Genomic DNA, 72,089 nt, shown 5'->3' with positions numbered 1-72,089 from the left:
TGCAGCATTGAACCCACACTATTACCATTAAATGGCACTGCATCCCAGTCAACCAACCAACTGAGTGAACCAACCCCTATCTGAACAAAACCTCATAACCTGCATGTTACTGCATCTAACTGAACATTACAGCTGGGAATCAAAGGTATTGGTGAAAATTGATCTTCAGTATTCACCAACAGTACCAATGCAAACTCAGAAAACCATAATCTTACCCAATTGTGTGATACATTTCTGTTTAACAGACTAAATAATGTGAATAATAATATCGCAATTTAATTGGTGTGAGTGAAATTGTCAGATTCAATTTTAAATGATTTTACTACATTTTAAATACTAAGTTAATGTTCTTTTAACGATGATAATTCTGACTTAATTGCTGCAATGCCCTTACTTTCTTCTCCATAATCTTCACATACAATATGAATAATATTATATTATTTTACATTTTGATAACTATACAGTATGCTTTTGTGTCTGGTTTAATGTTTTGACTGAAAAATTACTGATGACAAAAGAGAAAATTGGTTTCAGCATCAAGTGCCAGATCTGAAAAGTTCACACAAAATTTGAAAACAAAACTTTGTTAAGGCAGTCAAGTATTCTGGTGCAGTTCGTGCTTTCTGTCTCATTACTCCATTTCCCTCATCTTCTGGATTGTACTTCTTTTCCATATTGCAGCTAACGTGGCAGTGATTGTGATCCTATCAAGAGGAAGATGCGGTCTCACCAGATGTATCACTTACTACCTCGTATTCATGGCAGTAACAGACTTGCTGGTCATTATTACAGCTGTAATATTGAACCGTATTGTTGGCATTTATTTCCCATTCAGCGTCATGTACATCACCCCAGTCTGTAATGTTAATTTTGTTCTAATGGCTGGAAGCAGAGATTGTTCTGTCTGGGCAACTGTCGCATTCACTATTGATAGGTTTGTAGCCATTTCTTGCCTGAAATTGAAGACAAGATATTGCACAGAGAAAATAGCAGCTGTAGTTATAGGGGCAGTTTGTGGAATGAGCTGTATCAAAAATACATTCTGGTATTTCATACATGAACCATTATATACAATTGGTAATATACCATGGCATTGCAAAATTAAGTCTATATTTTATACCTCACCTGCATGGGCTGCATTTGATTGGATCTATCGCATTTCAACACCTTGTCTCCCATTTGTTTTGCTTTTATTGCTCAATGTTGTGACTGTCAGACAAATTCTAAAGGCCGTGCGAACTCGCAAAAGACTCCTTGTTGGTAAACAGGCGGAAAATCAGAATGACATGGAGGTCAGGAACCGGAGAAAGTCCATCATCCTGCTCTTCTGTATCTCAGGCAGTTTCCTCCTGTTATGGATGCTCTATGTTTTAACATTTCTCTACGTCCGAATTGCAAAAGTGACTTATTTCTCTGGTTTCAATTATAAAGAGTCCAATTTCAATCTGGAAGAAAGTGGCTATATGCTTCAGATTTTAAGTTCCTGCATAAACCCATTTATTTATGCAGGCACCCAGAGTAAGTTCAGAAATGAGTTAAGAAGTGGCATTAAATTTTCCATCAACTTTGTTGCGAAGATTTTTAACTTTTGATGAAAAATAAACTAATAAAGATGAGTCATATAATCTTGTACCTGGCACAATAAAGAGACTGTGTTGTCTAAAGCGGCCTGATTTACATATGTACAACTTAAGAAGGTTTGTACTTACATACACAATCTCATTCAGGGTTTAACTCTAAAGACACACAGATACACACACAATTTAATCTTCACCTCCCCCGCTGAGTGACAATAGAACCTCAATCACAGGGATACAATCTCACTCTCCCCTCCTTCAGCTGGGTGACAATACAACCTCAATCACAGGGATACAATCTCACTCTCCCCTCCCTCAGCTGGATGACAATACAACCTCAATCACAGGGATACAATCTCACTCTCCCCTCCTTCAGCTGGGTGACAATACAACTTCAATCACAGGGATACAATCTCACTTTCCTCTCCCCCGCTGGGTGACAATATAAACTCAATCACAGGGATACAATCTCACTCCCCCCCCCTTCAGCTGGGTGACAATACAACCTCAATCACAGGGATACAATCTCACTTTCCCCTCCCTCAGCTGGGTGACAATACAACCTCAATCACAGGGATACAATCTCACTTTCCTCTCCCCCGCTGGGTGACAATATAAACTCAATCACAGGGATACAATCTCACTCCCCCCTCCTTCAGCTGGGTGACAATACAACCTCAATCACAGGGATACAATCTCACTTTCCCCTCCCTCAGCTGGGTGACAATATAACCTCAATCACAGGGATACAATCTCACTTTCCTCTCCCCCGCTGGGTGACAATATAAACTCAATCACAGGGATACAATCTCACTCCCCCCTCCTTCAGCTGGGTGACAATACAACCTCAATCACAGGGATACAATCTCACTTTCCCCTCCCTCAGCTGGGTGACAATATAACCTCAATCACAGGGATACAATCTCATTTTCCTCTCCCCCGCTGAGTGACAATATAACCACAATCACAAGGATACAATCTCACTTTCCTCTCCCCTGCTGGGTGACAAGACAACCTCAATCACAGGGATACAATCTCACTTTCCCCTTCCTCAGCTGGGTGACAATGACAATCATCATGTTTCCACCTGGGCCTTTGTGACCTTGTTATAACACAGTCAGGAAAAATCCCAGGTATACTTCCTGTAACACCTGACCTTGCTCCACGCAGTCAGGAAAAATCCCAGGATGTTCTTCCTGAAACACCTCAGTTGCCGGATGTTCCACTGGCCTTTCAACCATGGTCGGCACCATTCCCACCTGTGATCCAACTATCTCATTCCCAAGGATAAACTGCGTTCCTGAAATGGGGAATGTTTCTATCATTTCGCCACTTAACAAATTTTCACCAGACTCTCCAATCTCAATTGAAAGAATGGAACAATGCACTTCTCAACATGAACTGCACACATTGCCATCATATTTTGGCCGTACTCCTCATGAACTATATTTCTCTTGTCAATTGATTTACTCCTGATATTTCTTAAAATCCAGATTTCTATAAGAACTCCTCCTGGCATACATGAGTAAACCTTGCTCAAGCAAGTCAATTATTTAAGGAGATTTGGCTCTTTCTTCTCAACCAGCCTCTGACTGTATATCCTTTTGCAGCTTTCCACTGTCCACTGTGCTTTCTTTAGCACTTCAACAAGACTCACTTGCTTACCCTGTTTGCCCGGAACTGTCTTCCCAGTGCTTAACCACCAGCACTGTGACTTCAGGTGGTAAACTTCATTACAGTGAGAACACTTAAGATTTTTTATTTCTCTTTCCCTCTCATAAGTTTCCATCTTACCCTGTGGTAAACTATCTTGAAGATCATTAATGAGATCACCTTTTCCCTTACTATTTGAGGATTTCTCTTTTCTCCAGTTTCTATCCCACACAGATTGGAATTGATGTTAAAAGCCAAACTTTGATTTCTGAACTAACTCATAATCAGCTACCATTTCTGTTGTTAATCCTGCTGTCTTCACTCTCTGCTCTTTCACGTGAGTTCTCACTACTTCAGGAAATGAATTTTTGAACTCCTCTAAAATAGTTGTTTCTCTAAGAACGTCAGTCATATTTTGGATTGGTTTTCAAAGCCCTTATCCATCTATAGTAACACATTTCTTTGATGCTTTCAAAATCTGTGTACATTTAACCTGGTTCCACCACAGATTCCTGAAACATTGCCTGTAGGCTTCTGGTACAGTCCATAAGCACTTAAATGGCATGTTTTACCTTGTGATTCGCCCCAGATAACTCCTCTGATAGTGATGCAAATACCTCACCAGCGTTACCTTGCAACTTTGTTTCAATCAATAACACCTAAAATGGTCACTCCCTATGTCTATCCCCCTCATAATCTTATACACCTCAATCATACCCCCACACACCCCCAGTCTTCTCTGTTTTGATGAAAACAATCCAAGCCTATCTAGCCTCTCCTTATAGCGTAATATCTCCATCCCAAACAACATCCTGGTGAAGCTTCTCTGTAACCTCTCAAGTGCTGTCACATCCTACCCTGTAGTGAGATGACCAGAACTGCACACTGTACTCCAGCTGTGGTGTAACCAAAATTCTGTAAAGCTCCAACATTACTTCCTTGCTCATATACTCTGTGCCATTACTGATGAAAGCAAGTGTCCCACATTCCTTCTTAACTACCCTATTCATGTGTTCTGCGGCGGCAGGGATCTGTGAATAATTGCCCCTAGATGCCTCTGTTCCTCTCAGCTATCCAGTACCTACCATTCGTTAAATACCCCCTCGCCGTATTTCTTCTTCCAAGTGCATCACCCTAACTTATCTGGATTTTAATTTGGTATGTAGAGGGATCTGGGTGTGCAATGAAACACAGAGGGATCTGAGTGTGCAGACCCATAGATCACTGAAGGTGACAGTGCAGTTAGATAAGGTAGTAAAAACGGCCTATGGAATGCTTGCCTTCATTGGAAGGGGTATTGAGTCAAACGATCAACAAGTTTTGCTGCACTTCGGAGAACTTGTGTTATGTCACACTTGGAATATTGCATACTGTTCTGGTCACCACATTATGGGAAGGATGTGGATGCTTTGGGGAGGGTAGAGGAAAGGATGTTGCCTGATCTGGAGGTTTTAGCTTTTAAGAAAGATTGGTCAGACTGGGTTTATTTTTACTGGAATGTAGGAGATTGAGGGGCGACCTGATAGAAGTTTCTAAGATTGTGAATGGCTACAGGGGAAAGTATGAGGCATTTGCGCAGAAAGGAGGGGACAATTACTCGGGGTCACAGGTTCAAGGTGCAAGGAAGAATGTTTGCAAAAAATGTGCAAAGCAAGTTTGTCTCAAAAAGGGTGGTAAGTGCCTGCAACATGCTGCCAGAGGTGGTGGTGGAAGCAGACATGATAGCACCATTCAAGAAACACTTTCATATGAATAGGAAGGGAATAGAGGGCTACGGATTCTGTGAGTGAACACAGCTTTAGTTTGGAAGGGCAAAATGTATCAGTGCAGGCTTGGCGGGCTGAAAGGTCTGTTCCTGTGCTGTATTGTTCTTTGGTAGAGTCACAGTGTCATAGCGTCCTACAGCACGGAGACAGGCCCGTCGGCCCAAACTGGTCCATGCCAAACAAAATGTACATACACGCTAACCCCATTTCCCTGCACTTGGCCCGTATGCTTCTAATCCTTTCCTAGCCATGTATTTGTCAATGTACACATGTCAACCATTGCCACTGGCAGCTCATTGCACATGCGTATCACTCTCTGTGTAAAAAAGTTGCCCTTCAGGTTCCCTTTTAACCTTTCCTCAATAACATTAAATTGATGTCCTTGATTTCACAGCGCTGGGAAAAAGATGGAGTGCGTTCACCTTATCCATGCCTCTCATAATCTTTTACACCTCTATTAAAGTTTCCCCTTTGTCTACTACTTTGCACAAAAAAATGGCCATAGCTTGTTCAACCTCTCCCTATACATCAGACCATTGAGTCCAGCAACATTCTTCTATATTTCTTCCACATTCTTTGCACTTTAATAACATCCTTTGTGAATGATAACCCATCGCTCCACTGTAGACTTACCCATAAACAGCCCTTCCCAGTCTACTATGGGCAGATCCTGTGTTCCAGACCAGACCAAAACCCCTCAAAATATATGAAGAGGATAGCCTGGACGCTAACTTTTTTTTATTTTAGAGATAAATGTGAGGGATTGCATTCCAGATGCCATTCAATTGGTCAAACTCCTCGCTTTTCAGAAAAACATAGTTTATTTTCACAAAACAGTTAAAATACAGACAAAATAAAATAAGAAAAGAATTAGCTCAGCAGTAACTCTATCAGAGCAAGGTGACTAAAACCGAACACGGTACTCTAAATGCGGCCTCACCAATGTCCTGTACAACTGTAACAAAACTTTCTTAATTCGATAGTCATTTCCCTGAGAGTGTGCCAAAAGCCTTCTTCACTGCCCTGTCTACCTGTGATTCCACTGTCAGAGAACTGTGCACCTGAACTCCAAGGTCCCTCTGTTCCATTTCTTTTCTGAAGGCCCAACCGTTCACCATGAAACTCCTACCTTGATTTGACTTGCCAAAATGAAAGACCTCACACTTATCTATATTAAACTCCATTTGCCATTTCTCGGCCCATTTCCCCAGCTGATCGAGGTTGTGCTGCAATTTCTGAGAACCTTCCTCACTGTCCATGATACTGCTTATTTTAGTGTTAGCCAAACTTATCAGTCTTGCCTTGTACATTCTCATTCAAATCATTGTTATAGATAACAAACAGTAATAGGCCCAGCACCGACTCCCGAGGTACTCCACTCATCCACTTGTTCTTGTTCTAAATACAATCTGACATTTGTCTGCCCATCTGACCAACCCAGCCATATCTTCCTATAATCTACAACCATCTTCTTCACTATTAACCATACTACCCCAGTCTTGGTGTTGTCTGCAAATTTGCTCAATGATCCCTCTATAGCATTTCTGTTCATAACAAACAGTCAGGGTCTCAGTACTGATACTTGTGGAGCACCACTGGACACTGGCCTCCAGTCACTCAACCAGTCATTCTACCGCAACCTTTGTGTACCATTACTAAGCCATCTCACCAATTTTCTCTCTATTCCATGTGCTTGAACCTTCTCAATCTGTCTCCCATGTGGTATCTTGACAAAAGCTTTGCTACAGTCGATATAAGGTACTTCAACTAAACTTTCTTCATCCAAACACTTGATCACATTTCCAAAATATTCTGACAGATTTCTTATGCTGCACTTCCCTCTGAGAAAGCCATGATGACTAAAGGGTAAATGTTGGATCTGTATATTCTCCAGCTCCTTTGTGAATGATAACCTATCGTTCCACTGTAGACTTACCCATAAGCAGCCCTTCCCAGTCTACTATGGGCAGATCCTGTGTTCCAGACCAAACCAAAACCCCCCAAAATATATGAAGAGGATAGCCTGGACGCTAACTTTTTTTATTTTAGAGATAAGTGTAAGGGGTTGCATTCCAGATGCCATTCAATTGGTCAAACTACTCGCTTTTCAGGAAAACATAGTTTATTTTCACAAAACAGTTAAAATACAGACAAAAAAAAAGAAAAGAATTAGCTCAGCAGTAACTCTATCAAAATGCTTAACAAACAAATATATATATTAACCACTAATTAACTGTTCCACTATATTAACATTCCATAAACACACCCTCAGTAAAGTCAACTTCAGTAAAATAGGTTGTCTCACACACACAATTCTTGCAGTAGCAGGAAATCCCAGCTCTTAGCTGTAACTGAGAGAGGAATCAGAGCTTCCACATCCCGCTTCAAGACCCCAGCAATATGCAGAAAGCTAAAACTAAAAATCCTGGTTCTGTGGGAGCTTGAGCCCACCCAATCCTCAAGGCCTCACAAGCTGTTTATTTTGAGCAGCCCACTTTTCAGCTCTGTCTCAAACTTTCTTCATTAAAAAAGGGCAAAATATACCTCTTAAAGCCATCGCATTATTACCCCCGCCTCATAGAAGAAATAAGCCATTAATATACAAAGAAAGCATCATTTTCAAAAGCCCATTAGTCTTACTCTATTAGACCACTACAATAAATATACATTATATTGAATCTAAGCATGCAAATAATCACTAATACACAGCAAAACAGTCAATTCTTTCCTGACACTGAACTCCTCTACCTTTCTTCATCGAATTAACAGTAATGCATCAGCAACTCTCGTCCTTCCACAGGTATAAGTTTCAATTGAATGGCTACAGTAATAAGTCCCATCTAAATAGTCTGGAAGTTTTGTCCTTAAATATTTCCAAAAACTTTAATAAGTTATAATCAGCGTATACAATTATCTCAGAAATATTGATGAAAATATAAATGTTGAAAGCTGTAATGCCAAAAGCAAGCTCCAGGTCATTGTGGAGTATTTCTGCTGGGGATCATTCAATTGTCCAGAAAAAGATCCAATAGGTTTTATCTTCTCATCACCTTCTTGTAGAGCACAGCACTTGACATTTACATCACTTATATTTTTAGCCACCTTGAATGGATTGATGTAATTAGCCTGATGTTTCAGCCAAAAGGGCCATTAACAAGCACATACAGATAGACCCAGTTTACAAGCAGCTACAAAGAAGACCCTGAAGTGACACTCACCCTAACAGAACGGACACACGTTAAAACCAAGGGGGACAGAACAACAGCACTTCACAGAAGTCGCATTGATGATGTCACCCAGAATGGTAATGAAATGGCTGCTTGGTAACCTTGGTAGCTCGGGCAGCTAACCATATGCATCACCCTGAGATACAGAACTTCGCAAAAATCCCCCCCCCTCAAAAAATACTATGGATCCAAAAACATCTTAGAAGCTGAGAATGCTGCTACAACTAACTCACCTCCTGACTCCCTAAAGCCTATCCACCATCTACAAAGCACAAGTCAAGAGAGTGATAGAATGCTTCTCACTTGCCTGAATGCATGCAGCTGTAACAAGACTCAAGACGTTCCATTCCATCCAGGACAAATCAGCCCGTTTCATTGGCACCAAATTCACATATATCCACTGTCTCCACCAGTGTTGCTCAGTTCCGGCAGTGTGTACCATCTACAAAATGCACTGTACAAAGTCACCAAAGGTCCTTGGTCAGCAGTTTCCAAAGCCACAACCTCGACCATCCAGAAGGATAAGAGCAACACATATATGAGAACACCAAGCCCTGCATGTTCACCTCAAAGTCATTCACCATCCTGCTGTTCCTTCAGTGTCAGTGGGTTAAGATCCTGAAGAAAGGCTTATGCCCGAAGCGTCGATTCTCCTGCTCCTTGGATGCTGCCTGACCTGCTGCGCTTTTCCAGCAACACATGTTTCAGCTAAGATCCTGGAAATCCTTCCATATCAATATTGTGGGGCTACCAATTCCACACGGGCTACAATGTTTCAAGAAGGCAGATTGCCACCACACTTTATGATGAGCAACTGGGAACAGGCAATAAATACCGGACCAGTGATGCCCACGTCCCGCGAGTGAATAATACAAAGTGCATGCAGGTAAATGCAGAAACAGCAGTGAATCTGATCAGCACACCACCGTCTTCACTGGGGATGTGAGGGATGGGCCATGAGTGCTGTTTTCGTCAGAGATCCCTGCATCCCATGTACAAAATAAATTTGACAATTGAACTTAGAATAAGGAATATTATAAAACAAATAAAACTAAAATTGAACTGTTAAGTTAACAGTTAATGACTTAGTTAAGAGTGTCAAAGAAAATATAACAATAACGGATTGGCTGCTGACATATAATGTTGATCGTTATACAAATTGAAGAATTGTAATAAGGCAAGTGCTGATTGTGGTCTAAAATTGCAAATGTTGGTAGTACATGCCAAGCTGAGGTAAAAATTGAGAAACTAAAGTTAGTTTTACACGGAATGAATAGGATGGCACAGCCATAGTGAGAGCTGTGGGAGCAGAGTCCGGATATTTAAGACTGAGAGAGATAGATCCTTATCGGAACTAATTACTGCAGATGCTGGACTGAAAACAAAAATGCAGGAAATCACAGCGGGTCAGGCAGAATCCATGGAGAGAGGGCAGGCTGACATTTTGAGTTTATCTTCATCAGAGATAGATGCTTGATCTGTCAGGGAATCAAGAGTTACAGGGAAATGGCTGGAACGTGGACATGAGGAATTTCAGATCGCCATGTTCTTCTTGAATGGTCAAACAGGCTGGAGGGGCCAAATGAATGTTAGATCCGAGGGGAGTACTGAGGAACAAAAGGAGCTTGGTGTACCCGCTCCAAGGTCCATGAGGTGTCAGCATGGGTAAATTGGATGGTGAAGACACGGTGCCACCCACGGTGTAGACAGGGTGGATAGCAAGAAGCTTTTTCCCAGAGTGGGGGACTTAATTACTAGGGGTCACACGTTCAAACTGAAAGGGGAAAGGTTTAGGGGAGATATAAGTGGAAAGTTCTTCACACAGAGGGTGGTGGGTGCCTGGAATGCATTGCCAGCAGAGGTTGTAGGGGAAGGAATGATAGCATCATTTAAGATGTTTCTAGACAGATACATGAATGGGCAGGGAGCAAAGGGATACAGACCCTTAGAAAATAGATGACAGGTTCAGATAGAGGATCTGGATTGACCCAGGCTTGGAAGGCCGAAGGGCTTGTTCCTGTCCAATGAGGTTCTTTGTTCTTTGTTCTCTTTGAGGTGTGCCTCACAATTAGGTGGTCAGTACTAGGGTATTGTAGCTCTATCAGAGAGTCGGTACTGAGGGACTGCCTCATTGTCAGAAGGTCCATTCTGATGGAGGGCTCATTATCAGAGGGTCAAGATTTGGGGAGTGCCTTATTGTCAGAGATTCATTCTGAAGTGCGTGTCACTTTGTCAGAGAATTCATTCTGAGGTTGTACCTCAATGTCATGCCATCAGGATTGAAGGAGAGCTACATGATTAGAAGGTGAGGATGGAGGTATTATAGCTCTGTCAGAGGGCCAGATATTTGGGAATGTGTTATTGCTGAAGGGTCAAATTTGAAACACTGCCTTACAATGAGGGCATCAGAATTGAGGGAGTGCCAACCATTCAAAAGGTCAGTCCTAAAGTAGTGCTGCACTGTCAGAGGGTCAGTTCTGTGGGAGGGCCTTGTATCAGATGGTCAGTACTGAGGCAGTGCCTCATTGTCACAGGGTCCATTCTGAGACAGTGCCTAATCGTAAGGGGTCAGAGTGCCTCATTGTAAGGGTCCTTTTCCACTGTAAACACTGAGGCAAAATACGTGTTTAGTATCTCCTTCATCTCCTACAGTTCCACACGTAGGCTGCTTTGCTGATCCTTAAGTGGTTCTATTCTCTCCTTAGCTACCTCTTTGAACTTAATGCATTTATGGAATCTCTTTGGATTCTCTTTGCTAACCACTGTGCCACCGTGCCACCCACGGTGTAGACATGACCTTCCCTGCACAAAACCATGCTGCCTATCATTGATAAGCTCATTTTCTTCCAAACGGATATATATCCTATCCCTTAGTATCTTCTCCAGTAGCTTCCCTACAACTGACGTCAGTCTCACAGGTTTGTAATTACCTGGATTATCCCTGCTACCCTTCTTAAACAAGGGGACATCATTAGCAACTCTCAAGTCCTCTGGGACCTCCCCCTTGTTCAAGGATGCTGCAGAGATATCTGTTAAAGCTCCAATTATCTCCTCTCTCACTTCCCTCAGTAACCTTGGACAGATCCCATCCGGACACGGGGACCTATCGACCTTAATGCCTTTTCGAATACCCAACACTTTCTTACTCCTTATGCCAACTTGACGAGAATAATTAAAGATCTATCCCTAACCTCAACATTCACCGTGTCCCTCTCTTCGGTGAATACCGATGCAAAGTCCACATTAAGAATCTCACCCATTTTCCCTGATTCCACACATATCTTTGCTCCTTTGTCCTTGAGTGGGCCAACGCTTTCCCTGGTTACCCTCTTGCTCCTTATATATGGATAAGAGGCTTTGGGGTTTTCATTAACCGTGCTCACTAAGGATCCCTTTTAGCCCTCTTAATTCCTCATTTCAATTTCAACTTTACATCCCTTCAATGAGGCACTCCATAATGACTGACCCTCTAATAATGAGATCTTCTGTCAGGACTGACTCTCTGATAATAGGGCACTGCCCCAACACTGAGCCTCTAGGTATCAGCTACAGGGTCAGAATTGATCCTCTGACAATGCTGCAATAGCTCAGTACTGATTCTTTAATTGTGTAGCTTTCTTTCACTTCTGACCCCATTACAGTAAGGTACTGTCTCACAACAGATTCTCTGAAAATGAGGCACTCCCTCAGTATTGAACGTCTGATCGTGAGGGCTCCCACAGTAGTGGCTCTCTCACTGTGCTCCACGATCAGTACTGACCCTCTAAATGTCAACCCACCCTCAGTTCTGATCACCATGCAATGAGGCATTGCCTCAGTATTGACCCTCTGACAGTGCGGCACCCTCACTACTGACTCTCAAAAAGTACAGCACTCTCACAGTGCTGACTCTCTGACAGTGCAGCACTCCCTCAGTACTCAGTCTCTGAAATGCAGCATCCTCTCAATGCTGCGACTAGCCACTGTCAGAGGAACAGAACTGTAGGAATGCATTATTTTCAGAGGGTAAGTACTACAGAACTGCAGCATTGTTGAAGGATCAGTTCTGAGGCAGTGCCACGTTGCCAGAAGGTCAGTTCTGAGGCAGTGCCACGTTGTCACAGCGTCAGTTCTGAGGCAGTGCCTGATTGTCACAGGATCAGTTCTGAGGCCATGCCTCTTTGTCAGAGTGTCAGGTCTGAGGGAGTGCGTGAGTCAGAGATGGTCAATACTGAGGCAGTGTCTCATTCTAAGAGGGTCAGAATTGAAAGGGTGCTAAATAATTGTAAGGTCAGTACTGAGGTATTGTAGCTATATCAGAGGGTCGGTGCCTTATTCTCCGAGAGTCACATTGGAGAGGGTGATAAACAAATGTAAGTTCAGTACGAACGTATTGCAGCTATATCAGAGGGTCAGTACTGATGGAGTGCCTCATTATCAAAGGGTCCAAACTGTGAGAGTGCATTATTGTCAGAGGGTGAATACTGAGGCAGTGCATCATTATGCAGCTGTCAGAATTCAGAGTGCTACTTGATTACAGGGTCAGTGCTGAGGGAAGGCTATCTTGTTATTGGGTCAGCTCGTTGGGATTGCCTCCCACTGCTGCAACGCCAGCGTAATGGTGCTCTGACAGTGCTTCAATGCCTCAATGCTCACCCTCTGACAATGAGAAACTCCTTCAGTTATGACCCTCTGATACAACTGCAATGCTGCACCTTAATACTGACTCTCCAGTGTGTGGCACTGCCTCAATCATGACATTATTACAGAGGCACTGTCACAGTATTGACCATCAGACAATGAGGCTGACCTTATAATTATTTAGCATCCTCTCAATTCGGACCCTCTGAGAATGAGACACTGCCTCAGTATTGAACATCTCTGACTCATGTGCTCCCTCAGAATTAACACTGATAAAGAGGCACTGCCTCAGAACTGACCCTTAAACTAATGAGTCGCTCCCTCAGTATGGAACCTCTGACAACATGGTACTGCCTCAGAGCTGACCCTTAAACAATGAAGCACTTTCCCTCCGAAAATAATACACTCTGACAGTTCTGTTTCTCTGACAGTGGCACACTGCCTGGTGTCAGCACTGAGAGGATGCTGCATTTTCAGAAACTGAGTACTGAGGGGGTGCTGTACTGCCACAGTATTGACCATCTGACAGTGAGGCAATCCCAATGACCTGACCCAATAACAAGATATCCCTCCCTTACCACTGACATTGTAATCAAGTAGAACTCTGAATTCTGACAGCTGCATAATGATGCACTGCCTCAGTATTCACCCTCTGACAATAATGTACTCCCACAGTTCTGACCCTCTGATAATAAACCACTCCGTCAGTACTGACCCTCTGATATAGCTCAGCAGTGATCTTACAATTATTTAGCACCCTTTCAATTCTGACCCTCTTTGAATGAGCCACTACCTCAGCATTTACCATCTCTGAACGCTGCCTTCCCACAGAACTGACAGTCTGACAAATAGGCATTGAATCAGTGACAGTCAGAATTATGGGAATGCATTCTTATGAGCGGCTTAATACTGACACAGTGTCTTATGATAAAAGGTTAGAACTGAGGGAGTGCCACATGATTTCCGGGTGAGTACTGAGATATTGTAGAACGGTGAGAGTCTCAGAACTGAAGGACTGGCCCATTGTCAGGGGGTCAGTACTGAGAAGAGCTATCATTGTCAGACGGTCAACACTGAGGCAATGTTACATTGTAATAGGGTCAAAACTGAGAGAATGTCACACGATTAAAAGGTCAGTACTGAGAAGAGTGCATCATTGTCAGACACTGTATTCCCATCAAACATTTCCAGGGAAGGGACAGCATAGGGTTAGGCACAGAATAAAGCTCCCTCCACACTGTCCCCATCATTCCCTCCCTGGTCAGGTAAAGCATTGAGTTTGATATAGAATAAAGCTCCCTCGCCGCTATCACAATCAAAAACTTTAACGGGAGTTATAATCTGATGAGAGATGCTGATTTAAACTCATTCCTTATTCTCCCCATCTTACAAATGCACACAGACACAGACAGACACACGCACTCAGACATACACATACACTCAGACACATGCACAGACCCTACGCACACACACAGAAACACACACACACATCAAATTTGGATGAACTGCACAAATTCAACACCAAGTTCTCTCTGCTCTGTTCTGATTCCCTGTTAGATTGCTGGCTCTGAACATCTACATAGACAGTCGTCCTAATCCCATGTGCCATGTCATGTTGCCAAACTCTGATTCCAATCTGGAGTGTGATACAGGAGCAATTAAGGATGCAGGTAGGGATGGCAAATTTCTTTCTCTTTCGGTCATCAGTGAAGCTGGTGAGATTTTCTGACAATTGGCAATGATTTTGTGATTATTAGACTCATTATTCCAGATTTCTTTTGACTTATCAGTAATTCCACTGTTCCAGCTTGCACTCTTGGATTGAAAGCTGTTGACTTCACTTGTTTGTTCACTGACTGCAGGTAAACACAAGCACCGAGGGACCTGATTTTCTGACCGGTTGAGTTATCACTCCTATAACAACGGCAAATCTTCTCCATGTCTCAAAGAGAATGTCTCTGTTCACCAGGATTAAACATTACATCATCTCCTCTTCTCCAAAGCAATGCCGCTTAGTTTTCTGATCAAGCTCCGGATTCTGTGGGCGCTTTATGAGATACAAAAGATTTACTTTCCCATCTTGGCTGCAGTCGGTGTGCCAGGTATGTTTTTACCCAGTGCTGGGGCTTCATTTGGGATTGACAGATGTGACAGTTTCGGTTGTGTACGTAAGTATTTCGATCATTCTGCTCCTTTCACACACCAGTGATCACACTAGGAAAACATTTCAATCTATCTCCCTTACTATATCACTTTCTTTCTTTCTTTCTATCTTTCTATCTATCTATCTATCTATCTATCTATCTATCTATCTATCTATCTATCTATCTATCTATCTATCTATCTATCTATCTATCTATCTATCTATCTATCTATCTATCTATCGATCTATCTATCTATAGATCTATCTATCGATCTATCTATCGATCTAACTATCCATCTATCTATCTATCTATCTATCTATCTATCTATCTATCTATCTATCTGTCTGTCTGTCTGTCTATCAATCTATCTATCTATCTATCGGTGGGGGAGTGAGAAGGGGTGAAAAGCTTGCTCCACACCTCTAACTGTGACCCCACTTACTCTTTCCCACAAGAAAAGTCAAACATAAGCAGACAGATATAGGGTGTATCCCCTTTGTAGTCAGAAAGAGCTGGAACTGGGCTCAGTGGGACTTCACTCCCTTCCCCCACCCTTTCAATGGAGAACAGACAAAGGAAAGTCCGATGATTTGGACAGGGAGAACTTCCTGCCTTGGGGAGGGATATAAGGGTGGAGAAGGGCTAAGGCTCAAGGTCCATGTGGGTCAGTAGTTACTGTCCACATGGGGATGCTCCCCAATGGGAAAAGGGAGAAAATAGTCATTCCAGTGTCAATGTTATAAATAGACAATTGCCCATTCCCATTCTCCCCACATCAATACAAAGAGGAACTGAACAGGTTAATATTGGGGTCAGTTGAGCTTTGAACAACCTCAGTGACACTTACCTGCGGAGTTACACAGTGTCAAGTTTGAACTTGGGGGGTTTGGGGGTGGGGGAAGAAACGCAGGTGAAGATGGTGACCTCACCCCTCAAATTATATGACGTTCATCCTCATCCCAAACACATCCTCACACCAATGCCACACGAGGCAGTGCTGTTTAATATCCAGCCCAATATTTCAGGAGTCAGTCTGACACACACGTACCCTTGGAAGGAGCTAAGATCATCTGATGGAAACACGTTGAATTAAGTCAAAGGGCACAGGTCAAAAGCGAGAATAGGGGACTGAGGTAAATGAACATTCAGGATCATATTGAAGGCAGAGCAGGCTCAGAGGGCTGAAGGACACACAGCTATACTCATGTTTCTATAAATTTCTTTCCAAAGTAACATGGTGCCATTCATGAATAAAATTAGCAATGTCAAACATGAGAGGAACAATTAGCCAGTGGACCCATAGTTTTCCATGTTCAGCAGGAGTAACATTCATGCTACATGCAAGGTCCAGGCAGTGCCTGTCTCCAACAGGAAGGGATATGAACATCTCCCCTTGACATTTAACAACATTATCTTCACCCAATCCTCTGCTGTCAACATCATGGGAGTTACACGTGAAAACAAAAGTTGATGTTAATGATATAAACTAGTTCAGGACCAGATTATGGAGTGGGAATTCTGTGGTGAATAGCTCACCTCCTGACTCCCTGAAGCCTGCCCACAAGGCACAAATCAGTACCTGCTGAGATGAGTATGCCTCCAACAACACTAAAGTGGTTTAACTCAATTCAGTAGAAAGTGAATGTGATTGGTCCCCATCTATCAACTTAAATACACATATCTTTCACCACTGAGGCACAGGGGCAATAGAGAGTACCAGTGTGGAACCTGCAGTGTGGAAACTCATCAATACTCCTTCGAGACCTGTGTCTTTCAGGAACAGATGAGTAAAGGGCAGTCAAAACATGGAAAGCACTGCCATTTGCAAGTTGCTCTCCATATCCTTACTTGGAGCTGTATAATTGTACTTTTACTGTCTGGAACCAGAACTCTTAATGAAGAATGACTGCTGCAGTTCACAGTAGGTTTCTCACCACCACATTCCTCAGTACAGTTCAGGGTGTTGTACAAAATACTGCCCTTACCACTGCATCGAATAGAATGAAACCCCGACAGTTTGAAAGCAGGCCATTTGGCCCATTGAGTACATGCCAACCCTCTCAAGAGCATGCCGCCCAGACACACCTTACCATATCGCTTTTACCCAGCATTTCCCAAGGTCAATCCACCCTAACCTGCAAACCCTTGCACTGTGGGAGGAAGCAACACCACCCAAAGCAAACCCATGCAGACACGGGGAGAATGTGCAAACTCCACACAGACAGTTGCCCAAGGCTGGAATCAAAACCGGGTCCCTGGCGCTGTAAGGCAGCAGTGCTGACCACTGAGCCACCATGCTGCCCTGAGAGTGTTATATTCTATGATAGAATAAAAATGTCCCTATTATGTAGCTTACACTGGTATTAGACTGGAAACTTTTAAACATCTGCCGTTTGTCTATGCCTGCGGAATAATTTCTGCACTTCTCTCTTCTTTGCAGTTAATGTAGTAACCATCTTGATCCTTACTCGGGGAAATTGTGGTCTGTCTAAATGTGTAACCCATTACCTGGTGGCCATGGCAACCGCAGATCTATTGGTCATTATCATTGATCTGATATTGCGTCAGATACCTATCGTTTATTGGGAAGGATTCAGCATTTTCCGAATAATTCCCTTGTGCAATATCCATGCCGTTCTGCTTTATGCAGCCACAGACAGTTCTGTCTGGTTCACTGTAACTTTCACCTTTGATCGATTTGTGGCCATCTCTTGCCAGAAGCTGAAATCTAAATATTGCACTGAAAAGACAGCAACTGTGGTCATAGGAACAGTGACAGGGTTGTGCTTTGTGAAAAACATTTTCTGGTATTTTCTGTACACACGTGAATATTGGCTTTCAAACAGTTCTTGGTTTTGCCGTGTGGCTCTCAGAGTATCCCATTCACTGGTCTGGGCCATCGTTGAATTAATCCATTACATACTAACACCATTCGTTCCATTTATTCTGATTCTTCTCCTCAATGCAATGACGGTCAGGCACATATTAATGGCCAGCAGAGCACGCAAGAGACTTCAGTATCGGAGCAACAGTGAGAGTCCAAGTGACCCAGAGATGGGCAGTCGAAGGAAATCCATGGTTCTGCTGTTTGTGATATCGGGGAACTTTGTTCTGCTGTGGGTGGTGTTCATGGTTTGTTCTATATTGAGACGACTAGATTACTTGGAATATTCTGTTTCTGTACCAGCGTTCGTTCGAGAAATTGGCATCATGCTCCAGCTTTTGAGCTGCTGCACAAATACTTTTATTTACACTGTAACCCAGAGGAGGTTTAGAGAGGAGTTGAGAAATGGAGTGAATTATTCCCTTTCATGGATGGTCAAACTATGTCGATGCTGAGAATTCACGTTTCATAACAATATCTTGTGCTTTTGTGTCATGCTCTGATCATTATTTATATTTTGGAAATCGTTCAATCTGAAATACTAATTGATGTTACATCCCTGGGCTGGGTGGTCACTGTTTATGTTCATTATTATTGCCAGGGACAGGTATTAGCTCTCCATAGCTCTGAGTTTGTCACATACTTCCCCAGCAACACCAACCCTTCTACACAGCCCACTTGTCGGCATAAGGCTCAAATGAGCTCTCCATGGGGGAATGAGCCCTTGTTGAGATCCTTGCTCAATAAAGAGCCACTGCTGGTGTTCCTGGCCTGGTCAGGTAGGCCATAAACAGGGGCTATGGAGGTGTCATTATGGTCAATCGTCTGCCCCACTTCCACGATTACATCTGGGTTCTGGTGTCCCTGGAGAGGGAGCACGCAATGTCTATGAATATCCTTTGGGTTTTCAGAGAGAGGTAGGCACTGCAGGGTTTGGAGTGCTTTATTTCCCCCTCCAATTCTATTTTGATTTAATCCCTGCCCTCCCTCTCAATTTGTTTTGATCGCATAGCATTGTCCTTTGTTGAGAAAGGCACTGCTTGTGACTGGCCATTCGGGTTTCTTTCTTTTCTTCTTGCTGATAGAAAATGAATAAAGGTTTCTGCGCTCGTTGCTCTCCATTGTGTCCTACACCTGCACACACACAAACGACATGGGTGCCGGGGAAAAATAAGCTGTTTGGCGGTAGCGTGGGAGGAAAGAAAAAAAGAGAAAAAAAGGGAAAATTCCCATTGCTTTGCAATGTCCTATTATTTGGTATGTGTTTATCCCTACATTGTTGGCAACTTTCTTTCATCACTGAGCCATGTTCTTATTGAATGGTGGAGCAGACCTGATGGGTTAGATCATCCGACATAGACCAGGATGGGAACAGGCCCTTCGGCCCACAATGCTTTCGGAAACGGGTGACATGGGGGGAGCATGGTCGGCGGGGCTAGGGGTGAGTGACGTCAGCGGGGGCAGAGGTGGCACATTCGGTGGCAAACACGGGGGCAGAAGTGACCTTCTGGGTGGTGTCGGCAGAAGCTGTGCCTCTAACCGGAGCAAGTTGTTCAGATGGGTGAGTCAGAATTCCCCATTTCCAACTCCAAATTGAGGAAGTTTTCAGAGCGTTTTGGGTTGTCGTGGAAGCTTCAATTTGTTTGGCAGTTCCATCGCAGTCTACTGCAAAAGGACATCTACAAGGTCCGAATGAACAAATGCAACAGCAGCCTTCCTTTTGGAAGGTCCAAGCCAATATGATTTGTCACAGATACGGACTCATTTACCCCAGTCATCTCAAGGGTTTATGGTCTTTGTTTCTCATTAAACATGAAAAATGTGGTGCAGTTCTTTGTATTGTTATATCCTGCCATTCCCCCAACCTAGCAGAGATATTTTTATTATCCCCATCCGTCCATCATCTGGTTGGTGAAACAATATTTACAACATTAGCGCCATTATTGCTATTGTGGTGTAAGGAACCTCTCTTACCATAGCTCCCGTTTGGTTGTTATTAGGACCTGTTATGATACAGGGATATGATGTGGAATGGCCGGTGTTGGGTTGGGGTGGATATATGGATAGGCAGCTGAAGGGCTTTTTTCTGAAACTTTGAATCTCCTGCTCCTCGGATACTGCCTGGCCCACTGTGCTTTTCCAGCACCACACTCTCGAATCTGATCTCCAGCATCTGCAGTCCACACGTTCTCCGAACTGAACCAAATCAGCCTCACTATCACTGAAATTGCAATATACTGAAATATTGCCCGAACCAGACATTAAGATTAACAGATCTTTGCCAAGTTTGACTCATTGTTAATTTTTGTTAAATAAAGTAACTTTAACAAAACAAAAATGAGAAATGACTCACATTCATGCGCCCAGGCAGACAGACACAGTTGAGGGATAAAATAAAAAGAAAATAAAACAACTGTTTATTGAACTGGAAAATTATGATTCTGCTGATAAGTGCCTGACTTTCATGAAATCCTTGGGCAATGGATTGTTCATTTCCTTTTAGAACTGTTTATCTTGCTTGAAATTTGAAGTCATCAATTAATGCAAACAGTTTCCGCAGATGTGTGGGAATAACTTATTTCTTGCTGTTCTTTTATCAGAATATTCGACAATTTGATGACTGGATAGAAAACTAGAGAAAGTAAAACTAAGCCACTGAAAGTTTCCCAAAATCCTCTGCTTCCAGCTAAAATCCAATCAGGAACTACTCTTTTCTTTATGTAGTTACTGTTCAGTGTGATTAGCTGACCAACACCAATCCTCCCTTTATTCATGAATTCATAAGACCATGAGACATAGGAGCAGAAATTACATCATTCAGCCCATTGAGTCTGCTCTACCACACAATCATGTTTAAGACGTTTCTCAACCTCAGTCTCTCATTTCTCTCTGGAACCCTTGATCCCCTTTATACTCAAAAACTTATCTATCTTAGCGTTAAATATACTCAATAACGTGGTCTCCACAGCCTTGTGTACCAGTGAATCCCATCGATTCCCCACTCTCTGGCTGAAGAAGTTTCTCCTTACCTCCGTTCAAAAAGCTCTTCCCTATACTCCAAAGCTATGCCCTACTGTCCTGTCTCTCCAACCAGTAGAAACATATTCCCAACATCTAGTCTGTCCAAACCATTCAGTATTCTGGAAGTTTCAGTTAGATCTCCTGTCATCATTCTAAACCCATTGAATATAGACCCTGAGACTTCAAAACTTCCTCACATGTTGAACTGTTCGTTCCTGGAATTCTCATGAATCCCCGCTGAACACCCTCCAGGGACAATACATCCTTCCTGAGATGTGGGGCACAAAACTGCACACAATACTCCAAATATGGCCAGACCAGAGCCTAATAGAACCTCAGAAGAAATCCCTCCTCTCAATATGGATGCCATAATTGCATTTGCTTTCCTAACTACTGACTTAACCTGAGAGGTTGCCTTGAAGGAATCCTGGATTAGAACTCCTCTCCAACCTATCACCTTCATCCCCACCTCCACTCACCTATTGCACTCTTAGCTACCTTCTCCCCAGCCCCAACCCTCTCCCCACAACCATTTATCTCTCCACCCCGGAGGCTCCCAGCCTCATTCCTGATTAAGGGCTTTTGTCCGAAACATCAATTTTCCTGTGCCTCAGATGCTGCCTGACCTGCTTTGCTTTTCCAGCACCACTCTAATCTTGACTCTGATCTCTAGCATCTGCAGTCTTCACTTTCACCTAGATTCAGGAGGGAATTCAAGTGTGTGAGATCTAGCCAGCTATAAATATAGCCATTTATGTTAACACCATAAGACCATAAGAAATAGGAATGGAAGTAAGGCCATTCGGTCCATCAAGTCGACTCCATCATTCAATCATGGCTGATGGGCATTTCAAAACCACTTACCCTCACTCTCCCCATATCCCTTAATTCCTTGTGAGATTACGAATTTATCAATCCCTGCCTTGAAGCCATTTAACGTCCCGGCTCCACTGCACTCTGTGACAATGAATTGCACAGGCCCACCACTCTGGCTGTAGAAATGTCTCCTCATTTCCATTCTAAATTGACCCCCTCTAATTCTAAGCCTGTGCCCATGAGTACCAGTGCCACAGTCTGACGGAAACATGTTCCCAACGTCCACCCTTTCTAAGCCATGCAATATCTTGTCAGTTTCTATTAAATCTTCCCTCAAACTTCTAAACTCTAACGAATACAATCCAGGATCCTCAATTGTTCATCATATGTTCGGCCTACCATTCCAGGGATCATCCGTGTGAATCTCTGCTGGACACGCTCCAATGCCAGTATGTCCTTCCTGAGGTGTGGGGCCCAAAACTGGATACAGTATTCTAAATGTGGCCTAACCAGAGCTTTATAAAGTCTCAGTAGCACATCACTGCTTTTACATTCCAACCCTCTTGAGATAAATGACCATGACTCAACCTGCAAGTCAACCTTTAGGGAATCCTGTACTCGCACACCCAGATCCATTTGTACTTTGGCTTCATGAATTTTCTCACTGTTCATAAAATAGTCCATGCGTGTATTTTTTTTTCCAAAGTGCAAGACCTCACATTTGCTCACATTGAATTTCATCAGCCATGTTCTAGACCACTCTCCTAAACTGTCTAAATCTTTCTGCAGCCTCCCCACCTCCTCAGTACTACCTGCCTGTCCACCTAACTTCGTATCATCGGTGAACTTCACCAGAATGCCCCCAGTCCCTTCATCCAGATCATTTATATATAAAGTGAACAGCTGCGGCCCCAACACTGAACTCTGCGGAACCCCACCTGTCACCGGTTGCCATTCTGAAAAAGAACCTTTTATCCGAACTCTCTGCCTTCTGTCAGACAGCCAACCCCCAATCCATTCACATAGCTCACCTCGAACACCATGGGCCCTCACCTTACTCAGCAGCCTCCGTGAGGCACCTTATCAAAGGCTGTTTGGAAGTCTAGATAGATAACATCCACTCGCTTTCCCTGGTCTAACCTACTTGTTACCTCTTCAAAGAATTCTAACAGGTTTGTCAGGCATGACCTCCCCTGACTAAATCCATGCTTACTTGTTCCAATCCGACCCTGCACTTCCAAGAATTTAGAAATCTCATCCTTAATGATGGATTCTAGAATTTTACCTGCAACCAAGGTTAGGCTAATCAGCCTATAATTTTCCATCTTTTGTCTTGATCCTTTCTTGAACAAAGGGGTTACAACAGCAATTTTCCAATCATCTGGGACTTTCACTGACTCCAGTGATGTTTGAAAGATCACAACCAACACCTCCACTATTTCCTCAGCTACCTCCCTCAGAACTCTAGGATGTAGCACACCCGGGCCAGAAAATGTATTAATTTTTAGACCTTTTAGCTTTTCAAGTACTTTCTCCTTTGTAATGGCCACCATACTCAACTCTGCCCCTTGGCTCTCCTTAATTGTCGAGTGAAGCAGATCTTGCTAACAGCAAAGATATGGCGCTTGGACTCCGGATTTGATTTTTAATGGACAATGACAATAATGTTTGTTCTTTGTGGACCTGATTTATTTTTCTGTGTTCTATATTTTATTTTTGTTTTAAGCAATGTCTTCCTACACCTGCATCACGTGTCATGTGGCTTTTGGTGATGCTGAGATTCAGAGGTCACACTACAAAACAGATTGGCACAGATATAACCTGAAGCGTAAAGTCGCAGAAATGCCTCCGGTGACAGCTGAAAACTTCCAAGAACGTGTATTGGCCCTGAGATCAGCTGTAGAAGAGAAGAAAAAGGGGACTGCCACAGACTGCACATCTTGTGGTAAAAGATTCGCCACCTTCAATGCCTATGAAAATCATTTAAAATCCAAGAAACACCAGGATGCAGAAAAGAAGTTCGCGAGCATTGCAAATAAACAGCTGGAAAGGCTGAATGTGAAAAATTTGGAGATGGGGATAAGCGAGGATGGAATGGACAAAGATACCGTGAATATAGCCATTCAGCAGGCGGTAAAAGCTCAGCTGGCTCCCTCCACGAGGAAAAGGACTGTTGTCCCAGTAACTGAAGACGCTTTGTCACAAGTCACAGTTAGCAGCGAACAAAACAAGAAGCCTGACAAACCACCTCGGTTACTCTGGTTCGAACAGCAAGCTGCAAAATTGGACCAGCTCGAGTCATTTGAGGAGGAAGTGACGATGGAGGATGAAGATGATGGTAAATAATGGCAAATCAGCATCTTGTTTCTGGTTCAGTTTTAACAAGTGTCTAGAGAATATGTCCCCTGCACTAAAGTTTCCTCCTTTCACTTTTTAAGACATATTCTAACTCCAAAGCACAAGGTAACTCATTTGGCAAATCACCAGTGCTTATTTCAATAGAGTGGAGAGTGCATCCTAACAAGCAGCATGTGATGACTGTACGCTCAGACTACCTCAGACCATAATTAGATTAGATTACTTACAGTGTGGAAACAGGCCCTTCAGGCCCAACAAGTCCACACCGCCCTGCCGAAACGCAACCCACCCATACCCCTTACCTAACACTAGGGGCAATTTAGCATGGTCAATTCACCTAACCTGCACATCTTTGGACTGTGGGAGGAAACCGGAGCAAACCCACGCAAACACGGGGAGAACGTGCAAACTCCACTTAGTCAGTCGCCTGAGCCGGGAATTGAACCCAGGTCTCTGGCGCTGTGAGGCAGCAGTGCTAACCACTGTGCCACCGTGCCGCCCAGTTTGTGCATTAAACACATTTTGGTAATGTTGTAGTAATGCCTTACTGACAAAAGGTAATATTTGTGAACATCTGATACTTCTGCAGCCTCAATTATTTAGAATTTCTTTTATAAGAGTTGCGACTTGTATTTCCTGTAACAAAGGTGTTCTCAGTAATAAATCAATTCACTTCTGGGTATGTTAATTTTAATTTCATTGATTTATTGTCATGTGTGCTGAAGTACAGTGAAAAGCTTTGTTTATGAGCAGTACAGGATGTACAGATCAGAAAGGTTTAGACTGAGGTTTGCCGGTTGCATTGCACAGGGTGAGCACTAGGCAAGAGCGACGTTAGCAAGGCTAGCATTATTTGAAGTTAGAGACTTCATTCATCAGTCTAATAACATCCAGGAAGAAGCTGTTCCTGAACCTGCTGGTGCGTGTGTTCAAGCTTCTATTTCTTCTGACTGACAGAAGAGGTTGCAGGAGATTTGCACTGTACTCCTGGTCATATCAAGGACTTTGTTAAATTGAGCTGCATTTGTTGACTGGGAAAATGTTGCCAGCTCTGAATATATTCACACTTACACATTTGTACTGAGATTTATATCAAATAGAACACTGTTATATATATTACAAATTTAAAAGTGCTTTTGGTTTCAACATGCCTTTGGTTTCGACTTTGCACTTTTTCTGCTAGGTGAATGGGAGGATGTGGATTCTATCTGTGATGAGGAGGAACATTTTAAAAACGAGAGCCGAGCTGAAGTCTCTCCATCTGGCAGTATTCAAGTAACAAACTGCTTATTTTGTTCACATCACTCTCGATCTCTATTTAAAAATATTGATCATATGACAAAGTTGCACGTTTTTTTTATTCCTGACATTGAATATTTAGTGGAGCTAAAGGGTTTGATGAAGTACATGGGTAAGTAAGAATGAAATGCACATTTTAACAATGTTCTTAATGGCAAATTAATCTACCTAATTTTTAATAAGACATAAAGAGCAAGATTAAATCAGGTCTCTTCGGAAAATTGTCTGATCCAAGTGTGACAATTAAAACCGGTCATGTCAACTGAAAGGGTGATTGTCATGCTGCATTGAATCTTCATATACAGTGATCCCGGCCTAGTGGAACAGGGGTCTTTTGATCTTTTTACCTCTAACAGTGTAACTAACATCCCTTTCCATTTGTGTTGCTATGGAGAACTGCCAAGCAGAGCGAACATAAAAGAACACTCAACAAACTCATGGACTAAACGTTGGCATTTTCTACAAGTGCAGTATTAATATTTTACATATAAACTGAGAATTTGGTGAAAATTAATCTGGTGTCAACGGAACTTGAGTGAGCAATGGGACTTTCCTTAATCTGATGGTTTCACATTCATGTCACTGAGATGAGTGAAGACTCAGAAATTTAAGTCGATCATCAGTTGCTCAACATACTCAGAGAACTATGACTCGTTTTAACGCATAGCAAACTGACCGTCAAAAGACAATAGGTGAAAGTGATTATTGCTGATGCTGGAGATTAGAGTCAAGAATCGAGTGGTGCTGCAAAAACACAGCAGGTCAGGCAGTTTTGAGGAGCAGGAAAATTGACGTTTCAGGTAGGAGCTCTTTCCTGATGAAGGGCTCCTGCCCGAAACATTGATTTTCCTGCTCCTCGGATGCTGCCTGATCTGCTGTGCTTTCCCAGCACCACTCGAATCTTGCCAAAAGACAATGCTTAAATGAATTTACAACTCAGAAATGTTCAATTGTAGAGAATGTATTTTAAATTGTTTGGTTTCAAAACTTCAGCTTGAGATGCTAAAAGGTTTTGGCTGAGGTTTATTTAGCATTATATAAGTAGCTGCTTGTGATGTTTGCAATTTTACTTTTGCAGGAGAAAAGGTTGGTCTGGGAAACGTTTGCCTGTGGTGCAATGAGAAAGGGCGGTCCTTTTACTCGACTGAAGCTGTCCAAGCTCATATGGTTGACAGCAGCCATTGTAAACGCTTCACAGATGGAGAGCTACTCTTGAATTTGTAGACTTCTATGAATTTAGGTAACAAATTGGGTTTTTCATAATTTGCATGTCTTTTGAAGGGAAGTGATCCAACATTTGTTAGGAATAAGGGCACTATTTTGAAAGTGTTTAGCATTTGACACTTTAACCTAATGTTGGTCAAATTGCCTTGACCTCTCATCATCCACATTTTTCAATGCTTTGCTCAACGCCACTTACTTCAGCATTTGTTTATGGATTAAAACTAGTTTGCTTAGATACACACTCCCAAACACACACTGTCTAGCCCAGTGCTTTCCAAACTTTTACCATTTTGACCACATAGCAAGACATGAAAATTGTTGTGACTTCTAGGTATTGTAAGAGATGCTGGGAAGCTCGGGCCTGTTAGTGAGAGCACAGCTGTTACAACTTGAGTGGATCTCCATGATGGCCACTGCTACTCAAAACTTGGGACATCAGAATTTCAGTTTTTCGCATTTAGGATCATGGCCCCCATTTTGGGAAGCTCTGGACTGACCTTACGATAGGCATGCTTTCTCATCTGATTTGATGATCTCATCCCCAACCAATCCTCGACTATCATCCATTTTTCCTCACCATGATTGCCCCATCTATGCACTTCTGAACAAGGGGAACAAACTTGGAGGATAGCTATAATTACTTTGATCACTTAACTCTGTAAAAGGCACCCTTGACTATTCAGCAACTATCTGTAGGGCAGTCATAACTCTAGGTTTCAAGTACTCCTTTAAAAACTCCTTTAAAATTGGTTTCTCCATCTCTGCACACAGTGATCTTTATGTGCCCGAACTAAAGTCTTATGCAGCTGCCACATGACTTGCCAACATTTTGAAATCAATTCCACGACCGATGAAGACAAGCAAAGCATTGCGCCGCCTTTAGCATCACTTCTGCTTGTGCTGCCACTTTCAGGAAGCTATGGACTTGCACCCCAAGATGTCTCTGTATATAGAACGTACAACAGTATAGTACCAGAACAGGCCATTCAGCCCATGATATAATGCAGATCATGACTATGGACATGTAGAAGGGATTAATTGAATTTAGCCAGTTAAATTAATCCCTTCTATCTGTCCATAGTCAATATCCTTCTATTCCTCGCTTAATCATGTGTTTTTCTAAAGGTACCTTAAACACCCTTATTCAATCTGCTTCCACTACTATCCCTGACAGCGTGTTCCAGGCACCTACCACTCTGCTTTAAAGAAACGTCTTGCCCCCCCACAGCTCCTTTGAAATTTTCCCCCTTACCTGAATATATGCCCTGTAGTCTTAGATGTTTCAGCGCTAGGAAAAGATTGACTGTCAACATGTTCTATGCCTCTCATAACTTTATGAACTTCTATCAGGTCTCCCCTCTGCCTCCATTGCTCCAGAGAAAGCAACCCTAAGTTTGTCTAGCCTCTCTTTATAGCTCATACTCTCTAATCCAGGCAGCAGCCTGGCAAAACCTTTCTGCAACCTCTCAAAAGCCTCCACATCCTTCCTGTAGTGTGGTGACCAGAACTGAACACAATACTCAAAGTTTGGCTAAACCCAAATTGATAGAGCTACAATTTCATTTCCTTACTCTTGTATTTGATGCCACAGCCAATAAAATGAAGCATGTATATGCCTTCTCTATCATCCTATCTACTAATGTGACTATTTTCAGGGAGCTATAGACTAGGACCCCAAGATCCCTCTGTACATCATTGCTGTTAAGGGTCCTGCCATTATATGTTCCCTTAACATTTGATCACTCAGTGTAACACCTTGTGCTTGCCTGGATTAAAGTCCATCTGCCATTTCTCCGACCATGTCTGGAACTAATCTATATCCCACTGTATCTTTTGACAACCTACAGTATTCACAACCCCCCCAATCTTTGTTTCATCTGCAAACTAACAAATCTATGTTTTCATCTGAGTCACTTATATAAATCGCAAACAGCAGAGGTCCCATTACGGATCCCTGCGGAACGCCACTGGTCACGGGCCTCCAGCCTGAGAAACACCCTTCTCCTACTACCCTCTGCCTTCTATGGGCAAGCCAATTCTGAATCCCCACGCAGTGGATCCAAGCACGCATCTTAATCATCTCTGTGAGCCCACCATGAGGTACTTTGTCAAAGTCCATGTAAACAATATATACCGCTCTACCCTTATCAGTCACCCTGTCATCTCCTCAAAAAAATCAATCAAATTAGTAAGATATGAACTGCCCCACACAAAGCCATGTTGAGCGGTCCTAATTAAGCCATGCCTTTCCAAATGCATGTAAATCCTATCCCATAGAATCCTCTGCAATAACTTCCTGGTCACTGGTCTATAATTTCCTGAATGATCCCTATTTCCCTTCTTGAACAGAGGAACAACATTAGCTCAGGTCAGTCCTCAGGTTAGAGCAGATACAAAGATCTTTGTATCTTTGGCAGGGCTTCTAAAAGTCCTGCCATTTGCTGTATGCTTTCCTCCTGCATTTGACCTCCCAAAATCTACGACATCCCATTGGTCCAGATTAAACTCCATCTACCATTTCTTTACCCACTTTCTAACTGGCCTACATCCTGATGTATCATTTGATAACTTTCCTTACTATCCACAACTCTACCAATTTTCATTGCAAACTTTCTGATTAGACCACCACATTTTTTTCACCTAAATCCTCTGACTTTTTACAAACAGATCCCAGCACTGATCCTTCCAGAATACCACTGGTCACAGACCTCCAGTCAGAAAAGCATTGTCCACGGCTGCCATTTGTCTTCTGTGACTAAACCAGCTTTTCCCAACTTGCCAACTCACCATGGATTCCATGTGACTTAATCTTCTGGACCGACCTATCATGAGGGACCTTGTCAAACGCTTTGGTCAAGTCAATGTGGGCAATATAATGACATCAAATTTGGGAGACAAGACTTATATACTTAATGCTGAAAAAGTGCAGCAGGTCAGGCAGCATCCAAGAAGCAGGAGAATCGACGTTTCGGGCATGAGCCCTTCTTTAGGAATCCAGCATCTGCAGTACTCACTTCCTCCTTATGTACTTAATGGTAAGGTTCTGTGGAGTGTTGCTGAACAAAGAGTCCTTGAAGTGCAGGCTCATAGCTCCTTGAAAGTGAAGTCACATGTAGATAGGATAGTGAAGAAGGCACTTGGTATGCTTTCCTTTCTTCATCAGAGCATTGAGTATAGGAGTTGGAAGTCATGTTGAAGCTGTACAGGATATTGGTTAGGCTACTTTTGGAATATTGCATTCAATTCTGCTCTCTCTGCTACAAGAAGAATATTGTGAAACTTGAAAGTGGCCAGAAAAGATTTACAAGGATATTGCCAGGTTTGGAGTATTTGAGCTATAGGGAGAGGCTACATTGGCTACTTTCTCCGGAACATCAGAGGCTGAGGCGTGACCTTATAGATATTTATAAAATCATGCGGGGCATCGCTAGAGTAAGTAGACATGGTCCTATTCCTGGGATGGGGGTATTCCAAAACTAGAGGACATAGGTTTAAGGTTAGAGGGGAATGGTTTAAAAAGGACCTGAGGGGCAACTTTTTCATACAGGTGGTGGCACGTGTATGGAATGAAGTGCCAGAGGAAGTGGTGGAGGCTGGTACAATTACAACATTTAAAAGGCATATGGATGGGTATATGAACCGGAAGTGTTTGGAGGGATATGGGCCAAATGCTGGCAAATTGGACTAGGTTTATCTTGGACATCTGATCGGCATGAACGATTTGGACTGAGAGATCTGTTTCCATGTTGTATATCTCTATGACTCTAATGGAAGTCAATAAATTTTTACACATGTCATATGTTCTAAGGTTATTTAGTTATCTACTGTATTGGAACTTATCGAAAACCTTCTGAAAATCTGTGTGCACTGCAGGCAGAAATTACACCTTTGCTACTTTGTTCAGATAATCCACACATAAGGACAACTGGCAGGCTGTTAAAAATACATTTCCATTCATACATTTGTATCAACCTTGCCCAGTTATTTTCTCAGTGCCCATTTTTCAACAGCTTTTGCAATAAATCATTAATTTCCAACTATTTACATTGAATCTTAAATTCGCCATTCCCTACTTGCTCCTTCTGTCCCTTCTTAAACAGTAGGGTATACACCTGCACCCTTTCACATTGCAGACACTGTCCACAAGTTTACGTATTGGCCACCAACACCATCCAGTATCACCATGCTCCCTTTGTTCGTTGTTCTGAACATGTGTCCTGGTGATTTGTCAATTTCGCATAAGATTAATTTCACCAGTACTCCTTTGTTTGCACAATACTTCTTTCTCAGTTCATCATTCTCACGAGTCCCTTCGATTCCACAAATTTATGGGCAATTTTGTATTCCATGGAAACTGACACAGGGTCACGATTTGACCCCTTCTACCATTTGAACAGGAATCAAAAATACATTTGCCTGTGAACAGTTTTTTTAAGAGATCTTGAGCATCAATATATTTGTAATATGTTTAGAGTTCACCACATTACCCTTGAAACACATCGATCTTTAATTCATAGGATTTCTTTTTTTGTTTTCAAAGTATGAATCACATTAATGGGGGGTTTCTCTTGGCATTTCTCTCTGACTCCCTCTCTTGCTATCTAACTGTACTTTTGTCAATCTGAAAGTTCATCCATGTGAAGACTTGTGCCTTTTTACGATCACCTCTGTATATTTTTTACGTCTGTTCACCCATTTGTTTGCATTTTGCTATTATCATGTTTGGATATTTTGTTGGATCATTAATAACTTCCACTTTCAGTGTACATCAATAAAAGCCTCACAGAAATAAAGCAAATCCCTAAGAAAGATGCCTGGAGTCTTTTTTCTTCAAGAATGAGGTAGGTACGGCTTCTGTGGCTAAAGGGATTGGGGATATGGAGGAGATCAGGATTAGAGCATTGAACTCAATAACCACTCCTGATTATATTGGGTGGTGGAGCAGGCTCAAGGGTTAAATAGATGACTCCTGCTCCTATCATCCCTGTTTCTATCACTCAAAACTGTTTTCCCTCCACAAATGTTGCTAGACCTGCTGAGTTTCTCTAGCAGTTTGTTTAATTTAGTCCAGCCCTCACTGTTGTGTCCAGTTCTGTGCAGAAATGATGGAGAGGACGTAAAATGGAAGATTTCAATGTTTCCCCGAAGGCTTCCCTCAAGGAAATCGACATTGATGTTAATCACAGAATCCCCACAGTGCAGAAGAGGCCATTCAGCTGATCAGGTCATCACTGATCCACCAAAGAGCAGCCAACCCCACCACCCTATTGCTGTCACCCATCTGTACCGTGGCTAATCCAACTCATCTGCACATCTGTGGACTGGAGGAGGAAGCCAGAATACTCAGAGGAAATACACGCAGACACAGGGAGAACATTCAATCCAGTTGCCCAAGGTTACACTTCAGCCCAGGTCCCTGGCGCTACGAGGCAGCAGTGCTATCCACTGATCCAGTGCACAGGGAGTGGGAGACCCTGATTCAGGAGACACTGCCTTACAGGAAACTCCTGTCTGAAGGGACACAACTCCTTGAGAACACCTGCCAGGAAGAAGAAGGACAGAACAGGAACCGGAGAAAGGAATGCCAGCGATTTCAAGACCAGAGACCAATTCGACCTTCCTGGAAACACCTGACAAACGTGTGGTGGGAGATGTGGCTCTAGGATTGGGATCATCAGCCTCTCAGAGCTCCACAGAACCCGTGACCAGTGACACGGAAATTCCAAGGGGGTCAATCACACTTGTCAGTGAGTGATTACCAATGATGACGGCACCAAGGAGATATAATCATTAAACTGGAGCCACTATTGCAATCTAACATGATCCCTTATACAAACCATATCCCCAGCACATTCATTCTTAATTAATACATTTCAATACTTGTACTTTGTAACATTTTGTGGAAAAGATAGACTCTGGTGGGGTCAGGTCATAAATCAGGTGGGATATGGGATACAAGCAAGACCTAATGGTGGGAAACACTCGGTATCTCTGATTTTCTCATGAAATGAGACATTGCTTTCAGTGGATATCTTCACCCCATTGATGAGCTGTTCTCGAAATTCCCTCTGGCTCACTGCATAAATACATGTGCTTGGGCAGCACCTCCAAAGGAGGAGCATGGGACTGGGTTTGGTCAAGAATGGACATGGGGTACCGAAACCACGTGAAAAATAATGGTGTGTGATATGAATTAGTAAAACGTAGATGACATAGGAAACCCATAGATGACAGAACCTCTCCAGTTCTCCATCTCAGGACCATTTTGATTTGGATGATTCCGTCTGCTCTGTAATCTCTGATGGATCTTACTGGATGCTAAAATGGGACGGACTGTCAGTACATTAAGCTGCAATATCAGAAATATTGGCAGCAGTGGTGTGAAACAGCGGTGAAACCAAGTATATGCTATCCAAGCATTTACATCATAAAAATCCCACTTTCTATTGCAACCTCCTGGTACATTGTCCTTTCTAGTTGTGAATTCATGAGCATAGTACCAAGGTATGTTCTTTAAACAGAACAAGGGACAGATCGATCCGATGATGGCAATTGTTGTTCTTTCACTGCAGTATTTAGTCTTGAACTCCTGGCAACAAATGGCAACAAACCGATCAAAAGTGAAACCAACTATGAGCCAGACTGAAATATCGGTGAAAGCATCATTTAGAATGGATTGGATGGAGCAGACTGCAGTAATGATCAGAAAGTTAGTTGGGATAAAAGAGGCTTTAATTCGAGTCAGGATCCTGTAATTGAGGTTGAGCAAGTAGATCAACCACTGCCATGGCCATCAAATACCAAGTGAGAGACTTAGAGCTGTGGGCGTGGGTCACAATCGTCAACAAGTTGGCTGCAAAAGAGAAATAAGTGGAGATGCTGAATAATAAATCAACAAGGCAGCTGGAGCAAGTACTTACATACCAGAACAGTTCCAAAGAAATGGAAGGCCAAAGTGATGGCTTACTTTTAAGAAAGATGGAAAAGTGCAAATAGGAAATTATAGCTAAGTGAATTAACATTGGTAGTACACAAAAGGAAGGGATCTATTATAAAGGATTTACTAACCGGATACCTTAAAAAGGATACTTCAAAACTCACAACATGATTAGGCAGAATGAGCACACATTATTGAAAGCAAAATGATATTGTGAGATCTGAGATATTCTGAGAATTTAGATTGTGCAATGGATATGAAGGTTGTTTGATGATTGTCTATTCAGGCATCAAAGAAAGGTAACAAGCTTTGATATGTTTGTATTGTGAAAGTATGACTTAAGGTGTACTATTAATGCAATTGCTTTGGACTGAGAATTTATTAATTAATTGAAAACAAAAATTGATAATTAACTGGACATTGTTGATTTGGTGACCTGTACTTAGTGACACACCGCAAGGGCAAGCAGCTTCTGACAAACTGTGTTAATATTTGAGGCGTGCAATGTGTGCAGTTTATCCATGCTTTCTAATTATACAAAGTTGAAGGTTATAACTGGAAGTGGGGAAGAGACAGAGGAAGCTCTGTGGAATACAGACACATTGGAAGAGTGGAAAATAATATTACAGACAGAGAAAGATGTGTTCAGTTGTAAACATATGCATGTCCCAAAGGAAGATTAAAGACAACGTATTTATTGACTGGTGAGAAGGTTCATTTTATTGGTGTGTGCAGGTACCTGGCTCTCCTTGCACATCATAGAATCACAGAGCCCCTCTACTGCAGAAGGAGGCCATTCAGCCCATTGACTCCACACCAACCCTTCAAACAGCACCCTACTCACACCCAGTCCCCTACTGTATCCAGTAACCCCATATTTACCGTGGCTTATCTACCTAGCCTACACATCCCTGAACACTATGGTCAATTTCAATATGGCCAATCCACCTAACCTGCACATTTTTATGACTGTGGGGGGAAACTGGAACACCCGGAGGAAACCCACGCAGACACAGGGAGAACGTGCAAACTCCACAAAGACAATTGCCTGAGGCTGGAATCGAACCCAGGTCTCTGGTAGCTGTGAGGCAGCAGTGCTAACCACTGAATCAGTGAAAGTTAATGTGAACACGAGAGAGGCAGTAAGGAAGTCAAATTGTTCATTGATATCAGTCACAACTAGATTAAGATGGAAGAACAAGGATTGCAAGTAAATTGTAGCAAGCCCCAATTTTAAATCAAAAAAGAATGAAAATGCTGATTTGTGTGTCCGTTTTGTGCAATTAATAACATCTCGGTTAGACCACAGCTGGTGTCCTCTGATCAGATCTGATATCCTGAGCTAAAGATGGACATAGTTTCTCCAAAGGGACTGAAATGACGTAACAACAGATTATTTCGTGAGATACCCAGAGTGTTATATTGTTGACAATGTTTGTAAAAACCCAACTGATTCACCAAAATCCTTTAGGAAAGGATAGCTGGCATTCTTACACAGCCTGGGCAACGTATGACTCCAGACCCACAACAATGGGCTGACTCCTAACTGCCCTGTGGGTAATAAATGCTGACTGATAGTTCTTAGGGCTAAAGGGATTAGGGAGAAAGCAGGAACAAGACTGAGTTGGATGAGCAGCCACGATCATATTGAATGGCGGAGCAGACTCAAAGGGCTGAATGACCTACTCCTGCTCCGATTTCCTCTGTTTCTGTGTTTAGTCAGTGACTTCCACACCCCCTGAATGAATCAAACAGATTCTAATCATAAATCAACAGCACAGTGGTAGGGGTTGATTAGCTCAGTGATTGGGAAGCTGGTTTGTAATGTAAAGCAATAACTGACAACATGGTTTCACTTCCTGCTCTAGCTGAGGTTATCCTGATATTCCCTTCTCAACCACACCTAAGAAATGGTAGTCATCAGATTATATTCCAAGCCTGGTTGAAGGCATGATACTTCCCATATTTTAATTAAAGGCTATAACTGTGCCTTCATCAGAGATTACAATAAAGCAATACTCTTAATGAAATAGTGATATGAAAGACAAAAAACATTTACTTCAGTTCAGAAATGGGTAAAGAAAATACTTGAATAGCAACTTCAATAAGAGCAGCAACACAGACAGAACATATTTAATACTGGAAGAGACCTCCTGGGGATTCCAACAGCTGCTCGAATTATATAGTAAATGAGTACTGTCTGCACAATGGCTAGCCATTTCACAAAAGGACACTCTGTGAAAAGCACTCCCAATTTGTCTAAGTAAGTGGCCTTTGACAAGAGGCTCCAACTGATTCGGGGTGATGGCGAACGCAGAGTGAGCCTTCCTTTCTAACTGAGAGAAAGCTCCTGTGGGATCACAGCACAGGTGGAGCAGTGATATTCCTTCTGGCTTTCCATTCTCCATTATGTATGAGCCCCTCGTGAAAGCAAATCCAACTGAGACAGCAGTGTTGCAACAGATTAGGATTACAATTTGTCACACTTATTTCTCATGTCTGCCACTGCACCAATTGAATGGTTGATATGCTTTTCACAAAATAAGATTCAAACATTTATAAAATGTATTTGTGGGAGGACAAGCTTGTGATTGGATTGGCACAAAACACTTCAGAACAACAAGATTTTTTGAGATTTGTGGGGAAAATAACACTTGACCTGCCAGGGCACTAAGGCTCCTCAGACAGCACCTTCCAAACACACAATACTCATGAAGGACAAGGGTAGCAGATGCACGGGAACACCACCACCCCCTCCCCCACTTCAAGTTCCCCTCCAAGCCACTCACCATCCTGACTTGGAAATATGTTACTCTTGTGTCAATGTCATTGGGTCAAAATCCTGGAATTCCCTCCTTATTGGTATGGTGTGTGCCCCTAAGTCACACGGACTATAGCAGGTTCAGTAAGGCAGCTCACTCCCACCTTCTCAAGGGACAACTAGAGATGGACAATAAATGCTGACCCAGCCATTGACAGCCGTGTGCTATGAATTAAACAATCAAAGGTGGTAAATTGTGTTTATTGAAATGAAATTAGAATAAATTCCTTTTCGGGAAAGTAAAGATGTCATCAGAAGTTACAGATTACAACAAGAAGAAAGACTACACCTCTCTTTTCCAAAGGTTCAGCAGCAGTAACAGGGACTTGTAAATCAAACAGAGAGGTCATGGAGCAGAACATCTGTGGAAATCGACATTCCTCAGGATTCTGTGGGCTCCATAAAGGATTCAAGTTACTTTACAGCATTTTAAAACACGGGAAACTCTCACTGATAACGTTACCTAGTCATGGTGACGAAACGTCTGAAAACAAACCTTCCAGCTCAATGAGCTAACTTACATACTTATCATCAACCTGAGCTTCAAATCTTCTCAAAAATCACTAACAATTATTATCCATTCTCCCAAGTTTCACTTTTATACTTTCAATGATATCCGTGAAGTGCCGGCCGAGGGAGAAAACACATTTCAGGGAGGGGTTCAGGACATTCAAATACTTGGGCCAGCATCTCTAATCAGTTAGATTACACTCGTGGTATCTCACAATCATTTTCCCTCTGTTGTTTAACGTTGCTGTTATCACGACCAAACCAGACTGTATTGATATAAAAAGAGCAAAACCTGGAGAAACTGGATCTTGAGAGAGATACAATCTTGTATCAAGAGGGAAAAAAGGAAAATTATGGCAGATACTTAGAGAACAAGACAGCAGAAGCCCTGAAGGAGCATAGACCTGCTATAGTCCATGTGACTTAGGGGCACACACCATACCAATAAGAAGGGAATTCCAGGATTTTGACCCAACGACATTGACACAAGAATAACATATTTCCTAGTCAGGATGGTGAGTGGCTTGGAGGAGAACTTGAAGTTAGGAGAGTAAAAAGGAGTCATGAAAAGATACTAGCAGGAAAAATAAAGGAAAATTCTAAGACATTTTGCAAGTACATTCAGTATAAAGGGGTAGGGATAGAAAGAGCTGGGTCTGCTGACGACCATGCTGGGACTGTGTGCATAGAGCCAGATGGTGTGAGCAGGATTCTAAATGAAGACTTTGCATCTGTGTTCACAAGTGAGAACAATGATGGGCCAATCAAGAAGAAGGATTGAAAATATTCGAAGAAATTAGCATCAAGAGACAGGAGGTTGTGAGTAGTCTTGCTCTCTTAAATATAGATAAATCTGTAGAAAAGAATGGAATGTATTGCAGGTTATTGAGAGAGGTAAGGGAAGAAATAGTAGGGGGACTGGCAATAATTTTCAGATCCCCTCTGGCCACAGGATAGATACCAGATGTCTAGAGGGCAATCAATGTCGGATTGTTATTCAAGGAGGGAGCAAAGGATAAACCAGGAAACTACAGGCCAGTCAGTCTAACCTCAGAGATGAGGAAACTAATCGAAGTGATTCTAAGGAACAGAATTAATCTGCATTTGGAGAGGCAGGGATTAATCAAAAAGAGTCAGTGTGGTTCTATTAAGGGGAATTCATCTCTGGCAAACTGGGCGTAATATTTCAGAGGGAACAAGCTGTGCACTTGAAGGCAATGCTTGGACTTCAGCAAGGCTTTTGTTAAGATCCTGCGTGGGAGACTGATAGCTAAGGTAAGAAAGCAGGGGATCCAAGGAAATTTGACAAATATGATCCATAATTTACTGAGTGGCAGGGAGAAGTGGGTGATAATTGAGGGATGTTTTTGTGAGCGCCTCTTGGGAAGTCTGTGTCCAATAGGGTCCAGCAGGGGGCAGTGTTGGGGCCCTTTGCTGTTTATGATTGATATGAATGATTGAGACTGGAATGGAGGAGGGTTGGTGAGTAAGTTCTCGGAGGATACAAAAAATTTTGGAGTGGTAAACAGTGAAAACGCTAGCGTTAGATTACAGGAGGATATAGTTGGGCTGGTCAGATGGGCTGATCAGTGGCAGATGGCATTCAATCCGGATGAGGGGAAGGTGATGCACTTGTGCAGAACAAGCAAGGCAAGGGAATACATGATGAATGATAGGAACCTGGGAATCATCAAGGATCAGCGGGACAATGGTGTGCATGTATTCCAGTTTTCTTAAGGTATCAGGACAGGGGATAAATTAGTTAAGGAGGCATTTGGGACACTTGCCTTTATGAGTTGAGGCAAAGAGATTAAGAGCAAGCAGGTAATTCTGGAATTGTGTACAACGGTGGGTGGACTACATCTAGCGTATTATGTGCAGTTCTGCAATCCACATTACAGGAAGGGGATGTGATAACACTGGAGACGGTGCAGAAGAGATTTCCCTGGATTTTGCCTAGGCTGGAAAGTTTCAGTTACAAAGACAGATTGGACAGTTTCCATAGAACTGAGCAGATTGAGAGGAGCCATGATTGAGATGTGTAAAATCATGAAGGGCGTAGACAGGGTGGACAGGAAGGAAGCTTTCCCCGTGTAGGAGGAATTAATAACCCATACAGAATTATGATAAGGGGCAGAAGGTTGATGTGAGAAAAAGCATTTTCACTCAGAGGGTGAAAGAGAACCTGGGCTCACTGTTTGTAAGGGTGGGAGAGGTAGGCATTCACATAACATTGCAGGAATATTTAAATGTGCATTTTCGGTGCCAAGGCTTACAAGGCTATGGGTCAGGTCCTGGAAAATGGAGTTAGAATTGATGATAGACTAAAGCATTTTCCCAACTACAGAAGATAATTTAGGATGCTTTCTATGGTGGACCTATATACGTTTATAGGAGTCCATGTGGATGTACTGAATTTCCTTAGCCTCCTGAGGAAGTGGAGATGTTGTTGAGCTTTCTTGAGCGTTGCGTTGACGTGATTGGACCAGGACAGATTGTTGGCGATCGTCACTCCCAGGAACGTGGCGCTGTCGACCATCTCCTCCTCAGCCCCACTGATCCAGACAGGGGCGTGCTCTCCACTCTGCTTCCTGAACTCAATGACCAGCTCTTTCATTTTGCTGAGATTGATGGGGAGATTGGTGTCTTTACACCATGCCAGTAAGCACTCAATCTCTTTCCTGCCTTGTATGTTGTCACTTGTTTCAAATCCGGCCTACACCGGTGGTGTTATCAGCAAACTTGTAAATGGCATTGGGTTGGAATTTGGCCGCACAGTGAGTGCATAAGGAGGATGTAGGAGGGCTGAGTGCACAGCCTTGTGGGCCACTGGGATTGAGGATTACGGAGGAGGTGGTGTTGTTGCTTATTCTTACTGATTGTGGTCTATGGGTCAGGAAGTTGTGGAGTGAGTTACAGAGAGTGGGGCTTGGGGGTGGGGGAGAGGTGAAGAGAGAATGGGTGGGTGGCAGGGGCAGATGCCAAAACATTGGTCTCTGAGTATGAAGATGAATTTGTTTGGAATTATGGTGTTGAAGGTGGAACTGTACTCGGAGTTTGACACAGGTATCCTTGTTAACCAGATGTTCCATGGCTGAGTGTAGGATCACTAACTGCAAATGTAAAGTGTTGCGACAGTGTAAACATCAGGACTTCAATCAGTTATTGCAGATGAAAAGAAGCAACAATAACTCTGTCAGGAATAAACAGGGAAGGGACAAGGACAAGCTGTTACACAGGAATTGAAAGCAATTCTCCATACCTGGGAAAAGAAGGAGTTGAAGTTCCATAAACAAACCTGTTTAACACCCGTTTGATAAGTGGTTGCTATATGCCACAAGGACAATGATTGCGTGGCAGAGGAGTTTAAGGAGCTGCTCACAGGAAAGCTGTGTCTTCAAACAGACGAGTCAATGCCAAATGGAACAGGGAGTAAGGAAGCTCCTGTTAGCGGACAAGCTGCTGACTTACTGGCTCCACAGGAATAGTCAGTATTGTGAATGAAAGGATCTAAAGGATTATCAATTTTTTTAATCACAAACTTGAAGGACTGAACATTGTATAAGAATTCAACTCCAGGATTCGTCCGGGGCAGAACTCTGGAAAACTGCACGAGGTTCGACCCTGTACATCCAGAGACAGACACTGTGGTTAAAATCCGAGCTCAACTCCACCAAAAATAGATAAGTTGGGTTGGGAGGCTTAAGTTGCTGACTTGAGAGGCCTTAATTTGGCTGCTACATGCAATAAGGTTTAAATAATTGTTTCAGTATTCGATTGTCTGTGAGATTTCTTAATATGTCTCCTACTTGAAGGCAGCTGATGGTTATTTACAAACAATAGTGCATTCGACTACAGAGAGAAGGCCATAGAGTGACACTGAGTGTGTTGAACTCTCTCAGAGCTAGCACAGACAGAACAGCTGCATGGCCCCTGTCTGTGCTGTAATATTTCCATAATTCTGTAAGGAACACCCAAAGTGAGGACAGACAGTGTGAACCGAGGCTGTGTTGCTGTGATTTTTTCACAACCACAGCTTACTCCCACACTACCCCTGAGCTGAAAGCTGGTGTTGCATTGTATATAGACACTCAAAGGTCTTCAGCAAGGATCAAGCGCATATAAAGCCTGGGATCTCAGATCAGAACCTTAATCCTGAGAAAATATATATTTAGTGTTCCAAACATTGGCAAATAAACATCATCGAATTACTTCGACCAACTTTGTGAAGGGATACATTATTCCATTCTTCATCTCTTCTCTGAATTTCCTCTGGGTAACTGCATAAATAAAGGTGTTTGTGCAGCAGCTCAGGAGCTGGAGCATGAAGCCAATCTCTCTTACAAATGTTGGCAGAGGAACTGGGTATCCCAAGTAATCAAATCGTTTCAGTATGGAATAAGCAATGAACACCACCCATAACGTGATGAAATTACCAGATATAATAAATAACATAATCATGGATTTCCTCCGACTCCCCATCTCTGGGTCACTGACACTGTCCCCAGTCGTCTGAGCCCGGAGTCTCCTGCGAGCTCTGTTGGCTAATATAATGTTTCTGACTGTCAATGTGTTTAACAGTAGAATCAAAATAAATGGAATGAATGGTGTTATGATGTAATGCATTAATTCAACAATAGTCCAGGTAATCGATGCACTTACATTTGGATGTACTCGACAAAACCATGGACTATTAGAAAGCCAGTATCGGTTGTAGTACATGAAATACCAGAAAATGTTCTTCAAACCACTCAGCACAGTCACTGTTCCTAAAACTACACCCGCTGTTTTCTTGGTACAATGTTTACTTCTCAGCTTTTGGCAACATATGGCCACAAACCGATCAAAGGTGAACGTGACCGTGAACCAGACAGAGCAGTCTGTGGCTGCATAAAGCAGAACAGCGTGGATGTTACACAAGGAGACATAATGTAGGAAAAGAAACTCCTCCCGATATGTGATAGGAATTTGCCGTAGTATCAGATCGAAGATAATGACCAGTAGATCCGCTGTTGCCATAGCCACCAGCTAATGAGTGACACATTTGGAAAGACCACACTTCCCCTGAACCAGGATCGTTATTGCAATCACATTAACTTGAAAGAAGAGGACAAATAAATTCATTTATTGCTCAGATATGATGAATAATTTTTTTTTTGCTTTATTTAAAGTGAAATACTGAAACTCATTCTTAATGGGTTGCCCATGCTTTTGCATCAAACTGAAAACTTATCACAAACTTGATATGATACCTTCCATCCAGAATGGATTTTAAATGTGGTGCTTGTCAGAGAATGGAAAAACTGCAGTCAAAGGCAATGATAACTATGCAGCCAAAAAAAAATCACAAAGACAGGTGTGACAATGTAAAATTCACACTTTCATAACTGTTCATGGATTGAATGAATCAAAAAGAATAACTTGTTACACACGTAGAGAAGTAGTGATGAGCCTCGAATAGACCATTTCTTGGGATGAAAGGGACAATGTGAAACTGTTGTAATAGCAGTTACAACAACAGGTGCATTGACCATCCCTGGGAAGGAGTTACGGAACCAACACAAACAATCAGTTCCCTCAGTCAGAGGACATGCCACTTGCTCTGAGATCTGCTCTCTCTCTTTCCAACTGAGCGATTAAGACCTGCCTGCAGCAGTGATGTCCTGAAGGAAAGGGGTTAATTGCAGGCAAAGCTGTGTTTTAAACAGGCAGCTAACACTGAATGTAACCAGAAACAAAGGAGTTACTTCTGGTGAGAAGGTAAGCTGCAGTCTTGAGGTCTCCAAAAATATACTCAATGCTGAGGATCAAAAAAATCTATTGAATCATCAATAATGCCACTTCACAAACTTCAAAGAAAGAAAATTGTTTAAGGATCCAACAGCAGAACAACTCAACTGCAGACTTTCGAAGAACAACTCTGGACAAAGATCAAACTCTGGATACTTCCAAAGACAGACCATGGTTGATTGAAATCCTGGACAGATCTCACCATTATTTGGGTAAGAGCTAAGTTAGATCGTGTGCCTTATACCTGCTTACTTGAGAGATCTTAATAAAGTTTTAAATTATTGTTTCAGTACTTGACTTTATGTGAAATTTCTTACTAAGTAGCGAAATGAAAGATGAATTGCGCTGAGTTTACCCACAAAACATGGATCGGTGAAAGATGATTAAAACAAATGTTTTTAGCAATTACAAAAGGAGTAACTTTGTAAATTGGAGCCACATTTTCTAACAAGAGAGAAATGTTGGAACAGAAATGAGCCATTCAGAGTCTTTGGTGCTTTGATCGATTCAAGTGGGTCAATGGATACATTTTGTGAATTGCTCATTAATTTTTCTTTAACCCCATTCTTAGAGGAAACCGTTTAAATGGCAATTTTGAAAGAAGCAAAGAGAAAAACAGCATGAAAGATACTGAGAAAGTAACAAAGAAATGCAGGAAGAAAGAGAAAAGGAGGAAAGATGGAAAGAAAGAAAGAGAGAGAAAGATGGGGAGAAAGAAAGAAAGAAAAAAGAAAGAGAGAAAGAAAGAAGCAACTAATGGACGAATTCTTTTTTTTCACTTCACAAATGATAAGATGTTTGTGAATTTTTATCGAAAAACAGAATTCTTATTGATGGCTGGTCATTGCTGAAATGCAAAGAAGAACAAAAAAGTGGAAAAAATAATTAAGGTATCACTTATGATTAAATTCCAATTTTTGAAACATCATCCTTCACGTGTAACTTACCCGGGACACCAACAGCAGCTAAGACTGGGTAGTAAATCCTCTGTATATCAGTGATCGCCCACAGAATCTTCAGCTTTACCATAAAGCTAAGAGACATGGTTTCCCTTTGGAAAGTAATAGTTAGTTTGATGATGCTTGTCAAGGATTAGCCAGTTCTCTCTTTGAGACAGTGAGAAAACTTCCATTATTTATAGGAGGGAGAATTCATCAGATCAGAAAATCAGTTCCCAAGTTAATGGAGCCCAAAAACAACTACAAACAAAAGCAATTAAATCAACAGCTACTGTAAGGGGAATTTGTACATGAGCAGGGCGTGTCCTGACCAGTTCACCCTATCCCTTCTCCATCATTACAAGGATTGGTCCAAATCTGCATGTTAATAGAGTGGTCCATGTTCGACAATTCTAACAAAGGTATCTTCTGAAACAATCAATTGTGGAAAGCAAGAACAAACATTGTACAGAAATTATAATGGGGGAATATAATTGTCAGTATATAGGCTGATCCAGTGTTGGCATAATTCAATGCGGACGTTCAATGAGGTTACAACCATTGATTTCCCCACTAACAATGTCCTGGAGCCATTGATGAGAAACTTAACCGAATGAACCACGTAATCCTCTGGCTTTTTTAGTAACTCGTGGGTTGCGGGTGTGTCTGGGCGTGGAAGCATTTATTTCCCACTCCTAGTTATTCTCAGAAGGTGGGGATGAGCTGCCTTCTTAATCACTGCAGTCCATGTGCTGTAGGGAGATGGACACTACCAACAGCAAGTCAGAAGTTTGGACTACTGCACTAAATAACTCACCTCCTGTCTCCCCAAAGCCTAACATCTGCAAGGCAAAGGTCAGGAGTGTGATGGAATCCTCCCCACTTGCCTCGACACTTCATATCAGGCCCTTTCCCATTTGCAAAGACTCAAAATATCCCCTGCAGTGGCAAGGAGAGACCTGGGCAATTTAAAAACATTGAGGTAGTAACAAGTATCAAAGAGTTCATTTTGGTCAGAGGATCACAAAGGGACAATATAATAAAGAGCAGACAATTCTAAAGGGGTTACAGGAGAAGCAGAGCCTGAGCAGTTTGTACATTTGTCATTAAAGGTGGAAGAGGGAGTGCAGCACATGTACACCAGGCTGATATCTGGGAGGGCAGGGCTGCTGTATGAGGAGAGATTGGTACATCTGGGTCTGGATTCAATGACATTTAGAAGGATGGGAGGCAGACAGTCATTCAGAAGTTATTGGGAACACAAGGTTTTATTACCAAGGGCATATGAGAAATAAGGAAGCTATGTTCAATGTGTATTGGACACAGAGTCTCCTGGCGCAGACTGTCGGGCCTGGTTTAATGTCACACTTTGGCAAAGATGTAAAGACGTTAGAAAGAGAGTGAGGAACAGATTCATGAATATAGGTGAACCATGAGGGACCTCAGTTAGGTGAATAGAATCGAGGGATTGATATTGTTTATCAAACAGAATAAGAAACATGAATTGTGGGATTAATATGAGTCATAGAGTCATAGAGATGTACAGTATGAAAACAGACCCTTTGGTCAAACTTGTCCATGCTGACCAGATCTCCCAACCTAATCTAGTCCCATTTGTCAGCACTTGGCCCATATTGCTCTTAATACTTCTTATTCATAAACCCATCCAGATGCTTTTTAAATGTTATAATTCTACCAGCTTCACCACTTCCTCTGGCAGCTCATTCCATACATGCACCATCCTCTGCATGAAAATGTTGCCTCTTAGGTCCCTTTTATATATTTCCCCTCTCACCCTAAACCTATACACTCTAGTTCTGGACTCCTCCACCCCAGGGAAAAGACTTTGTCTATTTATCCTATCCATACCCCTCATGATTTTATAAACTTCTAGAAGGTCACCCCTCAGCCTCCGATGATCCAGGGTAAAAATCCCCAGTCTATTCAGCCCCTCCCTATAGCTCAAACACTCCAACCTCGGCAACATGCTAGTAAATCTTTTCTGAACCCTTTCAAGTTTCACAACATTTTTCCGATAGGAAGAAGACCACAATTGTACACAATATTTCAAAAGTGGCCTAACCAACGCACTGTACAGCCACAACATGACCTCCCAATTCCTATACTCAGTGCTCTGACTACTAAAGGAACACATACCAAACACCTTCTTCACTATCCTATCTACATGCAACTCTAGTTTCAAGGAGCTATGAACCTGCACGCCAAGGTCTCTTTGTTCAACAACACTCCCTGGGACCTTACCATTAAGTGTATAAGTCCTGCACTGATTTCCTTTTCCAAAATGCAGCACCTTGCATTGATCTAAATTAAACTCCTTCTGCCACTCCTCAGTCCATTGGCCCATCTGAACAAGATCCCGTTGTCCTTTAAGATAACTTTCTCTGCTGTCCACTACACCTCTAATTTCGGTGTCACCTGGTGTCATATGGGTATACAAAACATGGGTGTTCCAGACAGAGTTTAGAATGAATAAATAATGCTCCCATTGATGACAAATACATCAACACAGATTTGAAACCATTGGTGAAAGAAGCAATGGAGACATGGGAAAAGGCCAGTCCTGCAGCTAATTGCTTGCCTCTAGGTGCAATGCCTCAGATTATGTTGGAGAGAGATTCAATGGAGGTGTTCAGGAGGGAAGTGGTAGAGCCATAGCCAATGGCTGTTGTTATGTCCAATTATCAGGGGCATAGACAGCGTAGACAGGAAGGAACATTTCCCCTTGATGGAGAGAGCAATGCCTGAAGGGGAGGGGGTGCAGTGTCGATTTAAGTTAAAGGGCAGCATGTTTAGAGGCGATGTGAGAAAAAAAATCCTTTTCACCCACATGGTGGTGGGAATCTGGAACTTCCTGCCTGGAGAGACAGACACATGCACAACATTGAAGAGTTATTTAGATAAACACATGTGGTGCCAACGCACACAAGGCTATGGGCCAAGTGCTGGAAAATGGGATTACAATAGATAGATGGCTGTTTCCGACTGGCATGAATGTGATGGGCCAAAGGGCCTTTTTACAGTGGAGTCGGCCTCTATGACTCCATGACTTAATTCAGCATGTTGACCAAGGATCCCCCTTCATCCCCACCTGTGATGGTGCTGTCACTTTCAAAAGGTTATTTTATCCTGGGTTGTTTTTTGAAGAGAGGTTGTAAAAGCAGAGGTGCTGAACTGGTTCTGTATATGGCTCGAGTAAATAACTTAGGAGGCCTTTAGATTTTTCTTTCAAAGGTTGGAACAATGAAAGCAACTTCAATGGGAGTGACCAGCTTTCACAGCCCAGGCTTTCTCATTTGTTTTTAGCTGCAGCAGTCAGACGCGTCTGGGGTCCCAGAATAATTGAGAGCTTTAGTGAATGATTCCCAGCTGCTACTTTCTCTGGAATCTCTCTTGATGCTTTCTTCCTCCTGGATTGAAGAACTGCATATAAGAAACTCTGTGTCTGAGTTTGCCGTTCTGCCAAGAGGTGTGCTTATGTGATGTTACTGTATTGGAACAGTTCATTAGTAATAAGTATTGCATTTATTATTCAGTTACGTTTTCCAATAGTTGAGCTTTTCTAAATTCCTCTTTATTTTGTTTGTATTTTAATGATAGTGTTTAAATAAATTGTGTTTTGCTTAAGTTGTTTGACCAATTGCATTGTATCTGGAACACACACTTCACATCTACCTTTAAAATAAGAAAAGGTTAGGGTCTCGGCGACCTTCGTAAAATACCTTGAGGGATCTGGGCTGGTCCATTACAAATGAGGGGGATCTATAATTTCAAGTTGGGTTTAGGATTGTTGGACTCGAAGGCAGCGAGTGGGAGGTGTTAGTGTTTTTTTTAATTTTGGGTGTTTAAACCTTTTTAAACAAGGTGTGCCTTGTGTGGTCATGGCTCTTTCGCTCACTAAATGTTTTCTGAGGGTGGACTAAGTGACTTTGTGGGGTTCGCAAAATGCTGAGCAAGGCAAAGCTGTCGAGGTCGGCAGACAACCTGGAGCTGGAGTTGGCAGACAAGTTGGAGCTGGGGTTGGCAGGGCCTGCGAGAATTGCAGCAATAGCTCAACATTTAAAATTGTTGGAAATGCCATTGAAATCTTTGGAAATGGCTGGAATTCAAATGCAGATGAGGCAGCTTGAACATGAAAAGGAAATGTAACAGTGTGGATTAGGATTAAAAGCAAGGAAAGGGAAAAGGGGAGAGAATTTCAACTCGGAAGTTAGCAATTAGAGAAGAAAGGTGACTTAAAAGGGTGTGGGTGAAGGTAGAAGGTAAGTTTAGTGAGCAGGATAATGATAACGAGCAAACCCATTGTAGCCAAAGGGCTGGTGGGGATCTGTTTAAACATGTCCAAGCGTTGCCTAAGTTTGACAAGACAGATGTCGAAGTCTTTTTCATTTCACTTGAGAAAATCACTCAACAAATGAAGCGCCCGATGACCCTGTGTATTGTTGATTGAAACAAAGTTGGTGGATAGAGCCAGTGAGGTATTTGCATCACTATCAGAGGAGGTATCTGAGGAGTATGAGGAGGTGAACAAAGCCACCTTGAATACATATGAGCTTGTGCCAGAAGCCGACAGACAACACTTCAGGAATCTAAGGAGGGACCCTGGTCAAATATACATTGAGTTTAGAACATAGAACATAGAACAATACAGCGCAGAACAGGCCCTTCAGCTCTCGATGTTGCGCCGACCTGTGAACTATTCTCAGCTCATCCCCCTACACTATCCCATCATCATCCATGTTCTTATCCAAGGATTGTTTAAATGCCCCTAATGTGGCTGAGTTAACTACATTGGCAGGTAGGGTATTCCATGACCTTACCACTCTCTGAGTAAAGAACCTGCCTCTGACATCTGTCTTAAATCTATCACCCCTCAATTTGTAGTTATGACCCCTCGTACAAGCTGACGTCATCATCCGAGGAAAAAGACTTTCACTGTCTACCCTATCTAATCCTCTGATCATCTTGTATGTCTCTATCAAATCCCCTCTTAGCCTTCTTCTCTCCAATGAGAACAGACCCAAGCCTCAGTGTTTCCTCTTAAGACCTTCCCTCCAAACCAGGCAACATCCTCGCAAATCTCCTCTGCACCTTTTCCAATGCTTCCACATCCTTCCCGAAATATGGCAACCAGAACTGTACACAATATTCCAAGTGTGGTCGCACTAGCATTTTGTATAGTTGCAGCATAATATTGTGGCTCTGGAACACAATCCCTCTACCAATGAAACCCAACACATCGTATGCCTTCTTAACAGCACTATTAAACTGGCAACTTTCAGGGATCTATGTACATAGACTCCAAGATCCCTCTGCACATCCACACTACCAAGAATCTTTCCATTGACCCAGTACTCTGCCTTCCTGTTATTCTTCCCAAAGTGAATCAACTCACATTTAGCTGCATTGAACTGCGTTTGCCACCTCTCAGCTCAATTCTGCAGTTTATCCAACCTGTAACATTCTTCCAAACTGTCCACGACTCCACCGACTTTAGTGTCATCTGCAAATTTACTAATCCATCCATCTATGCCTACGTCTAAGTCATTTATAAAAATGACAAACAGCAGTGGTCACAAAACAGACCCTTGTGGCCCACCACTAATAGCCGCACTCCAGACTGAATATTTTCCATCAACCACCACTTGCTGCCTTCTTTCAGAAAGCCAGTTTCTAATCCAAACTGCTAAATCACCATCAATCCCATGCCTCTGCATTTTCTCCAACAGCCTACCATGTGGAACCTTATTAAAGGCTTTACTCAAGTCCATATATACCACGTCAACTGTCTTAACTTCATCTACATGCTTGGTCACCATCTTTGGACTGCGGGAGGAAACCAGAGCCCACAAAGGGAGAACGTGCAAACTCCACACAGTCAGTTGCTTGAGGCGGGAATTGAACCCAGGTCTCTGGCGCTGTCAGGCAGCAGTGCTAACCACCATGCCACCCATATGTGGAGGGAAACAGAATAAACCATTGAGTTTTTTGAAGTGGTAAAGGGAAACACAGTGGAAGCTTAAAAGCTGCACCAGAATGTACAGCCATGTCGGAGGTTGCTTGAGAAGAAACTGCCAGATCTTCTTAAACGATTTATTTACGTGAGTAAGGTTTATTTGCAATGGCTAGGAGCAGCAGGTAAAGAAATCACAGTTTTCAGAGATACAGGTGCATGTCTGTCTTTAGAGTCATAGAGTCATAGAGATGTACAGCACCGAAACAGATCCTTTGGTCCAACTCGTCCATACTGATCACATAACCCAACCTAATCTAGTCCCACCTGCCAGCACCCGGCCCATATCCCTCCAAACCCTTCCTATTCATATGGGTACATCCAGATGCCTTTTAAATGTTGCAATTGTACCAGCTTCCACCACTTCCTCTGGCAGCTCAGTCCATACACGTACCACACTCTGCATGAAAACGTTGCCCCTTATGTCTTTTTTATATCTTTCCCCTTTCACTCTAAACCTATGACGTCTAGTTCTGGACTCCTCCACCCCAGGGAAGAGACTTTGTCTATTTATCCTATCCATGCCCTTCTTGATTTTATAAACATCTATAAGGTCACCCCTCAGCCTCCGACACTCCAGGGAAAACAGCCCCAGCCTCTTCAACCACTCCCTGCAGCTCAAATCCTCAAACCCGGGCAACATCCTTGTAAAACTTTTCTGAACCCTTTCAAATTTCACAACATCCTTCCAATGGGAGGGGACCAAAATTGCATGCAATATTTCAAAAGTGGTCTAACCAATGTCCTGTAGAGCCGCAATATGACCTCCCAACTCCTGTCCTCAATACTCTGACCAATAAAGGAAAGCATACCAAACGCTTTCTTCAATATCCTATCTACCTGTGACTCTACTTTCAAGGAGCTATGAACCGGCTCTCCAAGGTCTCTTTGTTCAACAACACTCCCTCGCACCTTACCATTAAGTGTATAAGTCCTGCTAAGATTTGCTTCCCCAAAATGCAGCACTTCGCATTTATCTAAATTAAACTCCATCTGCCTCTTCTTAGCCCATTGGCCCAACTGATCAAGACCCCGTTGTAATCTGAGGTAACGTTCTTCACTGTACACTACACCTCCAATTTTGGTGTCATCTACAAACTTACTAGCTATCCCTGTTGTGCTCACATCCAAACCATTGGACAGCACGGTGGTTAACACTGCTACCTCACAGCACTAGGGACTTGGGTTCAATTCCCACCTTGGGCAGCTATCTATGTGGAGTTTGCACATTCTCCCTGTGTCTGTGTGGGGATGCTCTGGTTTCCCCCCACAATCCAAAGATGTGCAGGTTAGGTGAATTGGCCGTGCTAAAGTGCATTAGTCAGGGGTAAATGTAGGGGAATGGATCTGGGTGGGTTGCTCTTCAGAGGATCCGTGTGGGCTTGTTGGGGCTGAAAGGCCTGAAACCACACTGTGCAGAATCTAATCTAAAAATGATTTATGTAAATGACGCAAAGTAGTGGACCAGCATGATTTTTGTGGCACTCCACTGGTCACAGGCCTCCAGTCTGAAAAGCAATCTTCCACCACCACCCTCGGTCTTCTACCTTTGAGCCAGTTTTGTATCCAAATGGCTAGTTCTCCCTGTATTCCATGAGATCTAACCTTGCTAACCAGTCTCCCAGGGGGAACCTTGGTGAACACCTTACTGAAATCCATATAGATCATGTCTACCGCTCTGCCATTAGATCTTTGCCTTTTTGTTACCACTTCAAAAAACTCAATCAAGTTTGTGAGACATGATTTCCCGCGCACAAAACTATGTTGACTATCCCTAATCAGTCCTTACCTTTCCAAATACATGTCCGTCCTGAGCCTCAGGATTCCCTCCAACAACTTGCCCATGACCGTCGTCAGGCTGACTGGTCTATAGTTACCTGGCTTGTCCTTACCACCCTTCTTAAACAGTGGAACCACGTTAGCCAACCTCCAGTCTTCCGGCACCTCACCTGCAACTATTGATGATACAAATATATCAGTAAGAGGCCCAGTAATCACTCCCCTAGCTTCCCACAATGTTCTAGGTTACACCTGATCAGGTCCTGGGGATTTATCCACTTTTATGTGCTTCAAGACATCCAGTACCTCCTCCTCTGTAATATGAACATTTTTCAAGACATCACCATCTATTTCCCTACATTCTATATCTTTCATTTCCTTCTCCACAGTAAACACTGATGCAAAATACTCGTTTAGTATCTCCCCCATCTCCTACAGTTCCAGACAAAGGCTGCCTTGCTGACCTTTGAAGGGCCCTATTCTCTCCCTAGATACTCTTTTCTTTTCCTTAATGCATTTGTAAAAACCCTTTGGATTGTCCTTAACTCTATTTGCCCAAGCTATCTCATGACCCCGTTTCGCCGACCTGAATTCCCTCTTAAGTATACTCTGCCTTTATACTCTTCTAAGGATTCACTCGATCTATCCTGTCTATACCTGACATATGCTTCCTTCCTTTTCTGAACCAAACCCTCAATTTCTCTAGTCATTCAGCAGTCCCTGTACCTACCAGCCTTTCCTTTCACCCTGACAGGAATATACTTTCTCTGGACTCTCGTTATCTCATTTCTGAAGGCTTCCCATTTTCCAGCCGTCCCTTTACCTGCGAACATCTGTCCCCAATCAGCTTTTGAAAGTTCTTGCCTAATACCGTCAAAATTAGCCTTCCTCCAATTTCGAACATCAACTTTTAGATCTGGTCTATCCTTTCCCATCACTATATTAAAACTAATAGAATTATGATCACTGGCCCAAAGTGCTCCCTTACTGACACCTCAGTCACCTGCCCTGCCTTATTTCTCAAGAGTAGGTCAAGTTTTGCACCTTCTGTAATAGATACATCCACATACTGATTCAGAAAATTTTCTTGTACACACTTAACAAATTCCTCTCCATTTAAACCTTTAACACTATGGCAGTCCCAGTTTATGTTTGAAAAGTTAAAATTCCCTACCTTTACAACCCTATTATTCTTACAGATAACTGAGATCCCCTTACAAATTTGTTTCTCACTTTCCCACTGACTATTAGGGGGTCTATAATACAATCCCAACAAGGTGATCATCCCTTTCTTATTTCTCAGTTCAACCCAAATAATTTCCCTAGATGTATTTCTGGGAATATCTTCCCTCACTACAGCTGTAATGCTATCCCTTGTCAAAAACGCCACTCCCCTTCCTCTCTTGCCTCACTTTCTGTCCTTCCTGTAGCATTTGTATCCTGGAACATTAAGCTGCCAGTTCTGTCCATCCCTGAGCCATGTTTCTGTAATCACTATGATATCCCAATACCATGTTCAGAACCATGTCCTGAGTTCATCTGCCTCCCCTGTTTAATTTATCAATCCTACCTTGTTCTCTGCTTTGTCCCTGCCTGCCTGGACTGTTGACTCACTTCTCAACTGTACCAGTCTCAGATTGATCTCCTTCCTCACCATCTCCCTGGGTCCCACCTCGCCCCCCACCCCCCCACCTTACTAGTTTAAATTTTCCTGAGCAGGTCTAGCAAATTTCCCTGCCAGTATATTAGTCCCCTTCCAATTCAGGTGAATCCATCCTTCTTGTACAGGTCTCTTCTACCCCAAAAGAGATTCCAATGATCCAGAAATGTGAATCCTTCTCCCATACACCAGCTCCTCGGCCATGCATTCATCTGCTCTATCCTCCTATTTCTGCCCTCACTAGTTTTAGCACCGGGAGTAATCCTGATATTACTACTCTCAAGGATCTCATTTTTAAATTCCTGCCTAACTCTCTGTAATCTCCCTTCAGAATCTCATCCTTTTCCCTTCCTATGTCGTTCGTTGCAATGTGGACAATGACCTCCTGCTGGTCCCTCTCCCCTTGAGAACATTCTGCACCCTCTCTGAGACATCCTTCATCCTGTAACCAGGGAAACAACACACCATTCTAATTTTTCGCTGCTGGCCACAGAAACGTCTGTCTGTGCCTCGGACTAGAGAGTCCCCTAACACAATTGATCTCTTGAAACCTGACATACCCCTCATTACATTCGAGCCAATCTCAATACTAGAAACTTGGCTGTTCGCGCTATATTCCCCTGAGAATCCATCACCCCCTACATTTTCCAAAACAGCATACTTGTTTGAAATGAGGATAGCCACAGAAGACTCCTGCACAACTTGCATACCTCTCTTACCTTTCCTCGAGTTAACCCATCAATGTGACTGTATCTGCAACTTTTCCCCCTTCCTATAATTGCCATTCTTCACATCCCCTTCCTCTTGTAAATTCCTGATTGCCTCTAACTGTCTCTCCAACCGATCCATTCGATCGAATAGGATTCACAACCAAGGCCATTTATTGCAGATATAATCTTCAGTAACACGTAAACTCTCCCTAAACTCCCACTCTACTAAAGGCCAGTTTTGCTTCTTTGAATCTACAGACCAGAAAATGGGACTGTCTTATTCCTCTACAAAACACTGCTCCAGGCAAACTTAATACTTATTGCTTAATTTTTAAAGTTTAATCAAGAGACATATCTCAATAAAACACCTAATCAAGAAAGAACCCACTCTACTCACTGCTGCAGACTTACTGTAAGGGCACACTTAAAAATATTCACTTATCTGTTTCTGTGCTGTAATCTCTCCCAAACAGGTTCCTCCAAGATTAGTTGTGAATTTCGCTGTTTGTTAAGTTTTCCTGGACACAATCCGATGTCCAGTGATACGTGAATTCAAACAGCAAAGACAGTAACTGTGCAGGTTCACTGCTGTGTCAGTTAGCAGTGTGGGTTTCTTTCTCTCTCTCTCTCTCTCCCTTCCTCTCTCTCTCTCTCTCTGTCTCCTGCACTGCCTGACCATGTGCTGCCTCTGTCTGTCCATCTTTTTTAAAAGTGCTGTTGTTTTGACATTTTTTTTCTCCAAATTCCAAAACAGTGCAACAGCACATAAAACAGTAATTGCTGTTCCTGGAATTTGAGGAAATCACCTCCAACACCGAAAACACCACAAAAAAGGAGCATTCTGTTACAGCCAGAAATGTTTCCTGTCCTCCATCTTGGATTACCCGGTTGAGAGATGAGGAGGTGTGCAATTCAGAAAGGCTGTTGCCAGAAAGAGTGGTAAAATGTGGAATTCATTGTAAGAGGAGAAGTGCTTCATTGTGTAGAGTGAGGTTGGAGTGTCCAGTGAACCGTGGAGAAGTGGCGATAGGAGTACTGGAGAAAATCTCAGTTGTCCTTGTTAATGACATAGCTGGATCACAAGGAGCAGTGCTGCCTATTGTGTTTGAAAAGCCAGTGAGGAACCAGGCAGCTGCGGTATTGCAGGAAGTATATCCTAGGATTCTTCCTGACTATTTGGTACAAAGGACACAAAGCCCCAGGTTGAAGCAGGAGGAGAAATCAAAGAATACAGATAAGGAAGTTGAAATACAATTATCAGAGACCACGTTTGATCAAATGGTTGAGAAGAAAAACAAGAAAAGGTGAAGGGCAAAGTGGATATTTTTAGTGCAGAGAAATTAACTGAATTACAACAGAAAGATGAAAAACTGAAGCCATTGTATCATAAAGCAAACAGAGAAGTAGATTCTGAGTGTATTCCAGAATGTTACTATCTTCAAAATTACCTCGTGATGAGGAAATAGAAACCATCACATATTCAGGCAGATGAGAAATGGGGAAAAGTTCATCAAGTTGTATTGCCAGTGAGTTACAGAAAGGAGGTGTTGCGGGTAGCAACATGAATTACCAATATGAGGTTATTTAGGAGTAAGGAAAACTCAAGCCAAAATACAAAAACATTGTTATGAGCCTGGACTGCATAAGGATGTAGTTAAAATTTGCCAGACAGCGCGTTGAAAAGTGTGGAGCTGGAAAAGCACAGCAGGTCAGACAGCATCCGAGGATCAGGAGAGTCAACGTTTCAGTCATAAGCCCTTCATCAGGAATGTGGGGGGGAAGGGGGCTGAGAGATAAACAGGAGGGTGGGGGGAAGGAAGCTGGGAAGGCAATAGGTAGATGCAGGTAGAGGGTGATTGTGATAGGCCAGAGGGGAGGATGCGTGGGAAGGAAGATGAACAGGTAGGACAGGTCAAAAAGGCGGTGCCATGTTTGATCTGGGATGAGGTGGGGGGAGGGGAGATTTAGAGACTGCTGAAGTCGATGTTGATGCCGTGTGGTTGGAGGGTCCCAAGCTGAAAGATGAGGCATTCCTCCTTCAGTTGGCAGGTGGCTTGGATGTGGCAGTGGAGGAGGCCTAGGATGTGCATGTCCTTGTTGGAGTGGAGGGGAAGTTGCTGTATTCAGCTATAGGGCAGTGGGCTTTTTGGGTGCGTGTGTCCCAGAGATGTTCCTTGAAATGCTCTGCAAGTTGGCGTACTGTCTCCCAGAGGTAGAGGAAACCACATCGAGAGCAACAGACACAGTATACGAGGTGTTTGGATGTGCAGGAAAGTCTCTGCCAGGTGTGAAATGATCCTTTGGGGCCTTGGGGGAAGGTGAGGGGGAAGGTACTAGGTGTGGAGGGTGGGTTGGTGTGGGGCATGGACCTATCAAGGGAGTCATGGAGGGAATGGTCCCTGCGGAACGGAGACCGGGGGAGGTAGGGATAGATCTCTCTGGTGCTGGGGTCTGAGTGCAGATGGCAGCAATGGCTGGGGATATTGTGCTACATCCGGATATTAGAACATAGCAGTACAGGCCCTTCAGCTCTCGATGTTGCGCCAACCTGTGGAACCAATCTGAAGCCAATCTAACCTACACTATTCCATTCTCATCCATATACCTATCCAATGACCATTTAAATGCCCTAAAAGTTGGCAAATCTATTATTATTGCAGGCAGTGAGTTTCACACCCCTACTACTCTCTGAGTAAAGAAACTACCTCTGACATCGGTCCTATATCTATCACCCCTCAATTTAAAACTATGTTCCCTCGTGCTTGCCATCGCTATCTGAGGAAAAAGGCTCTCCCTGTCCACCCTATCTAACCCTCTGATTATCTTATAAGTCTCAATTAACTCACCTCTCAACCTTCTTCTCACTAATGAAACAGCCTCAAGTCCCTCAGTCTTTCCTCATAAGACCTTCCATCCATACCAGGCAATATCCTAGAAAATCTCCTCTGAACCCTTTCAAAGCTTCCACGTCCTTCCAATAATGCGGTGACGAGTACTGGTATGCAATGCTCCAAATGTGGCCACACCAGAATTTTGTACAGCTGCAGCATGATCTTGTGGTTCAGAAACTCAATATCTCTTCCAATAAAAGCTAAACACTGTATGCTTTCTTAACAACCCTATCAACCTAAGTTGCAATTTCAAGGATCTATGTACCTGGACACCGAGATCTCTCTGCTCATCTACACGACCAAAAATCTTACCATTAGCCCAGTGCCCTTTATTCCTGTTGCTCCTTCCAAAGTGAATCACCTCACACTTTTCCGCATTAAACTCCATTTCCCACCTCTCAGCCCAGCTCTGCAGCTTATCTGTGTCCCTCTATAACCTAAAACATCCTTCATCACTATCCACAACTCTACCGACATTAGTGTCATCTGCAAAGTTACTAACCTGTCCTTCTATGCCGTCATCCAGGTCATTTATAAAAATGACAAACAGCAGTGGACCCAAAACAGATCCTTGCGGTAAACCACTAGTAACTGAACTCCAGGATGAATATTTCCCATCATCCACCACCCTCTGATCTAAACTGCTAAATCACTTTCAATCCCATGCGCCGATTTTGTGAAATAGTCTACCGTTGGGAAACTTATCACACATCTTACTGAAATCCACATATAACACATCAACTGATTTGCCCTCATCCACCTGTTTGGCCACCTTCTCAAAGAACTCAATAAGGTTTGTGAGGCTCGATGTACCTTTCACAAAACCGTGTTGACTATCCCTAATCAACTTACTTCTTTCTAGATAATTGTAAATCCAACCTCTTATAACCCTTTCAACACTTTACCCATGGCTGAATATGGCTCACAGGTCTAGACTTTCCAGGGTTGTCTCTACTTCTCTTCTTGAACAAGGGGACAACATTTGCTATCCTCCAGTCTTCTGACACTATTCCTGTAGACAATGACAACAGTAAAATCAGAGCCAAAGGTTTGACAATCTCCTCCCTGGCTTCCCAGAGAATCCTAGGATAACTCCCATCTGGCCCAGGGGAGTTATCTATTTTTAAACTTTCCAGAATTGCTAACACCTCCTCCTTATGCACCTCAATCCCATCTAGTCTAGTGGCCTGTATCTTAGTGTTCTCCTCAACCACATTGTCTTTTTCTCGTGCGAATACTGATGAAAAGTGTTCATTTAGCACTTCCCCATCTCCTCCGACTCCACGCACAACTTCCCATGACTGATCCTATCCGCCAATAACTTCTCATGTCCCTTCCTGGCTCTTCCTAGCTCTCTCTTTAGGTCTTTCCTGGCTAACTTGTAACTCTCAAGTGCCCTAACTGAGCCATCGTATCTCATCCTAACATAAGCCTTCTTCTTCCTCTTGACATAGATTCAACTTCCTTAGCAAACCTCGGCTCCACATTCAACAATTTCCTCCCTGCCTGATGGTTATATACTCATCAAGGATCCGCAGTAACTGGTCTATGAACACAATCCACATTTCAATTATACCCATCCCCTGCAGTTTCCTTCCCCATCCAATGCATCCTAAATCTTGCCTAATCACATCATAATTGCCTTTCCTCTTTTGTGGTATATACCTAGAACTTTTGTAGTATATACCTATCTCTTTCCATCGTGAAAGTAAACATAACTGAATTGTGATCGCTATCACCAAAGTGTTTACCGACCTCCAAATCGAACACCTGGCCGGGTTCACTATCCTGTACCAAATCTAATATGGCCCTGCCCCTTGTTGGTCTGTCTACCTACTATGTCAGGAAACCCTCCTGTATGCATTGGACAAAAACTGACCCATCTAAGGTACTTGAACTATAGTATTCCCAGTCAATATGTGGAAAGTTAAAGTCCCCCATAACAACCATCCAGTCACTGTTGCTCCTATTGAGGATCATCTTTGCTATCCTTTCCTCTACATCTCTGAAACTACAGAAACCTCCCAACAGGGAGACCTCTCCTTTCCTGTTTCTCACTTCAGCCCATACTACCTCAGTAGACGAGTCCTCAAACATCCTTTCTGCCACCGTAATACTGTCCTTGACTAACAGTGCCACACCATCCCCCTTTTACCATTTTCTCTATTCTTACTGAAACATCTAAATCCCAGAACCTGCAACAACCATCACAACCATTATAACCGACCAGATACAGTAATTATTCCTAATTAACTGCTCCAATACAGTAGCATCCCATAAACATACCCCTTGGCACAAAGGTAAATTCAAACACAGAGGGAACCACACCCAGAGAGAGATTTCAGAGAAAGGTAGAGGAATCCTTTACTGAAGCTTGCATCTCCCCTGGAGTTGCATCTTGTGACTGCTCTAGCTAATAAAAACTAGAAATAACCTGAACTGGGAGAACTGGCCACTCCCCTTCCATTATTAAACTAGACCCTTCAGCCCCTCTGCCTTTATGACCCTTGCCTTCAAACCAAGGACACAATAACCTTCTTAAAGTGACAGTGTCATCACACAGATGAGAGGGAAGCAGCACTGATGATACCGTTGATATAACGGAGAAAGAATTATGGGTAGGGGCAGAAACAGGAGCAGAACAAGGAAAGTTCCACATACCCCACAAAGAGACAGAAGAAAGTGGGGCCAACGCAGGTTCCCTTGACAACCCGGCTGACCTGAAGAAAGTGGGAGGAATCAAAAGAAAAGTTGCTCAGGGTGAGGATGAGCCCATCACAGGGATAAAACGGAGAGCTTTGCTGGTTACAGGACTTTCAGCCTCAGGGAGTGGAAGGTCAGGAGGGATGGTGAATATATGACAGGGAAATGGGGCTGGGCTAGGGAATGGATTCAGAGGGAAGGGGAGGGGAGGAAAGTTCCAGAAGGCTGTGGGGATCTCGAAGTTGTTGCAGCTTGTGTGCCTTGATGCCTCAGAGGAAAAGGAAAGGAAGAAGTTTCTCAGGAGGTGACAGGTGACACTGCAATGTAAGTCTCTCTCTTCATCTTTCCCATTGCCATGAGCTCTGTGTTCCATTCGTTTTCCTTATCTTCACCTTTCTGTTGATCGGCTTCGTTGGCTTCACCTTCTTCCCAGTGCCGGAGACTCGGAGAAAGATCTTTGACCAGATTGTGGCCATTTTCTGCAGAAACCCTTATCTCCTGGATCAGGAATTCAAGCAGAACAGCACCTCACTCACATACCTTGATGTTGGCTCCAGAGTGTGAGAGAGGGAGTGTGAGAGAGGGAGTGAGAGAGAGGGAGTGTGAGAGAGGGAGTGAGAGCGAGGGAGTGAGAGAGAGGGAGTGAGAGAAGGAGTGAGAGAGAGGGAGTGTGAGAGAGGGAGTGAGAGAGAGGGAGTGTGAGAGAGGGAGTGAGAGAGAGGGAGTGTGAGAGAGAGACTGTGAGAGAGGGAGTGAGAGGGAGTGTGAGAGAGGGAGTGAGAGAGAGGGAGTGTGAGAGAGAGACTGTGAGAGAGGGAGTGTGAGAGAGGGAGTGTGAGAGAGGGAGTGTGAGAGAGGGAGTGAGAGAGAGGGAGTGTGAGAGAGGGAGTGAGAGAGAGGGAGTGTGAGAGAGGGAGTGAGAGAGAGGGAGTGTGTGTGTGTGTGTGTGAGAGAGAGAGAGACAGAGACAGGGAGAGGAGAGGAGTGAATGTGAACATGAGGGAGCCAACAATGGAATGAGAGGTGGGAGAACAGTTTAAACTCAGCCTCACTGTTCACTTTAAATGCAGCTGTTGTGACTCTCTAGCGTTAAATTAAAAAGTATTGTGTGTCTTTTTCTTTAAACCTATGATAGTATTTGAAGGGACAAAGGAGGTAAAAGATTGAGAAGGAGAGAGTGAGAGAGAGTGGGTGAGAGGGATTCCAGGAATCTGGCTCCATCTGCCCAATCGAAATCAAACAAGGAAAGGGATAGTCACAATAAACAGACAGACGGCCATTCTGCTGTGAATGTGGGGTTAGGGGTTGGAGGGGATTACAGAGATAGGGAGGGGTGTAGGGGCTGAGGGGCTGACAGAGATAGGGAGGTGTGTAAGGGATGGAGGAGGTTACAGAGGTGTGGAAGAATGTAGGGACCTAGAGGAGGTTTCAGAGATAGGAGGAGGTGTGGCAGCTGTCAGGGTTTACAGAGAAAGGGAGCGGGTGTAAGGGCTGGAGGAGGTTACAAAGTTAGAGAGGGATGTAGGGGCTGGAGGAGGTTATAGAGATAGAGCAGTGTGTAGGTTGGAAATAGATTACAGCGATTGGGAGAGTTGTGCAGTTGGAGATTGTTAAAGAGAAATGGAGATTTGCAGACACTGGAAGAGGTTTCTGAGATGGGGAGGGGTGGGAGAGTTGGTGGAAATTACTGGGATGGGGAGGGGTGGGAGAGCTGGTGGTAGTTACGGGGATGGGGAGGGGTGGGAGAGTTGGTGGAAATTACTGGGATGGGGAGGGGTGGGAGAGCTGGTGGTAGTTACGGGGATGGGGAGGGGTGGGAGAGTTGGTGGAAGTTACTGGGATAGGGAGGGGTGGGAGAGTTGGTGGAAGTTACTGGGATAGGGAGGGGTGGGAATGCTGGTGGAAGTTACTAGGATGGGGTGGGGTGGGAGAGCTGGTGGGTGTTACTGGGATGGGGTGGAGTGGGAGAGCTGGTGGATTTTACTGGGATGGGGAGGGGTGGGAGAGCTGGTGGGTGATACTGGGATGGGGAGGGTTGGGAGAGCTGGTGGAAGTTACTGGGATGGGGAGGGGTGGGGGAGCTGAAGGAAGTTATTGGGATAGGGAGGGGTGGGAGAGCTGGTGGAAGTTACTGGGATGGGTGGGGTGGGAGAGCTGGTGGGTGTTACTGGGATGGGGAGGAGTGGGAGAGTTGGTGGGTGATACTGGGATGGGGAGGGGTGGGAGAGCTGGTGGAAGTTACTGGGATGGGGAGGGGTGGGAGAGTTGGTGGAAGTTACTAGGAGGGGTGTGGTGGGAGAGCTGGTGGGTGTTACTGGGATGGGGTGGAGTGGGAGAGCTGGTGGATATTACTGGGATGGGGAGGGGTGGGAGAGCTGGTGGAAGTTACTGGGATGGGGAGGGGTGGGAGAGCTGGTGGAAGTTACTGGGATGGGGAGGGGTGGGAGAGCTGAAGGAAGTTACTGGGATAGGGAGGGTTGGGAGAGTTCGTGGAAGTTACTGGGATGGGTGGGGTGGGAGAGCTGGTGGGTGATACTGGGATGGGGTGAGGTGGGAGAGCTGGTGGGTGATACTGGGATGGGGAGGGGTGGGAGAGCTGGTGGAAGTTACTGGGATGGGTGGGGTGGGAGAGCTGGTGGGTGTTACTGGGATGGGGAAGGGTGGGAGAGCTGGTGGAAGTTACTGGGATGGGGCGGGGTCGGAGAGCTGGTGGAAGTTACTAGGATGAGGAGGGGTGGGTGAGCTGGTGGAAGTTACTGGGATGGGGCGGGGTCAGAGAGCTGGTGGAAGTTACGAGGATGAGGAGGGGTGGGAGAGCTATTGGAAGTTACTGGGATTGGATGAAAAGACCCAGGAACCACTTCCTGAAGTAGACAAGTATTTCTCCAGATGAAGAAAGTTAAACCCATTCTCTCAGTATTTAGCACATTGTTGTTTGTGGGAGCTTGCTGTGCTCTATGTGTCTGCTTGTTTCAACATTAACAGAGTGATGATCCTTCAGCTGCTGTCATTGGGTGAAAGCACTGGTGAACAGGAGGGAAATGCTGCAAAGACAGCAGGGCTTATGCCCGAAATGTCAATTCGCCTGGTCCTCGGATGCTGCCTGATCTGTTGTGGTTTTCCAGCACCACACTCTCGACTCTGATCTTCAGTATCAGCTGTCCTCACTTTCCCCTAGAATGCTGCCAATACGGAGCAGCCTCTGTAAACAATTAACATTGTCACCTTTTGGAAGATTTCTCTTAAGGTACAGTTACACTCAGCCAGTTCTCTCCATTCCCCTCCCCCACCAACATAAAGGACGATGCTTCTGGTGATAGGCTGATCTTACTAGCTACAAGCCACCGTGCCAGCGAGGGGATTCAGGGCAGTGGTCATACATTGGAAGGTTCAGGTTCAAGACCCACCTGCAATGGAGCAGAACATGTCCACAAAGCAGGTTTATTTTTAAAAGACAATAATTAAAATGGAGTTTGATCACTGAGTGTGGCTGGTTTGGTTTGCAGCTTAAACACATGAAGGAACACCAAAAGCACAGCTGTAATTCTAAGTTAGTCATGTGGAAACATTGGTACTTTTGCTAACTTCAAATCTTGTCCGTTGAGATCTTCTGCTAATCTGTTTCTATGGTTCCTGTAAGTAAGACACAAGCAGCTTAATTGCCTGTCAAGGGAGTTCCTGCTGTAATATATGTCCGACCTTGAATTCAAAGTTGTCTTGGTGAGTGCACTGAGCTCGGCACAGCCTGACACTGTGACGTTTTGTGAGCATGTATGAATATTTTGTCGACTACATCTACGCTTTTTATTACCCACTCCTCGCAGCTGTTGGGGTTCCTGGTGAGTCTGGGTTGGAAATATTTTGAGACAGAGTTATTGTTTCAAGTCCAGGATGACTCTTCTTCCAAATCCCACTGAGTTTCTCTCGGATTTCTATTCCTAGCTTCAGCTTTCCAAGGGCAGGGTTTCTGCTTTTAGTTAGCAGATTGTTTGATATTATTCAATAATGATTATATTTGTTGGTGAAAAATGTCATGCATTTGTTGAAGCTTTTCATCCAGCGCTCTTCAGGACCATTTGCAAGAATACCAATTTAGGGTAAAGCCACCATGTAATGTTCACAAGAACATGCAGTACAAATGTTGGCATTCCCCTTGAATTGGTATTCTTGCCAATGGATCTGATGACAATACAAAAACCTTCAAGAAGCTAATTTTTTTCTCAGCAAGTCATAAATTCAGTGTGATCAAATGATGATAAAAATATCAAACGTTTAAAATTCTAACAGGACGTGGTAGGGTAAACACAGGAAAGATATTGTTGATGGCCAGGCATCCCTGGACCAGGGTGGCTAGCCTAACAATATAGGGGTTTGACAAAGAGAAATGGATTCACCCAGGGAGTGGTCGGCCCATTCAATTCTCTGCCACAGAAAGCATTTGAGCTCAAAATGTCCGAATGTTTTGAAGAAGGATTTGTATACCGTTCTTATAGGGAACGGATCAAAGGCAGTGGGGAGAAAGCAGGAGCAGGGGACTGAGTTGGATGATCAGCCATGGTCATACTGAGTGATGGGGTAGACTTGAAGCGCTGAATGTGCGACTGCCGTGGGTGGCACGGTGGCACAGTGGTTAGCGCTGCTGCCTCACAGCACCAGAGATCTGGGTTCAATTCCTGCTTCAGGCGACTGACTGTGTGGAGTGTGCACATTCTCTGTGGGGGTTTCCTCCGGGTGCTCTGGTTTCCCCCCACCGTCCAAAAATGTGCAGGTCAGGGTCAATTGGCAATGCTAAATTGCCCATAGTGTTAGGTGAAGGAGTAAATGTAGGGGGGCGGGTTGCGGGTCGGTGTGGGCTTGTTGGGTCGAAGGGCCTGTTTCCACACTGTAAGTAATCTAATCTATTTGAAACAACAAATGTAACTCATCTCTTCAAGAAATGAAGGGGACTGGAAGCAGGGAAATTCCAGACCTGTTAATGGAACAACCATCAGAGCAGAAATGCTACAATCTATTTTCAGGGGAACTTTGATAGGGAAGGGTAGAAAATTTTCAATCAGTCAGAGTTAACCTGGTTTTGTGAAAGGGGGAAACATGTTTAAATCATCTATCAGAGTTCTTTGTCTATGCTGCCCTGTCCTTCTGGATAGTAATGGTTGTGGATCTGGAAGGTGCTGTCTAAGAACCTTTGGTAAATTTCTGTAGAGCCTTTTATAATTGATACACATTGGTTCTGGAGGCAGCGAATGCCTCTGAATACTTGCAACAATACAAAGTTCAGCCGAATGGCAATCCAGCAGCTGCTTGGTCACTTTTCACTGACATATGGTCTCTGAGGCAGCGTGGTGTCTCAGTGGTTCGCACTGCTGCCTCAGAGCACCAGGGACTTGGGGTTTGATTCCACCCTCGGGTGATTTTCTGTTCTCCCCATATCTGTGTGGGTTTCCTCTGGGTGTTCCAGTTTCCTCCAGCATTTGAAAGATGTGCAGGTTAAGTGGATTGGTCTTGCTAAATTGCCCCGCAGTGTTAGGGATGTGCAGGTGAGGTGGATTAGTGTGAGTGGGATGCTCTTTGGAGGTTAGGTGTGGACTCGATGGGCTGAATGGCCTGCTTCCACAGTGTTATGACTCTATACCGATATGTTTATTCCAGATTATGTGACTTCTGTCTGTGAAAGTCAACCTATGAGGTTATTAGATAACTCTCAATTCTGCCAAGCTGAATGCAGTTAGAAGCAAATGGAGGATCTGTCCGATTTAATGTCATGACATTTCTCCTCATTTAAAAAGGACCCTCCAACTTGCTGCTGGGGTCTTCCAGTGCTCATTCTACAACCCTGCGCAAAAATGCCTGCTGATGAGAATGAGTGAGCAACAAGAAACCCATTTTCTCACCCAATGTCCACAACACAAGATTTATGACTCCCTGTGACCATCCATATTTTTTTTAAATAGTCATGCATGACCCCTCCAGGAAAGTTCCTCTGTGCATAGAGTTGGCTTTATCTGATTTGCTGGCTTGAGTTGAATCATACAAACTCAGGGATGGAAGAGAAATTGAAGCAGGAACAGATCCACTAAAAGTCAAAGATGCTATAGATGATGCTGTACTTGCCATTTTGATAACAATCTTTTCTTTGCTCCTTGCAGTGAACTTGGTGACAATCTGGATTCTATCTCAGGGAAGGTGCGGTCTCTCCAAATGCATCACTCTGTACTTAGTGGCCATGGCAGTGGCAGATCTGTTGGTGGCGATTACTGAAGTGATACTGAATCGCTCTGTTTCCTTTTATTTCCCAAACAATATCCTGAAAACGACCCCAGGGTGCAGCACTCTCATTGTCCTGATCTGTGCAGTGAGGGACACTTCTGTCTGGTTAACAGTGGCTTTCACTCTCGATCGATTCGTAGCAATTTGTTGCCAGAAACTGAAAGTAAGATATTGTGTCCCGAGGACGGCAGCTGTGGTAATTGCGGTGGTGACTCCTCTGTTTTTTCTGAAGAACATCCCCTGGTTTTTCAGTTTTGAACCTGTCTATGTCATTGACGATATACCGTGGCAGTGCCAGTCCACACCCATATTTTTCACGTCACCTGTCTGGGTGGCATACGATTGGCTCCACCGGATCCTCAGCCCATTCCTACCTTTTTTCTTTATTCTGATTTTCAACGCTCTGACAGTCAGACACATTTTACAGGCCAACAGAGTACGGAAAGGATTGTTGTCCAAGCAAGGAGGGGATCAGGTGGATCCAGAAACAGAGAACCGAAGGAAGTCCATGATTTTACTCTTTGCCATATCGGGCAGCTTCATCGCTCTGTGGATGCCCTATGTCATTAACTTCCTTCATTATCGAATCGCAAAGACGTATTATTACACTGATGCAAATGCCCCTGGCTACATCCTACAGCAGATGGGTTACCTGTTCCAATTGTCCAGCTGCTGTGTAAACACTTGCATTTATGTTGTAACTCAGGCCAAATTCCGAGAGGAACTGAAGAGAATGTTCAGAACTCCGTGTCGGCTCTGTGTTAAGTAGCCTGAATAAATTACAAGAGTCAGTTGGGAACTAACTGGTTTGTGAAAAGTGGTACAGAGTCTGAAGACAAATAAGATTTTGTAACTAGAGAGTCTGTTTATCAGGCATTGACACTGGCGCTGTTAGATCCATCGTCATAGAGACATAGGGGTCTACAGCTCAGAAAAAGACCCTTCAGTCTACCAAGTCTGTGCTGGTCAAACAACAAGCACCTTAGCATTCTAATCCATTCTGTGATCACCTTTCTAATCTCGGTTGCAGTCTGCACTAACATCAAATGCATCTTATTCGACGGCCAAGCGCTTCCCTTCCACGACCCGGAATATCTTTCTCTGGTAACAGCATTTGGAACAGTTTGAGTTTAGTGCTGGGAATCCACATTGCAGGATAGCACTGGCAAGGGTGCAGAGGGGATTTCTCAGGACCTTCCTAGAGCTGGAGAGGTTCAGTTATGAATTGACAGATTGGGGGCACTGGGGCTGTTATCCTAAAGCAGAGGAGATTGAGTGGGGACATGATTGAGATGTTTCACACTCGGAGGGGCAGAGAGAGGAAAGAATGTTTCCCCAGGGTGGAGAGATCAATGATTGGGGGGGAAGGGGGTAGATTCAAGGTGAGGTGGAGGAGATTTGGGAAGGGATGTGAGGAAAGATTTTCTTTTCACCCACGATGGGGAGGGAATCTGGAACTCACTATCTGTAAGGGGGACAGATACAGGAGCCCTCAATGTGTTGGGGACATATTTAGACATACACTTGCAATGCCAAAACATACAAGCATATGGGCCAAGTGGTGTAACATGGGATCAGAACAGTTAGCTGATAGTTTATGACGAACACAGACTTAGAGTCATAGTCATAGAGATGTACAGCATGGAAATAGACACATTTGGTCCAACCCGTCCATGCTGACCAAATATCCCAACCCAATCTAGTCCCACCTGCAATCACCTGTCCCATATCCCTCCAAACCCTTCCTATTCACACACCTATCTAAATGCTTTTTTTAAATGTTGCAATTGTACCAGCCTCCACCACTTCCTCTGGCAGCTCATTCCATACACGTACCATCCTCTGTGTGAAAAAGTTGCCCCTTAGGTCTCTTTTAGATCTTTCCCCTCTCACCCGAAACCTATGCCCTCTACTTCTGGACTTCCTGACCCCAGATAAAATACTTTGTTATTTACCCTATCCATGCCCCTCATAATTTTGTAAACCTCTGTGAGGTCACCCCTCAGCCTCCGATGCTCCAGGGAAAACAGCCCCAGTCTGTTCAGCCTCTCCCTATAGCTCCAATCCTCCAACCCTGGCAACATCCTTGTGAATCTTTTCTGAACCCTTTCATGTTTCACAATATCTTTCCGATAGGAAGGAGACAGAATTGTATGCAATATTCTAACAGTGGCCTAACCAATGCCCTGTGCAGCCACAACATGACCTCCCAATGCCTGTACTCAATACTCTGACCAATAAAAGAAAGCATACCAAATGCCTTCTTCACTATCCTATCTATCTGCAACTCCACTTTCAAGCAAATGAACCTCCACTCCGGTCTCTCTTTGTTCAGCAACACTCCCTAGGATCTTATCACAAAGTGTATAAGTCCTGCTAAGATTTGCTTTCCCAAAATGCAGCACCTCACATTTATCTAAATTAAACTCCATCTGCCACTTCTCAGTCCATTGGCCCATCTGATCAAAATCCTGTTGTAATCTGAGATAACCCTCTTCGCTGTCCACTACACCTCCAATTTTGGTGTCATCTGTAAACTTACTAACTGTACCTCTTATGCTCGCATCCAAATCATTTATGTAAATGACAAAAAGTAGAGGGCCCAGCACCGATCCTTGTGGCACTCCACTGGTCACAGGCCCCCAGTCTGAAAAACAACCCTCCACTGCCACCCTCTGTCTTCTATCTTTGAGCCAGTTCTGTATCCAAATGGCTAGTTCTCTCTGTATTCCATGAGATCCAGCCTTACTAAACAGCCTCCCATGGGGAACCTTGTCAAACGTCTTTCTGAAGTCCATATAGATCACATCTACCGCTCTGCCCTCATCAATCCTCTTTGTTACTTCCTCAAAAAACTCAATCAAGTTTGTGAGACATGATTTCCCCCACACAAAGCCATGTTGACTATCCCTAATCAGTCCTTGACTTTCCAAATACATGTACATCCTGTCCCTCAGGATTCTCTCCAACAACTTGCCCACCACTGAGGTCAGGCTCACTGGTCTATAGTTCCCTGGCTTGTCCTTACCACCCTTCTAAAACAGTGGCACCACGTTTGCCAACCTCCAGTCTTCTGGAACCTCACCTCTGACTATCAGCGATACAAATATCTCAGCAACAGGCCCAGCAATCACTTCTCTAGCTTCCCAAAGAGTTCTCGGGTACACCTGATCAGGTCCTTTACCCGTTTCAAGACATCCCCAGCACTTCCTCCTCTGTAATCTGGACATTTTGCAAGGTGCCACCATCCATTTCCCTACAGTCTATATCTTCCATATCCTTTTCCACAGTAAACACTGATGAAAAATACTCATTTAGTATCTCCACCATTTTCTGCGGCTCCACACAAAGGCTGCCTTGCTGATCTTTGAGGGGCCCTATTCTCTCCCTCGTTGCCTTTTTTGTCCTTAATGTAGTTGTAAAAGCTATCGCATGACCCCTTTTTGCCCTCCTGATTTCCCTCTTAAGTATACGCCTACTTCCTTTATACTCTTCTAAGGATTCATTCGATCTATCCTGTCTATACCTGACATATGTTTCCTTCTTTTTCTTAACCAAACCCTCAATTTCTTTATTCATCCAGCATTCCCTATACCTACCAGCCTTTCCTTTCACCCTGACAGGAATGTACTTTCTCTGGATGTTCGTTATCTCATTTCTGAAGGCTTCCCATTTTCCAGTCATCTCTTTACCTGCTTTCAAACATTCTTGCCTAATACTGTCAAAATTGGCCTTTTTCCAATTTATAACTTCAACTTTTAGATCTGGTCTATCCTTTTCCATCACTATTTTAAATCTGTGGGCAGCATGGTGGCACAGTGGTTAGCACTGCTGCCTCACAGCGCCAGAGACCTGGGTTCAATAGACAATAGGTGCAGGAGTAGGCCATTCAGCCCTTCGAGCCTGCACCGCCATTCAACATGATCATGGCTTATCATTCCTAATCAGTATCCTGTTCCTGCCTTATCTCCATAACCCTTGATTCCACTATCTTTGAGAGCTCTATCCAACTCTTTCTTAAATGAATCCAGAGACTGGGCCTCCACTGCCCTCTGGGGCAGAGCATTCCACACCATTCTCTGGGTGAAGAAGTTTCTCCTGAGCTCTGTCCTTAATGGTCTACCCCGTATTTTTAAGCTGTGTCCTCTGGTTCGGCACTCACCCATCAGTGGAAATATGTTTCCTACTGCCAGAGTGTCCAATCCTTTCATAATCTTATACTTCTCAATCAGATCCCCTCTCAATTATCGAAACTCAAGTGTATACAAGCCCAGTCGCTTCAGTCTTTCAGTGTAAGGTAATCCTGCCATTCCAGGAATTGACCTCGTGAACCTACGCTGCACTCCCTCAATAGCCAAAATGTCTTTTCTCAAATTTGGAGACCAGAACTGCACACAGTACTCCAGGTGTGGTCTCACAGGGCCCTGTACAGCTGCAGAAGCACCTCTTTGCTTCTATACTCAATTCCTCTTGTTATGAAGGCCAGCATGCTATTAGCCTTCTTCACTACCTGCTGTACCTGCATGCTTGCCTTCATTGACTGGTGTACAAGAACACCCAGATCTCACTGTACTGCCCCTTTACATAAATTGATTCCATTGAGGTAGTAGTTTGCCTTTCTGTTCTTGCTACCAAAGTGGATAACCATACATTTATCCACATTAAACTGCATCTGCCATGCATCTGCCCACTCACCTAACTTGTCCAGGTCACCCTGTAATCTCCTAACATCCTCATCACATTTCACCCTGCCACCCAGCTTTGTATCATCAGCAAATTTGCTAATGTTATTGCTGATACCATCTTCTATATCATTAACATATATTGTAAAAAACTGCGGTCCCAGCATGGATCCCTGCGGTACCCCACTGGTCACTGCCTGCCATTCCGAACTGGAGCCGTTTATCACTACCCTTTGTTTCTTATTAGCCAACCAATTTTCAATTCCCGCCTCAGGCAACTGTCTGTGTGGAGTTTGCACATTCTCCCTGTGACTGTGTGGGTTTCCTCCCACAGTCCAAAACTGTGTAGGTTAGGTGAATTGGCCATGCTAAATTGCCCGGAGTGTTAGGTGAGGGGGTAAATGTATGGGTGCGTTGCTCTTCGGACAGTCGGTGTGGACTTGTTGGGCCAAAGGGCCTGTTTCCACACTGTAAGTAATCTAATCTAACAGAATTATGGTTGCTGGCCCCAAAGTGCTCCCTCACTGACACCTCAGTTACCTGCCCTGCCTTATTTCCCAAGAGTTGATCAAATTTTGCACATTCTCTGGTAGGTACATCCACATACTGAATCAGAAAATTGTCTTGTATGCACTTAACAAATTCCTCGCCATCTAAACCTTTAACACTATGTTTGGAAAGTTAAAATCCACTACCATAACCACCCTATTATTCTAACAGATAGCTGAGATCTCCTTACAAGTTTGTTTCTCAATTTCCCTCTGAATATTAGGAGGTCTATAATACAATCCCAATAAGGTGATCATCCCTTTCTTATTTCTCAGTTCCACCCAAATAACTTCCCTGGATGTATTTCCAGGAATATCCTCCTTCTGTACAGCTGTAATGCTGTCCTTTATCAAAAACGCCACTCCCCCTCCTCTCTTGCCTCCCTTTCTATCCTTCCTGTATCATTTGTATCCTGGAACATTAAGCTGCAAGTCCTGTCCATCCCTGAGCCATGTTTCTGTAATTGCTATGATATCCCAGTCCCATGTTCCTAACCATGCCCTGAGTTCATCTGCCTTCCCTGTTTGGCGCCTTGCATTGAAATAAATGCAGTTAAATTTATTAGTCCTACCTTGTCCCTGCTTGCTCTGACTGTTTGACTCGCTTCCGTTCTGAAGCGTACCGGTCTCAGATTGATTTCTTTCCTCAATATCTCCCTGGGTCCCACCCGCTCCATGCTCCCACACCCCACTCCCCTCACCCCCCACCCTCTCATGAGCAGCTCTCACAAATTTCCCTGCCAGTATATTAGTCCCCTTTCAATTTAGGTGCAATCCATCCTTCTTGTACAGGTTACTTGTATCCCAAAAGAGATTCCAATGTTCCAAAAATGTAAATCCTTCTCCCATACACCAGTTCCTCAGCCATTGTTGTGGCTCTGTTCGCTGAGCTGGGAATTTGTGTTGCAGACGTTTCGTCCCCTGTCTAGGTGACATCCTCAGTGCTTGGGAGCCTCTTGTGAAGTACTTCTATGATGTTTCCTCTGGCATTTATAGTGATTTGACAAGCCGCTTCCGGTTGTCAGTTCCAGCTGTCCGCTGCAGTGGCCGGTATATTGGGTCCAGGTCGATGTGCTTATTGATTGAATCTGTGGATGAGTGCCATGCCTCTGGGAATTCCCTGGCTGTTCTCTGTTTGGCTTGTCCTATAATAGTAGTGTTGTCCCAGTCGAACTCATGTTGCTTGTCATCTGAGTGTGTGGCTACTAAGGATAACTGGTCGTGTCGATTCGT

At 43.5% G+C, this 72,089-nt stretch overlaps 4 protein-coding genes and 1 pseudogene across 4 annotated transcripts in view; 4 read left to right on the top strand and 1 right to left on the bottom strand.

The window, feature by feature from the left end:
* Positions 1 to 1,592, top strand: part of LOC148136929 (putative G protein-coupled receptor 139) — a 5,287-nt gene extending 3,695 nt beyond the window's left edge. The window contains exon 2 of the mRNA XM_087982863.1: positions 682 to 1,592. Coding sequence (XP_087838989.1) covers positions 682 to 1,592 — 911 coding nt within the window. The remainder of the gene's footprint in view (positions 1 to 681) is intronic.
* Positions 1,593 to 14,848: 13,256 nt separating this feature from the next.
* LOC148136928 (putative G protein-coupled receptor 139) lies at positions 14,849 to 18,326 on the top strand. The gene is made up of 2 exons (XM_087982862.1): positions 14,849 to 14,945; positions 17,428 to 18,326. The coding sequence occupies exons 1-2, from the start codon at positions 14,849 to 14,851 to the stop codon at positions 18,324 to 18,326; spliced, it is 996 nt and encodes a 331-aa protein (XP_087838988.1).
* Positions 18,327 to 23,436: 5,110 nt separating this feature from the next.
* LOC122544405 (cytoplasmic 60S subunit biogenesis factor ZNF622-like) lies at positions 23,437 to 26,609 on the top strand. The gene is given in 4 exon segments (XM_043683651.2): positions 23,437 to 24,046; positions 25,250 to 25,477; positions 26,444 to 26,572; positions 26,575 to 26,609. Coding segments are annotated over 4 exon segments (1,002 nt in total).
* A 14,448-nt stretch (positions 26,610 to 41,057) lies between these two features.
* LOC148136927 (putative G protein-coupled receptor 139) lies at positions 41,058 to 43,691 on the bottom strand (annotated as a pseudogene).
* Positions 43,692 to 63,128: 19,437 nt separating this feature from the next.
* LOC122544406 (putative G protein-coupled receptor 139) lies at positions 63,129 to 66,395 on the top strand. Its single transcript, XM_043683652.1, has 2 exons — positions 63,129 to 63,198; positions 65,506 to 66,395. Exons 1-2 carry the CDS (start codon positions 63,129 to 63,131, stop codon positions 66,393 to 66,395), a joined length of 960 nt encoding a protein of 319 aa, XP_043539587.1.
* Positions 66,396 to 72,089: the final 5,694 nt, after the last annotated feature.

This window comes from Chiloscyllium plagiosum, unplaced genomic scaffold (genome assembly GCF_037043375.1).
Source record: "Chiloscyllium plagiosum isolate Xiang-an unplaced genomic scaffold, Cpla_swu_hap1 HiC_scaffold_44, whole genome shotgun sequence".
Lineage (NCBI taxonomy): Eukaryota > Metazoa > Chordata > Chondrichthyes > Orectolobiformes > Hemiscylliidae > Chiloscyllium > Chiloscyllium plagiosum.
The sequence above is the reverse complement of the archived record's forward strand: the minus strand, read 5'-3'. Positions and strand labels throughout refer to the sequence as shown.

Excerpts from the sequence above, each read along its gene's own strand:
- LOC148136928 (XM_087982862.1), top strand. The coding sequence starts at position 14,849 with ATGCCGCTTAGTTTTCTGATCAAGCTCCGGATTCTGTGGGCGCTTTAT. Across the intron at positions 14,946-17,427 it reads GGCTGCAGTCGGTGTGCCAG|TTAATGTAGTAACCATCTTG; the intron begins GTATGTTTTTAC and ends TCTTCTTTGCAG.
- LOC122544406 (XM_043683652.1), top strand. The coding sequence starts at position 63,129 with ATGTATGAATATTTTGTCGACTACATCTACGCTTTTTATTACCCACTC. Across the intron at positions 63,199-65,505 it reads CGCAGCTGTTGGGGTTCCTG|TGAACTTGGTGACAATCTGG; the intron begins GTGAGTCTGGGT and ends TGCTCCTTGCAG.